Raw genomic sequence first — 60948 nt, forward strand, 5'->3', positions numbered from 1 at the left:
GAGATGAGTTCCTCTCTGGATTTCAGCTTCAGCTGATGAGAAGAAAAACTATTCTGACTCATCCCAGAAGAAGCAGCAAGCCCGGGCAACGTCCCGGGACCGGTTCAGAACTCTCTCCATCACAAAGAGGAGATGACAGACTTGTTAAGCGTCTCACTCTTCAAAGCAGTGACACAAACCCATGTTGACCTCACGTAGACCTTCCGTGTGAAGGAGAGAGCAGCGACGGGAACTACCACAGTTCTTCAATAGATCTCTGCATGACCCAGGAGCTGCTTTGTCACGTTTGGTTTTAGACGGTGATTGCGTTCATTTCCAAATTGGCTGAGAGACCCTTGGAAGAGAACACGGGAAACCTACACAACAATAACCTTAATTTCGTTTTATAAACAAACTTACATGTTTAATTGTTCCACCTCTGAGGTCAGAAACAAATACGTTCGATCTTAGATTAAAGCCCCAGGGGGAGGAAAAGAGATATTAGTTAGAATGATGCCACCTGGTGGACAATGTGATGGGAGATGATCCTGGACTAATGGTTCCAAGTTTTCCTCTGGAATGTTATTGGACCCCTCAGATTGATGAGGAAGCACAGTAAAGAAGGAGTTCCTTGTCTTAAATGCCTTCTTTATATAATAAATATAATTCTTTATGAAGTAAATGACCACCATCAATAACCACAGTTTATTGCAGACCCGGGCAAAGGGCCACTTGCAGGCCCCTGACTCCATCTATGCTGCTGGAGTGAAATAATTCTATGAAGCTGACCATGTAGAAATGTTTCTGATGATTATCTAAAAAAAAATGACTAGTTCCAATCTACATATAAATTAAGAATATTATTAAAACATTTTTTATCCTATTTTCTTGCATGTATTGGTCCTTAGTTTTTGAAGATTTTTATAATATTTTAAAATGTAATTTATGTTTAATTAAATATTGGATGACTCTTTTTTACTTTTTTATTTTATGTATTAAAATATAAGAAAAATGCAATATTCTTTCCTGTGGAATCTTTAAATATAGATGTTTTTTTTAAGTAATGTACATTTAGAGACTAAAGCTTATTTAAGAATTTCCTTGTATGTTTTTATTTATTAGAGTTCCTGTAGCTTCTTTGTCTTGAGTTGACGGCACCTTCTCACAGTCACAACATATAATGTGGCCCCTGAGGAAATTTAATTTATGTTGTTGAATTAATCATACTATGACGTAAGTGTAAGACTGTAAGATGTAGTTACATGTAATGTCCAGATGGGGGAGTAAAACTCAACTTTAAAATATAACGTTATTATTATTTGGAATTGATTTTTTTTAAATAAGGTAAAGCATCATCTGGACTTCAGGTGGGAACAAAACCCTCCAGTGCAGTGAGGGGCTTCTGGGTAAAGTGTGTGATCCGGCCTAGCATCAGTGCAGCTCAGGGAATTAAAGTCACAGCACTTGTTGGTCCACTTTAACACTTAAGACTTAGAACACACGGTTTCCTGTAGAACCTAATTCTGTCAACAGGGACTTCTAACAGAACATCTAACCAGGTTATTGAAAACTAGTCTTCAATAACCTGCTGTGTTTGTCATCGTGTTACTAACATTAAGTAAGTAAGTAATAGTTATTTGTAACAACATCTTGTATCTATTTATAGTTATAGTTGTATATGTGTTATTCATTGTTTTGTAAACTATAGAAATACCTTGATTCTAATATTACTATATTCACTTGAATTAACTGAGCCTATCCCAGGTACATAGGGTGCAGGTAGGTCAAAAGGTCATTACAGGACACTACCAGAGAGTTGACCACTCAAACATACTGACCGTTAAGTGTCATCAAACATTGCTTTAAACTGTAGAAAAACCCTCAAACAAATGCAACACATGTTTACCCAGGACCTGTTTCTATCAGGTACTGACCACTGCATCGCTAAACTGAGCTTATCTAAAGCTCAAATCTAATTTTAACATGTGATTGTAGATAGTTTTTGTATTTTTATTGAAGCAACAAATCATATTCATACCTTCACTTGTACTGTTGTCATAGCTGTGGGAGATACTGCAATAGAAACAAGTGATTATTAAAGATTTAGTAAAATGACAACCAAATATATAAATCTTTAATATATTTTTCAAAATGAAAATAACTTTGATTACAAAAAGAATCGAATAATTTCCTCAAATATAACATTTAGGGATAGTTTCATGTGGTGACGTCACTGTGTGACCGTAAACAACAACTGTTGCAGTTTGGTTAGAAATGTTGCAAAGCTTGTTCTATGTCGCCCTCTAGCGACAGAAACACATCAATTCGCTTCGTGCAACATTTCACGATACAATATTAAAAAAAAGTTTTTTGTTTAATGTTATCCTTTTTAATTAACATTAAATTATGCTTTTATTAATGAACATGTACAACAATAATAGGTTTGAATAGAACCGAAAAAGAAAACACGCAACAGAGGATGATACTCTCATATCTACTAATAAATACCATAAAAAAGAAAGTTTTGAAAATATTGACTTTTAATTTAAGCGTATTTAAAGTGTTCTACAGCCCAGACATGTAATCCTTTCAAAACAGAACCGTGGATTACAACCGCACGAGACCAAGTTACACGCCATGACCACTACTTTCTCTACACACGAGTATTTTTACAACATCTGAATAACCAAAATACTGGATACATCTGGTTCAGATGTTTGCACTTATTGCTATTGACTTAACTTATCAAAGTTTAACTTAAGAGATGTGACTTAAGTTTTATTATTTTTGTTTTGTTCAGGATTAAAGAATGTTCGTTTTTAAAACTATTAAAAATAACGTATAAGTAAAGAAAGATCCGAGGGAAAGTAGTAGAAATGAAAATAATTTGATATTAATGAAAATGAAAAAAATGCAAAATGCATCCAAAACATTAAATTCTAACTAAAGAGAAATCAGGGGGGGACGGTTTTACTAGATAAAAAGTATATAATAAATTAAACATAAAAATGTTCTTATATTAAAAGTAACTTAAGTAAGGTAAACAAAACTTAATTAATAATAATAATAATAACAATGTAAGACTTGTAATATTAAAACAAAATTATAATTAGAATGTTTTTGAGTGCAAAAATGCTTCTAAAAAAACACTTTTCGAACATATATCTTATTTATTTTTCTTAACACATGGAGCCTATCCTAGTGAGGGTAGGATAGAATATATCAAATATCTACAGAGAATTCAGAGAACTCAAGGAACTTGTAGAATAAAATCAATGATGTGTTGTAGCTTTCTTTGGTGAAAGCAAATAAGTAACAATTTCGAGTACTGTGGGTGTATCTTAATTCCTGCAAATAATAGAAATATTTAAGTTTTCTAACTTAATAAAAGTTTTGTGCAAAATATGAAACATATAATAAACGTCTTTAACTGCAACCCACTCAGTGAAATGTTAATAAAAAACAAGTATTTCCATCAACTTACTTTCTGCAGACTGCCTCCACATCTTTCTCTTCCTTGAGTTGTTGGAGAAGATGAAAGTGTGAACAACAGAAAGAAGTCTATATATATACATAGCAGCAGCAGCACCTGTGTGCCCCGGACCAATGAGGGTTCAGTGGACCATCTGTGGGAAAACAAATCCTGTCAAAGATTCTGTGGATCGCACTCGTGTCCAGGTGCAGTCAGTCTTAATAGCAGATGCTTTTATTTGCCTCTCAGCTCCTGTTTTATCCTCCTCCAGAAATAATCTCAAGACCCTTCTTAATGCACCTCCATTGAATATGTGCAGGTAAATATAGGTAATAAGTTGAATTCATCAAAGTTTTTTTCAGGTTTTCTTCCAGTCAGCGTACGTGTAGCAAGAGGCAGAAAACATGCTGCGTGAACTGAAGGATACAAACACCTCGTCAAATACCCAAAAGAACAAGTTAAATGAAGCTCTTTGTGATTTTAGTGCACAACAGAAATGGACAGTGAAGCTTTGACCCTTTTAATCAGCGTAATTGAATGATCTTTTCTCACTCTCTAGCAACTTCATTCACCTTCGTTCTAATCCACCTGTAAGCTCTTGAGCAGGTAGACATCTGCCCGTCTACTTCATCTCATTCAGTTTCTCCATCCACCCCATCTGCTCTTAGCAAATGAAACTACCTTTCCATTGTTATTTGCGATTCAGGTACTTTTTTTCTTTTTATATATCTGATTCGAATTTTTATTTTTTTAACACAATTTGAATCATTATATTCTCTAAAATGTTGTTTTTTAGAAAAATATATATATTTTTTAACCTTTTTTTGTTTTCAACAACAACAATTTGTACTTTTTGAAACTTTGCTCATTAAACACTTTTTTTACAGCCTTAGATGGTTTGTTTAAATAGTTGATTTGTTTATTTTACAGTCGGCAACTACTTCAGTCACAGAAGAAGATTTGATTAAACTCATGAAAGAACGAGTCTGTAGAGTTTGAAGCAGCAGCTGCAACAATTTCTAGTGACATCAATCTTTACGGCGTTGACGGCAGACATCTGTTGGAGCCCAGGAAAAAAAGTGCAAAATGACTTTTTGTTAATTTGTCAAATGCAAATAAAAGATAAACAGAAGTAGATCACTTCAGTAAAATACTGTTTACCATTGTTAAATGGCACAAAAATAAATGTTTTTGAGGATACAACAAACACATTTGTTTTCAGGGACCCCGGGTCACCTTGACCCCAGAGACCGCACAAGGGTTTGAAAGAAAAATTTAAATAAAAGTCTATTTCTTTTGGATATCTTCACGTGATGGAAGTCGTTGCCTACTTTCCTCCAACAATATCTAGGATTATCCACTGTGACCTTTGAAAACCTTTTTTTTTTATCATAAATTGAGATAATCTATCTTAAAATAAATGATGACAATACTATTAATAAATTGGAAAATGAATAAGAATAATTGTAAAATACATCTTAATGTTAAAAAACATTGTTTGGTTAAAGATGATTAGAAGAAAATGTTATCTATTATATTAATTATTATTTTCGAAACTCATCATTTAATTTGTCAAGCAAATTTTTTAATAATATAAATATAAATAATATTTAATATAATTTAATTACATTTTATTTTATATTTTATATTTTATATTTTATATTTTATATTTTATATTTTATATTTTTTATTTTACATTTTATATTTTATATTTTATATTTTATATTTTATATTTTATATTTTATATTTTATATTTTATATTTCATATTTTTTATTTTTTATTTTACATTTTATATTTTATATTTTATATTTTATATTTTATATTTTATATTTTATATTTTATATTTTATATTTTATATTTTATATTTTATATTTTATATTGTTTTATTAAAGGAGTGAACGTGTGAGCTCAGTGTGGGTTAAGCTGCTCCGCTTTGATGGCTTTCATTGACAGTCCCGAGCGGGCCCAGCGTGGGACTTTCTCAGGTGAAGCAGATGGCTCCAGCATCTGTGGGTCCCATTAACATCTAAGAAGTCGTGGCTATTTCAGGAGTAAAGTCCAAGACTCTCATTGACAAAATCAGATTTAAATCTCTGGCGATTTGTTCTGAATGCAGCCGAGTCTTTAGCCGGGTCACCAACTGTTCCGGCTTTTGCTTCTGCTTTCAGATCGGCTCCATAACTGTGTGTGTAAATGTGAATTGACAAACAGATTATTTCATCAGAGGCTAATTCTTTTTCCTGGGTGGTACTGCTGTCCTCAGATCCCGGGTCTGTCCCTTGAAATCCTCCCAGTGTGTCGTGCACTGAGACAGACTATGCGTCGAGATCTCTGGACCCGTCTCCACTGACTAGTCTCTATGTGAGGGAATAGTGGCTCTACTCCGAGTCCCAACCAGACGTCATCAGCAAGTGTTCGCAGGTTGTTTTTCTCTTGTAACACTTATCAAACTAATGGCCTGAGGGCCACATCCAGCTCGCCAAGTCATTTTATGTGGCCTGCCATGTGCTCGGCTCGATTTTGAAGTAGAATCTTAATCATAATGAATAATTAGAATAATGTTCATGTTGATATTGAGACCTATAATATTACGGATGTCAACATCGCAAGAAAAATAGCATTTTGTTTGGTGAAGGATGGAAAAAACACGGCTATAATCCAGATGAATTTTGCCTCAAAGAATGAAAAAAACAACATTAAAATCAACTATTTTGACCTCTTCTGTGATTCAGTTTGATGCCCCAGTGTTATTAAATCCAAAGTAATGAATGGTTTTCACAGAAAGTTAGGAATGTTGTCACTGAACTCGACCTGTTTCTACTGATCTTTGCTAATGTTCTAGAAACATGTTGTCGTGTAGCTCAGGAGGTGAAGACACAGCGACAAATTCAAAGTGTGTTTCTTGACGGGCTAAGACACACACTCTGCTGGAGACACAAAGTAGGAAAAGTGAGTGCTTGCACTGAGATCTTGAAGCATAGAAACAAAAGAATAATTTCGTGGCTGGCGATTTTTTTAATGTTTACATCACGGGAGCGCTGCCCTTCTATAGGTAAGGGGAGCCGGCCACCTATTGGATAAAGATAATTCAAATGATACAAATGTATATAATATAGATTAAAAACACTTTGCACAAATATTAAGGAAAGGAAAATCAGAATATGGTCTGTGATGAGCTGCTTGGCAGATGGCTGCAATCTATTTGTGCTTTTCTAATGTATTTCATATTTTTTTTATTTATGCAACAAAAAACAAAGTAAAAAAAAATGATTGTCCATCTGTTCTAGTCATCATTCATTTAATTATTTTCTCCAGCTTATCCCAGGGTACGCCGGGGTCATACGGAGGACAGTAACCACTTAAATACACCTAAAAATATAGACAAAATGTATTTTTTAAATACATTTAACATGTTAATTTATAGTATAAGGTTGGTTGAGTGTAAAAGATTCAATTCAATGTTTTATTTCTTGATGTATAAAACATGGCGTCACTAATCTACCTCTGAGTGTTTCCAGACCGTGGGAACAAACCAGAGTCCCAGCAGGAAATCAATGCGAGCACAGGGAGGATCTTAAGACATAAAAAGAAAGGTTGGGAAGAATCAATGCAGTAAGGATCAATGGTGGATTTACAAAATTAAATCAAAAAGATTGTGAGTTAATATTAGAGAGATTGTTCCTGCAGGACGGATCTACAAATCATGCACAAACACAGACAGAAGGGATCACGGTGGAGCCTGCACTAAACCACAACCAACTCCAGACTGGAAAAGAAAAAGAAAAAGAAAAAAAAAGCCACAACAGCCTTAGATTATCATGAACTACAGCATCTCCAACACATTAGTCAACTGATCCACAACCTCCAGCGCCTGAACACTTCCAATCGTTTAAGAAGGTTTAAGGACTCTGATCCTGTGAACAGGAGGTGGAAGCAGCAGGTATTACACCTGCCGCCCTCAGGAAAGTGATTCAGCAAATACAAACAAGAGCTAAATATACTTTGTGAAGGACGTGCATGTTATTAAACAGCAATAAGTTTAGTCGGAGGTCGGATGTCAGCTTTAAATAATAAATACATTTTAAATATGTTTTAATAAATTGGAATAAGTATTTGACTGAATAAATTAAACATGTCAGAATAGTATTCATCTTCATCTGAACATGTTACAACAAAACAGATAAATTAATTATGAATGGAGGGATTGGAATATGAAAAAATATCACGTATAAACAAACAAGATGACACAAGTATGACTTGATTTAATTCTGTCAGTCAGCAGAGGTGAACACACTAATAAAAAGTGGGGAAAGAGAATAAAATGTCAGAAACAAGATATAAATATATATACCTACTGGTCACTTTATTATAAATACACAATTAAAATCATCTGTTTTTTGTATCTACTCAACGCCCCAAAAAAGTTGTGTTCGTGTTCTTAAGTATCAATTTAATTATTTTGATTAGAGGATAAATAAACAATGTAATGAATTAACAGCCATAATTTACAGCTATGAACATGGCGCTCCTGAAGGTGTCACTAGAGAGCGCAATAACAGCCACTGAAGAAGCTAATACAGAGTTGTGTGACAAAATTCGTTAAAGCAACAATTCTTAAGTTCTGCAGCATTGTCTCTGGCTCCCCCGTGTGTCAGAACAGCGTAACTGCAAGTGACATTAACTCCGTTCTCAGTTTTTTTAAAAATGTATGTAACTTTATTTACAAAACAAGATAAAGGATCGGTTTAAGAAAGGTGTTGTTAATCATCAATATTCAGTTATATATACTCTATATTTATTTGAATAAATGTATGTTGCAAAAAATAATAATTTACAACATTACGTATAGTAGATGACATCACTCAAACCACATGAGGAGCCAAGGTCTGAAACACATTCAACATAAATCAAGTTAGGAGTAGTAGTAAGACTGGTCTGGTTGTAATTCAAAGTGAAGCAAATGTTTTAACTGATTTGTTTGAATTGAGGCTTATCTAGTTGATAACAACGTGATTTTTTTTTTTAATTATTATTTGGAGATTTGAGTTTGAACTCTTTAAATCTAACATTAACTAAATTAATTCTTAATAATTTCCAATATAAAATTGAGGATATTTTTGCAACACTTGATGTTTTTAAAGTAAATTCTAGATGGTTATTCAAATAAAGTGCACGTGGTTCTTTAAAGGTCAATGAATCTGATCAAGAAAAAACACCACAGATACCTCAACGATGACAATAGTAATAAAAGCACTTCTTGGCTGAGATAGGTGTATCTTACATAATATCAATTGTTAAATATGTTTTTAGTGCAAATGGGAAATAGATTTTGTAGAAAAAACTTTTTACGTGGTTTGAAATTGTATCTTATTTATTTAAAGTAAAAAAAAATACAATAATTGATCAATTAATGTATACATATTTAAATTTTTACTTTAGAGTTATTTGTTTTCGTTGTGTGCCATAATTCAGAAATATAAATATCATGAGTCTATTAAGTGACTTGGATGTATGTTTTATTTACTTTTTTTAATCATTTAAACTATAAATTGCTTTTAAAATACGGTGTTTGACTCTGGGCCGCAGTTCCGATCCACAGAGAGAGGGTGAGTCCTGTCCGGGTTTTGCGTGGGACTGGAGTCCCTCTGGTTCCAGCATCAGGAGCCACACACGCTGCCCTCAACTTACACCGAGTTAACACACTTTAATACACACACCATCTGAAATCCTTGACATGATCACACTACACATGTGCTCTGTCATGTCATGCATGTGTTGTAAAAATATTCTGCGACAGTTTAAAAAAAAAAATTAACATTTTTTTTTATAATAAAAATGAAACACGTGTTGATAAAGTGTGGTCTTGTTGGGTTATAATACGTGTTGAAGTGGAAAAATGAAACTGCCTGCTCCTTTTTTTTTTAAGGAAAAACAAAAAATGAGCTTCCTGTTTCGGGGTGGTCCACAGACTGTGGGGAAGGAGGGAGGGGGAGGAGGGAGAAGGGGGTGCGCATTACCGCATTGGCTGCGCCACCAAAAAAAAAAAAAAAAGAAAATCCACGGCGCTCTTGCGGGACTGTGAAGCCGAACATGGGGTTCAATTTTTGAAACCAACACAGTGACGGGAAGACGCCATGGAAAAGTACGTGTAAAGCAGGATAAAGTGACACTTTCTGGGCCAGGATTCATCCGAGCGAGACTTTCCCAGACGCAGAAGTTTTTTTGTTTTTTTTTACCGGAGCTCAGACTTGTATCTCGATCCATTGGAGCGATCGTCTCTTCCAAGGATCCTGGGAACCCAGTCCAAAAAGTTTCATGCTGAATATCGCAACATTCACCTGAAGGTAAGTCACTTTGAGTCGTCTTTGGATCTGGAGATAGTTGACGTGAAAATACTTTGAAGAAGTTTCTAAAAAATGAACATCTTCAAAGTGTTGTTTTGATGTATATTGTATTATGTCTCTTTTACATGACTGTGATAAAAAAAGAAAAGAAAAACCAGTCATCAATCGATCTTCAAATAAATTCATTCATATAAAAGTATAATAACCATCTTTTAACTGGACTCATTTGGTGGCAAAAGAATCATCTGGCCCAGTCAGGGTCAGTGCAGAACAGCTGTTTCTTGTAACCTGAAATACTTGAGGTGCCAATATCTTCTCCAAATGTGTGCGACTCCCAGAACACCCACGAAACAACATCATCCCAGGAGTTTACGAGGCTACAGAGCACAACACAGAGAGAGGAGGATTCTGCAGAAGATACATGTGCATATATCAAGAGAACTCTGTGCTACTTAAAAAAATACCTATATTTTGAAAGAAAACAACCATAAATTCATGTTTAGCATCAGATGTACACAAGGAGACCAACAGTTTGTTATTGACTTCACAAATTACTTGTAAAGTTTGATGTAAATGGCAAAGAACAACAACAAAAAACTAATATATTTGGACTTCTATAATCCAGAAACACACACTTCAAATACATTTTTGTATGCATCAAAAGTATGAATTAAAGCTATTTATTCCAAATATTAATAAGAAAAATAAAGTGTTTTGATTGCAATACACTTGTGCACTAATCTGAGGCAGATTACGGTTGGTAATCTAATTACCACTAAAGACTGTTGCTGCTAATGTGAGAAGATTATACCGCTGGGCGTTCATGTGTCGTGAAGAGCGTCAACACTGGACTCAAAAGAAACACACTTTTATTTATTCCGAAGTGACAGTGAGAAGTGCTGAACACACAAACACGCTCGCTCGCTGCGGATTTAAATCATTTAGGGTGAGATTGGGATGTTTGACGACCGCAAACAGGCGACCGGAGGTCCGACGTCGTACCACCGACGACTGCTCGTGTTCCGACGTCACCAATGATTCCACGGTGTAAATCAATCTCAAGGTTGAGACAGGGGACAGATTTAGGGTGGAAAGTGCACTTGTCCTTTGGCCACATGAGAAAGGCTCCACAGGGGAGCTTCCTCGCCCACCCCGGTCTTTATCAAGTGTGTTAGGGCCAAAAGGCTCCTTAATGGGAATGCCCTTAAACAAATAGAGCCTACAGGAAGAAGCCCTCTCCCTATTAGCCGCGGCAGCACACGACTCCACCGCTTTATCAGAGCGCAGATAAGTCTTTATCAGCTGGAATACAATTGAGAGGGTTGCTCGGCTTCCCTGTGAAATTGGCAGATAGAAAAAGTGACTTTAAAGAAAATAAAAGATCGGAAATATAAGTTTAGACTTAAGCATTTGATATCCATTCCATAACTATTTCCACTATGTAAACATAAATAAATATATGTGTTTTTTACCAAATAAATGTGACATATTACTTTTTTACTACAGGTTGTATTTCAGGATCAAGCTAATTTTCATTTTGGCGACGCTAATGGGCTCATGGGAACACCTGAATTAAAAAAAAAAAAACTCTTTAAAGTTTTCAAACTTTCCTGAGGAGACATTTTGACTTTTTGCGTCAACAAAATGGTGGAATGAATGTAAGTAAGTAAGTAAGTAATTTTTATTTGTATAGCGCTTTTCCAGACCAGGGTCACAAAGCGCTTAAACAATCAAAACAATATTAAATAAAGTATATACTTTAAAGGTCAAGATAAAACTGATAACACAACACGAGTTCCAGGAAATCAAGGAAAAGCCTGAACAAATAAAAACGTCTTAAGATGTTTCTTAAAGGAGTCAGTAGATGCATCAAGTGCAAAGAGAGAGGAAGATGGTTCCAAAGCTTATATATGTATATATATATATATATAATTACTAACAATTATATATATATATATATAATTGTTAGTAATAATTGTCATATTTTATGCAGTAAACGATGACCATCTTCCTCTGCCATAGTCTCGGTAGATGGGTTTTTGCAGAGTTTAACCTTGTAATGAAAACGTGTTAAATATGCAATGGTACGCTGGCAATTTTTCTTACGACTCGGCAAAAGTTGCTTCCAAATGCAACAAAATTTGAATCCAAAACTATCAACCGTCTTTCACTTCTACCATTATTCACTCTTTAAATGACCCGTGAACCTTTTTACAAAGTGTTTCTAAGTAAGTTTCATTAGCACCAATGTAATGAGTTCCAGAAGAGTCCAGAAGAAAAGAAGAACAAGTTAATTTAATGTCGCACACATCTCAAGCCACAACTTTTTTTTCTAAACTTAATGGAAAGGAAACTTGTAAACTCTTCGCATCGGAAACATGCTAACACGTCAGAAAATCAAGTCTACTAAATGGCAGCTACATTGTGCACGTTTCCTTGACTACTTTTGAGTCCAAAAGTTGGAAAAACCTCTATTGTAATTTGTGCGGGCAGTCTTAACCAACCATAAATTATTCATCCAATCTCTAGTTAAAAAACATCCTTCACTCTGCTGGTATCAAGAAGAAATGGATACATACAGTAAATCAGTAGACAGTCGCCAGAAACTAGAACTCGGCATCAGACAAATCTACGAGAAGATGTCGATCCGTAACAGGAGCTGATAAGTATCAGTTCAAGATGTGTATTTTCTGAAGAGGTTGGTGGAATGAAAACGTGAGGATTAAGGTGTACAATAAATGGTCACATGACCTGGAGTAGGCAGCAACAAGTGGTGTGTTTTTGTCCAGATTCCATCTTGGTCCTTCTTCGGGCCAGAAACATGAGTCACGTGATCCCTGAACCCCCCCCACCCCCTCCTCCCTGAGGCACACACACACTTTTCCTAACACCCTCCTCCCATCTTCCAGGGAGTGAAGGGGGAGGAGGTAGAGACCACCCTCACTGGGATCACAGCCCCTCAATCAGACCCTTTCACACCCTGTGAACCTGAAACAATCAGGGTTTAATAGCAGCTGTCTGTCTGTCTGTCCCGGCTCGGGCCCTGCAAAGTGTGGACCCCGGTCCGGGTGGCAGAGGGGACAGACCCGGGGATGCTCCGAAGAACCGACTCTTTTTCTTCCTCACCCCCATGACTCTCCATTCTCTTGATCTTTCACTCCCAAGAGGGGACGTGGTTCGCCGTCCTTTTAATTGCCGAGTTTCGGATCATGTCTTCAGGATTCCTTCCCCGGCCCTAGTGTTCCTGGATGACATTGATCACCGCGGAACAATCACATGCTAGGGTGAGGATGAGGAATTAGGTGGAGCTCTGCTTAGTGGTGGGCTGACACCAGAGGGCAAAGGCATTAGACGCTCTGAAGAGGCAGAATAGACGGGAAATGTTGCTGTCATGGCAAATATTACCAATAGTCATTGTTCATGGTTGCTTTTTGTGTTAACCGTTAACTTTTCGTTTTGCTTTAATTGTGTATACATGCCAATCATGACAATAATTTAAGCATTTTTCAAACTTTATCCACTTGAAAATACATATTCTTAACTCTCACAACTTTCACATGCCAGGCCTTCATGGAGGGTTATAATGTCACACAAAAAATGTAAATAAAAGCCAAAACAACACAGAAAGAGCGAGCAAGTATTGTTGTTGTGGGTCCCACTTGACACAAAATCGACAATGATTTTCTGGGAATTGTTTCCGTCGACGTACTCGGACAAAGTATTGAGGTATAAGCGATTTTCTAGATGAAAATGTAGAATACGGTTGAAGTTCCAATAACTGTTAAAACACAACTTTTCGTGTGGATGGCAGGTCTATCTGACACAAAACTAACTATCTTTCTCCAGAAAGGGGCTTAAATTCAATACTTCTATTTCCAGTCCGCTCATCTAAAATCCAGAATGTTTAAGAAAATAGCATAATCAGCGAGTAACTAAAGTCAATATTATACTATTGTATTGTATTACACTGAATTTATAGTATTTTACTGTTGTTTTGCCAAAAGGGAAGTTTATCTTTATTAAAGGTAACGGTAAAGTAACTAATGGGAAACTTTTCAAATGTTGAAGTCTTCCTCTCCAAGATGCAGTAAGTCTCTCATCATGACCATGTTTTGAACTTATTACTTTATAAAGTTACCCCCTGTCTGAAATCTCAGCAAACGAGCGGTTACGAGAGCAAAGCCTATTATGACATAATAGTGACTTCACTCCTTGTTCAACCAGCTTTAATCACACCCCGCTTTGTTTATACAACCAGTACCTTAGTGGTGGAGACTTCCGGGATTGATGACGCACGGTGACAAACCTCGAGGGTTGAGGCAATCGCAGCAGAGTGGGTGTGGTTATGGTAAACAAGATTTATCTCTTGGAAAAAAAAGTTGTTCAGTGGGCGGGGCGTAAGCCCATTTTCTAATGTAAATATCTGCGTTTTGTACAAACTGATTATACAATAGAGGTCCAAGATCTATTTAAGAGCCACTTAAATCAACACATTAGTTGTTCTTTAAGGTGTTTTCAACCTCTGTTATCAATCCTTGGAAATACTTATAGTTGTTTTTGGGTGGTCGTGTTGTCAGTCGTATAAATGGTTATTGGGTAGATTAATAGACCAGCATGTGAAATTTAAAGGACTTGTGGATTCTCGTCATTCCGATTTCTAACAAGATGGAACTCTAGAATTTTTACAGCTATAATGGTATCTGATCCTGTTGAAAAGAATGTAATCATATATTCCATATATGACTCCAGGCTTGATTTCCTCAGCTTTTCAAATGTTTCTCCTGCTCCTCCAATAAAAGCAGGTTATGGCAGGCTCCTCCAGAAAGCTAAGTGAAGAAACGTTAATACTGGCAGCGTCGTACTTTTGAGTTTTCATCATCTGTTGCAATTATCTTAGAATAAATGACCGAAAACATGTGTTTATATTTTCCGAGGTGTGCCACCGATCATGCTCCGTGGCTGCTTTTATAAGCGATAATTAGCAACAGGTGGGATTTTCTCCAGCAACCTTTTGTGTTCACAAACAAACCAAAGCGAAAACTGATGTCAAAAGCTGCACTAATAAGCGTCTGTTTGGCATTAACCGGCGTGTACTTTAGCTTCGTCGATGTGTCTTGGCAGCGGATGACAAAAGGAAAGACCCTCGGGGGGTGTGTGTCGGGGTCGGTCGAAGCGAACGGGCGAGATGCTAAAATGCTACAAGTTTAGCAGCGAGTTAAAAAAAAATAGCGAGCATCAATGTGTGTGTTCTTCACCAGCGATGACTCACGGTGTTCTGCTCTGTCGGCAGGCAGAAAGTGAAGAGGAGGCGGTGTTTATTATTTCATCATGTTGCCATGGCCACGGTGCGTTCGGGTGCTGCCATCATCGTTGCAATTATTGCACAGTGTCAGACAGTCAACCCTGTTTCGCCTGTATCGTGACGTCCTTATCGAAGATCCAGCCCGGTCGCTGTTTCAAATCGGAACCGGAAGCTCGGAGAGAGTTTTTTTCGTTTGTTTTTTTTCGTCCGAAATAGGAGGTGCTAGCATCGCGTGTGTTTGCGGGGACTTCTCTGGACAGCAACTCTGTTATCTGAGATTAGATAACGGCTCAACTGGATTGGCAGATTTCCTGAACATCTCGCAGTCCTGCATACCAAACACTCCCCCTAGTGCATTCTGGAGCGATTTTGATGCTCAACATTGAACATAAACATATAAATCAATTCAATAAAAGTTAGTACATTTTCAATAAATAGATGTTTCTTCATCTAAATTAAATAATTTTACACAGGTAATAAGACTTTATAGGACTAGCTACTTGACAAAACTTCATTTTTTTGCCTACAAGATTTGATACTTCGCTCATTCTCGTGTCTCCCTCAGAACTCCTACATCAGTAGGATCAGCCAATCACAGAGCAGCTTCACCAGTCTGGTCACATGGGTCTTAGTTATAAAGGCTTCTCAGTACATTAACTCGTGAATGATCCGTCCTGGAAAATATATGCGTTTTTCCCAATTATTTGACGGTCTCTAATCTCTAAACACAGCAGTGATGAGTTCACTGAGAGGGAGTGAGACAGGAGAGAGTGCATCATTGTTATGCGAGTACATAGTGTTTGTTGAGCTAGGTTGAATATTGCAATATATTGAGCTTTTTGTTTCAAAAAATAATTTTGATTTTGATATTGAACACAACACACGCTATGGATTTACCCTGTTGTCACTGTCAGTACTTAATCCCTTCTGTCCTGTTTGTGGGGGCGATCATTCCGTAAATGTTTTGGAATAAATATATATATAATAATTTTTCCTTTTTTACGAGTATTTTATTTTATTTTTCGCTCGCATCAATCATGATGCAATATATGCAATATATCAAGTATCATGAACGTGATATTATCTTTGTCCTGGGCAAAACATGGCCCCCCCTCAAGTCTAAAATAGTATAAAGTTACACAACATTTTAATGTGTAATTTTAGAGTTTTTACTATCTTATAGAGTTGAATAATTTATTCGCCCATATAATCTGTAGACTGTTAAATTTGTTATTTATGGCGAATAGTCATAAGGCCGTACTTCCTGGGAGTCGTGTTCACCCACTCCAAGTGAACATTCAGTTCCCAAGTCATTTTTTTTTTCTCTAAACACTGAAACTAACTCCCCTACAATTGTGATACAACCGCAGCATGTCATCGCAAAAGTAAAATAAGCAGAGATCAACTAAGATAAATCAAAAAAACGATAAATGAATCATCGTGTTTTCCAGTGTGTACACCGAGGACGATCGGTTAAAACCAACGTTCGTGTTCTATTTTGTAATGGAGTCCCGACTCTTGTGCGTGAGTGACGGCTGGGGAGACGCCGCCGTGGGCCCGCCGATGCCACGCTAACCAGATCAGATGCCATGACAGGAAGTGGGTCCGCAGCGTGTGGACGTAGCACGGTGACACCAGGATGACTTACGGCCGCTGGAAGCCAAATGTAGGCAGAGCCGTCAGCGATACGCCGACATGAATCTGCTGCGGGTCAAAGGTAACGGCTCCCTCCGTCAAACACCCCGATATTTACTACTAAGAGATTTTGACATGACTTGTTTGATCAGACTCCAGGCTCCACCGGGAATGTCCGACATTGACGGATGACGGTGGAAAATCTAAATACAGACTCAGTTTGAGCTCTGAAATTTATGACTTGTTGTAGTTATGAGTCGAGGAATTTCCTTTTTTTAATCATAAATTCACTTATAATCTGAAAATAATCCGTTTTAATGGATGTTTCGAGGGTTCAATGCCTGACTGTGAGTTACAAACCAAGCGTGTCAATTTTCAGCAAATTTTTCAAACATAATTCCCCCTTTTTTTTTTTTCTTCTTCTGAATCATAAGTAAGCTCTTTTTCCACTTTCATTAACATTGGAATTTGCTGGAAAGGAAAAGGAGGGCGAAATATCTTAAGGTGAAAGATTTTCGCAGTAAGCGCGAGCGGCCAGTAAGAGAGAGAGAGAGATGCACATTGTTTTAAATCTGCAGCGAAGTCAGGCTCTCAAATTTATGCCCATGGGCTGCTTCTTGGGTGGGCCTGCGAGGAGGGCGGTGCAGGCTCGCTGCAGCAGGGGAAAGTTGCCGACTCCAGACTGCTCGCCTCGCTCTGAAGCTTTGGCTTTTTCCCTGCTGGAACATATTTACAAGTTGACTGACTCTTGATTCTCCGCTGAACAAAACACGCTTTTTTACAACAAACGTCTTTTAGTGTATCTCACAAATCTCCCCCCTCGGAAGACAACGCTACTTTCAGGTTCGGGGACCTATTGTCTGGAAAAGCTTGGATCAGATAATCCAGGCTCTTCTTCTTTCTGGGTTTGTTTTGGCCTGCGTCGGTGAAATGCGGGGCCTGCGAACGCTTGAGACGCCATGTCCCAAATCGTCTTAAAACAATAACTTAATTCAAAGATTGGACGAAAAAAAAACAACAGATTTAAATTACAGTTTTTCCCAAAATAAATAAAAGTGTATTTTAATGTCAATCTAACAACAGCAATAACTTAAACTGTACCAAACTTTTCTTTGTGCATGTGGGAGTGTTTTATCTTCCCAGCCAGTCTCGGTGTGTCTGGCCGCTTTGTGGCCTAATTCCATCTGAAGGTATTACGGTTATTGGACGGCTTGTAAACCATTAAGTCTTTATTTACAAGGGAAAAAAAAAAGAGGAAAAAAAAAGCAGGTCTGGCTAAAAGCATGGGGGCGAGCGAGGTGCTGGCACTGACGGTGACCTCCACTGTAAGCCATGAGTTTCCAAACAAGCGGTCTCCGGGGACATCTGGTCCTGTTCCGCACAAAAAAGAAGAAATGCAGACCACTTCTCAATGACATAATTTAGGCCATTCATTAGACGAGGAGGGCCTTCATTTCCTGCAGGCCAATAAATAGCAAAAGAAGGAGCCAGTAAAGAAGCACCGACACACGTATATGTGATTATAGAGTGTGCGGTCAAACGGCGTGCACGGCCACTGGTCCTCGGTTTAAATACCTCTTGGTGAAACATCGCGTTTGACTCCTTTACGTTTAGCAGATATGATCTGGATCGGTTGATGACTCATCGACAGTTGACTGTTAAATTACAGTTGAGAATAGTTTTGTTATGGTTTGAAATTGTTTGATTACAGTTGGAAATGGTTTGATGACTGTTGAATATTGTTATAATACATCTGAAAATGGTTTAGTATTTTAGTTTAAAATGGTTGGATAACAATTAACAATAGTTGGATTACAGTTAACGATAGTTTGATTATAGTTAACAGTTTTTTGATTATAGTTGAAAATTGTTCGATTACAGTTAAAAATGGTTTGATGACTGTTGAATATTGTTAGAATACATCTGAAAATGGTTTAGTATTTTAGTTTAAACAGTTAACAATTGTTTGATTACAGTTGAAAACTGTTTGATTATAGTAAAAGATTGTTTGATTATAGTTAAAATTGTTTGATAATAGTTAGAAATTCGTTGGGTACAGTTGAAAATTGTTTCATTACCTTTGAGAATTGTTGGATTACAGTTGTATCATTTATTTTATGACAGTTGAATATTGTTTCATTACAGTAAAAATAGTTTTATTAGAGTTAAACATTGTTTGATTATAGTTGAAAATTGTTTCATTACCTTTGAAAATTGTTAGATTATAGTTGAAAATTGTTGGATTAAAGTTAATATAATTTCTTTTATGACAGTTGAAATTTGCAAGATTACAGTCGAATTTGTTTTGATTACTGTTGAAAAATGTTAGATCGCAGTTTAAAATGTTTGGATTACATTTGAAAATTGTTTGATTACATTTAAAAATTGTTTGATTATAGTTGAAAACTGTTAGATTACAGTTAAAATGGTAATATTACATCTGAAACTTGTTTGATTACAGTTGAAAAAGGTTAGATCGCAGTTGAAAATGTTTAGATTACAGTTGAAAATTGTTAGATTACAGTTAAAATGTGTTTGATTACAGCCTTTACTCATTAAAAATAACAATTGTTAGATAAACTGTGAAAATGGTGTTTGGTTAATGTTGAAATGCAGTTGAAAACTCAACAAGATTGTACTGGATGAATATGCTGTACACAGAACAAAACATTCGATAAGAAGAGTATGACTGTATAAAACGTACCAATAAATACTGTAAACCAATCTAAACAAGAAGATGACTAACTAAACTGTAAAAGACCATGGACTGTCTATACATTAATTGTGAAAATGATTGAAGCAGTGACTTATACATGACACAGCACCAGAAGATTTCTGTTCATGCCTTTCATGGCTTCTTCTAGTGGATCAGAGCCCAGAGCTATTTTTTCTTTCAATAAGACTCGTACGTACCATCATAATCACTAGTAAAGTAATGTGGAAATAACAGCTGCTGCCTTCACCTCTTGTAAAAATCACTTGTTTTTCTGCTGCTCGTCACTGTTGTCGGCCACACACACAGCTCCCTGCAGGTCATTCTGTCAGGAGTCCAGCCAGCAGTTCTGCTCACCTGCATGTTTGTTCTGGATCGGAGAGGATGGCAGGGCTGGGTTTCACGCCGACACACTGCTACTGTGGAGGCTCGGAGGTCACACCGTACATTACCAACGATGAATACTAACCATACACCGGAGGGAGTGAAAGCCAGTATCAGTCTGTCCTGCCGTGATCTGACCTGCTGATGCTCTCGGCGCGAGACAAATGTCGGCAGGACAATGCAACTGTCGCAGCTGTTGTTGTTTCAGGTCCCCGCTCGTCGTTCTCTCCTCCTCCTCCTGTACTCCTTTCTTCCTGATCTTCATCACTTTGCGAAGCAGAGGGAGCAGCTATGCACCTGCCGGCCAAAAGTTTGACGAGAGCGTGAGACACTTTGGGGGGGAGAGAGTGAAAGGGACGAGACTGTGAGAGTGTCTGTCGATCTCTGAGGTGCCATGCTGAGCATTTATGCCGGGTTTATGGGACCGGACTCAGCTGAATACATAGCAGGTCAACCAGGATCCACACACTCGCTTTTCCTTTTTCTCGCCGGTCGTCACTCTGGGATCCGCTGGCAACCTGTGCGGTTCTCTGTTCCCCGGCCGGAATAGAACACTGTGTGGCTCGACAGCTGACTCGCACTCAATACTAACAACAGAAATAGAGGAAGTAGTCCCAGATATCTGAATGTTTCTAGCAGAATATGGAAGTCTGTCGTTGCCATCAGAATATTTCAGAGTAGATTTAACTTTTATTTTTTTAAATAATAGTAATTAAATAATGTAATTAAATCATTTCTATATTTTTTCCTAATTTGAATATTCTTTTAAACAAATGCATCTTTTACACATAGGCTTAATATTCTAATTCCAATATTTAAAAATACATTTTCCAAGTTCAGTATTTCTTAATTTATATCCATTTAAATAACTAAAAGAATACTGTATAATAATGTCACTTCTATGTCATTACATGATCTGCACTACGCATTATTCGGTCAAGTAGCTCGGTATTCTATTGGTATTGTCTATTATTATTATTATTGGGTTAATTGAATTTAATAATAATTTAAAAATATATATAATTTAGAAAATATATTTTTGATTACTTGTTTTAACAAATCCAACCTTTCAATATAAAAATGATTGGATTTAAATTCAACTTTGCAATATACAAATATTCAAAACAACCTTTCAATTAAAAATATTCAACATTTAAAATGTTAAATTCAAACATTCAATATTCCGAGGGCGCTGATATACTTCAATAGAAATCAACCCCAAAAATACACTGTGTAGACCAGCATGAAGCAAAGCACTTGGACAGTGCATACCTCCACCAAGGAGCTCATTTCACGTTTATTTGTGTTGGTTGATTTGGATTTGTGGTTCTTCTCATCCGGTAACCAAACTGTCAATCAATTGAAACTAATACAAATATAAGTCTTTGTGCTGGCAGGTGTCAGTCCATTCTTCTCTTATTTTTCCTAAAATTCATGAGTGGATATTACACCACATTTGATCTCTTACATCTGTCGTTCATCTCAAAGTGAGTTCTTAGTCCGACTGTGGCTTTTGGTTTCCTCCCGACCTGCTCACTGACCGCTGCCGTTCCCGTTACCAGTGTTTCAGAACGGAACAGGCAGTTGTTCTTCTTTGGCACATTTATTGGCCCTTATTAGTCTGCACCTGTAGTCCATTAAAAGCTCCGGTTTGCTGACAGACGTACAGATAGACGTGTTCTCTGGAATCTCAGTGCAGTCAGTGAGAGACACGCTTCATCCGGGGCACCAGCAGAAACGGCTGTCGTGGAGCTTCGAGATCCAATTTAAATTGGATATTTATCAACTTTCCTCTGCTGTTGGACTGACATGTGGTGAGAACTAATGTTTATTGAGTGTTGATGTGTCTTTCCAGTGTTTTTTGTGCGTTGCAGGATCATTGTGTTCTATGATCAACACGTTGTGCTATTTTAAAAGTGTTAAAATGACTGGAAAGAAAAAATATTTTGACTATAGTACTTAACTACTATTCGTATAATGATCTGGATTTTACGTACATTTAAAAAAATGTTTTTTAAAGTGTAAAAACTCTTGACAATGTACTTTGAATCAGGTCAAATTGTGTAGAGGCATGTATTAATTCTGTCTAAGTATCACGATACAGGGTCATCGATATGATATATTGCGATACTGTAGGAACAGCGATATATTTGTAGTATTGCTCAAAAATTGAGGCATGATTCTTGACAAAGATGTGCTTTCTTTTATTTTTAAATATGTCCAAACATCAGCTTTAAACTTGCTGGTGTCGACTGTATCCTCTAGTCCTCAGTCATCGCCAGGATCTAGCAGGATTTCCTTGTTTTTTAAATAGCTAGCAGCTAGTTTAACGCTAGTTATATTTCTAAATAAATATATATATAAATAAATATTATATATATATTTATTTTAAACACACTTTATTGTAATATAAACCATAAATAAGCTAGACTTAAAATTAAATAAGATTTGATTAGCCCCCCCAAAAAAATATATATATATATATATATATATATATATATATATATATATATATATTGTTACAATTTCTTTTTTATTTTAATTTAGATACAGTGCTGATGAATATAATATAATTTAGTATCATAAAAACATTGCAGTATTTAAGGTATTTTCTCACCACCCTAGTTCAAATGAGTTTCCTGGGTTTAAAAGTCAATAAATATGACCTCTGTTGGAAAATATCTTCTGCTGTCTTAAATTGTAACTTATGAGAAAGTTTAAAAAAGTTTTGGCCTTTGACCCCTGCTTGGCTAGGATCGTCCTCATAGTCATGTAAAGTTTCATGTAAGAATTGTCCGAGGGGTTTAGTTAAAGAACCAAACTGAGTGTTAAGTCTGCTTTGTATGCAGTTAATGGTTCCCGTATAGTCTCCCCCTGCCTCCACTTGTGTGTCCCAGCTCACACTCGGGCTTCCTGTGGGATCCAGCCAAGCCTCAGGGCAGCGAGATGTCTCTTTCCAGGCAGCTCACCCTGTCACACATGCTTCAGCTTGTCCGGCTCCGTCCGTGGGAGGGTGATTTGCCGTGGAAGTGTGCGTTTAAGTGCCTATATGTCAGTGCGTGTCTTCCCTGTTAAACCCTGTTTGGATGTCGGGAGATATGCGAGTCGTCTCCCGGTGGGTGGAGGCGATCCTCTCGAACGGCGACGACCAAATTTAATTAGCCGCGGTACACATGGTTCCAGGTTCAGTTGAGGTTGCCTAAATAACTTTTAAGTCTCCGTGAGTTTTATCTCGTCTCCAGTGGAAGTGACTGTAAAAAGTTTTAACTGTCTCTTGTTGCAATGGAAAATAAACAGGTTGCAACGCTTAGCCTTTTGTGTTTATACGCAGCAATGACACAAACACACACACAAATGAACTTTAATTCAACTGCAACAAACTCAGGCTAACAGATGTAATGAATGAGAGATTTAAGAAATTAGATAGCAAGAGAATATTTATAGCCACAGACGGATCTCTTGGAGGACAATGGTTGGATTATAGAGCTGTTCTAAAACTGTTCCGAGAGGCCGGGAAACTTTCATCGTCCTAAAAAAGTACACGCATCTAAACTAAGATTATAGTTTATCATTATACATACCATTTTAGCCTTTTCTCTGGATAGCTTTTGTTATGTTTTTGTTGTCTTTTGAGCAACTTTAACCTACATTAGTAAGTTTTTAACATGATCAGTGTTGAACTAAAATGACAATGCTAGCTATCTTCTGCTATTTTCCCTTAAAGTTTTAGGAAAATGCGAATTGTAGTAATATAACTGCCTCAGGTGTTGTACAAAACCAGCAAAAATTTGATTGATCCCTTATATCTCACGTTCAGTTGCAGGCGAACACTGATGCAGTCAATACTTCTTTCACAGTCACATCCACTCTTTATGTCCTGAACCATCTTGAAGACTGAACCTTAAAATGGTGTTTTTTATGACCACGAACTTGAGTCTACCATCAAAACCTAACGTGATTAAAACTGTGATATTAGTTTTTAATGCTCTGTTCTCGTGTATTTCCTCTCGTGATTTCGGTTCCGTGGTGGTTTTGGCATGTAGCTGTGGTTTCACATCATGCCTGAATGCTCTCCGGCTGTATGTTAGTCAGTCTGCGGCAGGCGAAACGTCAACAGCCCGTGTGTGTCTTTTAAAGTTCAACCTCCTGACAGCGTGGCGAGCTTCACCTCAGTCCCTCTTTTTTAACCCCCGCTGGTCGGCCATTAGAGCCGACTGTTGGCGTGTCTGAGGTGTGTGGCTCACCACCACGTCGTGGCTCTGTGGGTCTCACTGTCCGTTGTCACCTCTCACAAATGGTGCTTTCCACTTCTGATGGTTGTGGAGTGAAGCAAAGTGGCACCAGCAAGCTAGCAACTGCTGCCTTATTGTGCAACTGTGATGTTATTGAACACATTTTTCAGATTATAAGGTGCATTTATTTTCTACTGCATGAATGGTAAACTTAAGTTTTGAAAGGTGCTTTTTTAGCATGTTTCGTAACAGGTGCCATGTATGATTGGTCAGATACTCTAAACACTTGTCTTCTAAGATGGCCGTCTCACGTGTTGGTTGTGGAATTTTACCGCAGTTGATGTCTTCTAGAGAGAATCTGTTTTATCAGTTGACTTACGCAGATGTCTGTCCTTGTCCTTGTTGGAACCAGACTTGCTGGCATCATCTTCAGATTGTTTTGTATCTCTCAGTGTCGAGTTGACCTGACTTGAAGAATAGCTGGGCAAGTGGATTCTAAAGAGAGGCAATGATTATTTAACATGAAATAAATATGAAAGATTATCAGTTAATCAAGTCATTATTTGAAATGTGTGTTAAATCTAGATTATTTATTACAGTAAAGTTGTCACACAGAGTACCCTTTATTAATCCTTAACCACACTCTTTAGAGCTTCACAAAGGAATACTACAGAGCTTTGTGGAATAATATTATGGAGCCTCATGGAGTAGTCCATTGCAGCCTTGGAGAGTAATACCACAGAGCCCCACGTAGTAGAGCTTTACAGAGTAAGACTACAGAGCCTCGCAGAGTAATACTTTCGAGCCTCATGGATTGATACCGTGTAGACTTGGGTAGTATTGCCACGGAGCCTCAGAAAGTAATACTACGGAGCCTCACAGAGTAATACCACAGAGCCTCGCAGAGTAATACCACAGAGCCTTGCGGAGTAATACCACGGAGCCCCGCGGAGTAATACTACGGAGCCTGGTGGAGTAATACCACAAAGCCTCGCGGAGTAATACCACAAAGACTTGCGGGGTAATACCACAGAGCCTTGTGGAGTAATACCACGGAGCCTCACAGAGTAATACCACAGAGCCTCGTGGAGTAATACCTCAAAGCCTCGCGGAGTAATACCACAGAGCCTTGCAGAGTACTACCACGAAGACTTGTGGAGTAATACCACCAAGCCTCGAGGAGTAATACCACAAAGACTTGCAGGGTAATACCACAGAGCCTTGTGGAGTAATACCACGGAGCCTCACAGAGTAATACCACTGAGCCTCAAAGACTAATACCACAGAGCCTCGTGGAGTATTACAATTGAGTCTCGCGGAGTAATACCACGAAGACTCGTTGAGTAATACAACGGAGCCTCACGGAGGAATACCACGGAGCCTCGCAGAGTATTACAATTGAGTCTCGCGGAGTAATACCACTTAGTCTAACAAAAAATTACCACGGCTCCTAACTTGAATACATATCATTATAAGGTGCACAGATTATAAAGCAAACTATCAATTTTGGAGGAAATTCAATTATCCAAACAACATGGTAAATAGAGATTACATTTGGTTTAGACCAATGTTTTGCCTCACAATGTATTCAAACACACCTGTAAGTGTCCTCGTGAGGCTAATGTGTCCACAGGTCAACAAGGGAGTTGCTTTAACCTCAGTCAAGTGGAGGTTGGAAGCTAAGAAGAAGCGAAATCAGGAGGTAGAAGATAATTCACCGAGCCATCTCTCCTCTCCTCTCATTAAACATGTTGAAGAGGCAACTTTTTTAACTTGGAGTGTTCACACCAGAGCTCTTCTGCTAACTGACCCAGGGCTCTAAAGGGCCACACATAACAGGCGCCCACATTGGCTTTTGTTTGCAGGAGGGTCTTTACATAACCCACATAACCAAGCACATTGTCTAGCAACCAGCCGGCCACTGAAGGGTCTTGTAAACTGAGGAGGGGGTTCTCGAGTGGAGCTAGTTTGAGAGGCTAGTGGAGCTAAGCTAAGATCGTCGCTGATAATGCGGAACGGGAATGCGATCAGTACTGTTGTTGGGAATTAAGAGAAAAATTTAAACTTTTGAATTGTGAACGTACGATCGAATGATGAATCCAGTCTGCGCACAGCATCGAGTCCCATTTCAAAAGGTCCCTTAATCATCTGAATGTGAACGTCTTGCCAAAGTAAATCATCCTTCGGCTACCTAACGCCCCTCGCCGTGTTCCCAACCCCTCGGCTCTACAAAGCTCTGCCTTCTTTAGCCGCTTTTCTGTGTTTGGGTTTGGGCCAGAGTTCCCCCTTGAGCTGCTCGAGAGAGAGCGTTGAGGTATATTTTTCCTTCGTGATGAGTTTTTTCAAGGTGTTTTCTTTTTTGGCAGCGGTGAAATGTTTGCGTGTCTGCTTCATTACACCGCTCACCTTACCGTCCAAAAGATTTGGTGGAAAAAAAAATTTGGTAAGCTTTATACAAAAGATGGGATAATAATCTAACATTTTGAAATAATTCTAGTTAACAGTCTTAGTGCAAATGTTTAAGCTCAAGCCAAGAGGCAGAAATATCGCAACTGATCAAAATAGTTTCAGGGGTTGAACCCCTTTCTGCTACTGTCCAGACCTGTTAACCGATGTAGCCCAATTGACCCCCATACGGCCGACTGTGGTTTTCGATACATCGCCTCATTATCAGCACCACACTTCTCCTTTTATCAGATGATAATGACCCATTTATCACCGACACTTGATGCTGCTGTCATTCCTAACAGCTCCCTGCCAGGGCAGAGGAAGCTTTTACTGCCGTTCTTGGCTTGTCGCTATTGTCTTCCAATACACAAAGACAAGGTGTCCTGATGGCCCTTGATGGCCCCATGCCTGAGTCCCCTGCACAGACCCTGGTTGCAACTTGCATGTTCCTTCGCTATTGTTGCTGGTCTGCAATCACAGGGCACAGCCAGGGTATTAGGGGCTGGGGGTGAGGTGGGGGGATTGTATTGGTGCCTTGAAAAGATGTGTGAAATAGGAGTATGGGTATTAAGGGTCTTGCCTCAGTTGGGGGTCTATTGTGCTTGAGGCTGAGCCCCCTACTGGCATCCGTGATCTCCTCCATTGACACAGGGGCTCCATTCCCTGTTTTTTTTTTTGTTAAAACGCTCTCTCACTTTCTCCTGTCCCAAGAGTCTTTTTGAGCCTGGAGCCCCATTTTTGGGGTGAACCCCAAAATAATCAGAGGGACCCCATGTGTCTAGATCTTGCTGTAATGTTATTGTCACTTATAGATCAGTAGGTAGGCGGGTATGTAGGTAGGTAGGTCGCCCGGTTAGTATTTTGGAAATGCAGGTAACACTAGTACGATCCTATAAGCTTTTGAATTAAGATAACGATCCAATAATTATCAACACTTTCCGATCAGCGTGATGGTCCACATGTACCATCTTAAACCATCAAAAACGTGTTATCGCGTCTCCGTATGTTTGCGTTCTGTCGGAGAAATCGGGGCTAAGCGCGAGGTTGTTCCAGGCAGACTGTGGATGTGTGTGTACATATACACATATTTGCTCAGTGTTATCCAGCTTCTGTTAGGCCATCAGGAGTCGTGCAATTGTCAATAGTACAAGTCTATAAAAACCCTTCATTGACAAAGAGAGGACAAACAGCCGCGGTTTGTTCAGGATTTCCTAACAAACACTCCACAAGGAGGGAAAGAGAGAGAGAGTGTGTGCGAGAGCGAATGTGGTGGCATGGAAATTGGACTTCGACACCTCATCTTTATCATTTCATGTACTTGCTTTATTTGTTTGGTTTTAGGCTAATTTAAAATGGTACTTTATTGAAAAGGATTAATATTCGCAAAATACACTCGGGACAGAAAGTCCAACTTCTTATTTACTGACACATTCATCTAGTTGACTAAATATTTTTGAAACAAATCATCAGAAGCACTTTTTGCTGGTGCGTCTTACAAGTCATAAATCATTTTTACTGATTACGTTATTCTCTAAAACTTTTTTCTTAAAAAAGTATTTAAAAAGCTTTAATGAGATAATACACTGTACATAGGACCTGCAAATAATATTGACCACTTCAGACATAAATCCATATTCATATTTTCACTCCATTATACCTCAGAATGACATTTATTTTATCGACAAGCTTGGTAAGCAAGTAAAAAAGGGAATTTTGACAGAATCCTTATCTTTTATGAGTTGTGTAATTAAAGGTTTAAGTCTCACCAGACTCTGTCCACTGACCAAAAAGTACAAAAAAAGTAACGCAAATTCTTTTTTGAAACCTTTGCTACTACAAGGAGTGATCATCTGCTCTATGTAGTGTCACTTAAAGAAACAATGACTTTGTAAAGGCCAAAGCAGGCAAGGGTTATGATTTAGTACATAATAATTATACAGATATAAGTCATTATTTATATGCAATAATTTACACTTTAGTTATTTAAAACATATAAGGATCTAAAGCATGATTCTAAATGAAATGTGTATTAAGGCTGACCTTTTTCTTATTAAGCAGATGCTAACACTCTGTGAAGCTTCAAATTTGTGGATATTGTCCTAAACATTGTAACTTTTAAAATGTATATTACCAAATAAATTATAACATGTATTTTGTGAATCACAATACCTTGAAATGAACAGCTCCCACATTTATTCATTTTTAGAATCTATGGACATCTTCAAATGTTTTTGATATAATGCCACAACGATCACTGCTATAAAACATGAAAACTTTTAATTGTTCATGAAATGAGTCCAACTATTTCTAGAGACTAGTTTGAACAGCCGTGGATGTCATGTAAACAGTCATTTGTTAATCCTACTTTTCTGAGAATCCTCAAACAAAATAGAAAGTACATGTCATTGGGTGTTTTGTGACAGTAACAACTTTATTTCACCTGATGATTACGCGTCTTTGATATTAAAGACAAGTGGCGAAGATTTGCTTTTTAGTAAGTGTTGGATGCAAATGGTGACGATGTCCCTTTGCTTGCACTGTCCCCCCCCCCGGGGATAAGCTTCCACAAAGGAAGAGCTCTTGTGCAAACAAAGTGTTCTTGAATGAAGGAGGCATTTAAAAATGATGCCTCTCCACAAGCAGAAGGTGATCCTCCTCTTAACAGTCCTGCTGTCCCCTTCGCTTTTCTCGCACTCGCCCACTTAAACCCTTCCGTCCTCCTCGTCATTCTCACCGTCTCGTTTCCTCTCCCCAACTTTACGTGTTCTCAACATTTGGCCGACTTCAGAGTGACGGACTCCGGTCCACTCTGGTCCTCTTCAAAGGCCGGTCGTGACGTGAGACGTCGTTCTAAGAGTTGAGAATTGAGGGAGAAAACTAGAGGGTTCTGATTGGAGGTGGAGTGATTAGAATTCATCCCACGGTGCAAACAAAAGGAGGAATGAAAAAAAAAGAAAAAAAAGGGGAGAGCGCAGGAGAGGAGAGAGTGAGTTTGGTGGAGGGGGGGAGTAAAGAAAGATTTTGGGTGAAAAGAAGATTGTAAGCCTCAGCAGATCTGGGAACAGTCCCCTCCCTTTGACTCACTGCACAATTATCCAGCGAGACAACAGAAAACAAGGAGAGGGGGAAGGTAAAGAGGAGAAGGAGATGGATAGATGAGGAGCTGAAGGAGAGAAGGAGAGCGAACATTAATTATTCGGGGCAAAGCTTTTGACCAAGATTTGCAGAGGCAGGCTGAACAGAGGGTCAACAATTGACTCAATTACAAGACAAACTCTCTAAGGGCCCTACAGCAGCGCTCAGCGTCGACCCGGCAGCTCTCAGGCCCACTGTTGGTTTTTTCCTCTCCTCCTTTCATGGCCCGTAAATGTTTGCCCCTCTTCAGGTGCCCCCCGGCAGACGCAGAAACTCTGGGCTAGACTTTAACCTTTTCAGCCGCTGAATGATTCCTCCTATCTTTTTCATGAGGGAGAGAAGGAGCGAGGGAGTGAAGAGGCAGATGAAGGGTACAGAGCCTTCTCTTTGTCCAACTTTATAGCCGCTAATGAATAAGAAACGTCCGCTGACCCGAAAGGAAAATGAGGGTGTTCTTGTTTTCTGTGGCACAGGTGGACTTTTACACCGAATAAAGAGAGGAAAAAATGCTATAGATTTTACCACATTCTCTCACATTAAATCAAATTACCAAAAGTTAATATTCAACAGTCGAAAGTTTTGTCACTTCAGTTAAATCCACTTTTAGGATAAAAGAAAAAAAAATGACGTAGCAATACTTTTAGACTTTTGTAAGCACCTGTGTTTTCTATTTTGGCCGAGCTCAGACGTTGTGAAAGCTCTGGCCGGTGCTCACTGGTGACCCTTCGTTGATAGGGTCGGACAATACAGTGAGGAATGGGATTCCAACAATAGGCTTCTCTTGTCAGTCAAAAGGACTGCTGAAGCATAGAGCTGCTCCCCCCCCTCTCTCTCTCCCTCTCTCTCTCTCTTTCCTTCCTTCCATCATTTCTCTTTTTCTTCTCTCGTGTCTTTGTCTAGTTTTCTCTACCTCGCTGTCATTTCCTCTCTTCCGATCTCTCCTGATTCTCTTCATACCCCCTTTTGTGGGGAGGCGCATGAATACCACACACAGACTGTGCATCACTGCGCTGTAACCTAAACGCTGCCACTTCTTTTTAAGTGAATCCGAATCTGATTTTTTCTTTTTTTTTCGTTCTCATCATGAACGACCGGATGAAGTTTACTCCTCCTATACTTTTCTTCTTCAAGTCCATTTAAATCAAACTGATGGCAAAAAAAAACACATTAATGTTCGAAGTACAAACACACCTCTGACCCCAAAAGTAAGTCTTATCTCGGATCTTGTTTTCACAGACTTTTTAAGTGCTTTAATCCAGCGGCTCTGGTCAATGTCTAATCTCTCAACCATAATACCGCATTATAACAAGAAACAAACTAGCGTATAATAGGCTGTTTTTGCTGTGAAAAATGTGAAAAAATTTTGTGAAAAGCACTATAAAATTCAAGACCTAAGATGTGATAAGTGGACTGAGTTGGTTTAAGAGACTTTCAAATGTCATCTAGTAGCAACTTGCCAGGCTTTGTAATAACTATCCATATTTGAACCAGCTAAAGAGAAAGTCCTTGAAGAGTGAGGAAAATCTGCCCGAATGTTTTAAGTGTAGATTCAACAAATGGTTAGCACGATGTTGACTGCTAGCTAGGACAGACATCTCGAAAACTCCATTGATAACCCCCTGAACAGATGTAAATGCAGCGTTTAATTGTAAAAAACAGAACTTTTAAAGAGTCACAAATGAGATGACTCTTGATATAATGTTTTCACTTGATCAAATGTGGCCCTCTCCAAGGAAGGTTTGAACCTACTCGTGCTAGGGGTATCTTTACCTTTTCCACCGGCTTGTCTTTGCCCAACTCTACCCTACAAGTCTTTGACCCGTTTTTCGGTTGTGTTTCCACCAGCACGGTACAGTGAAGCGAATACTATTTTTAGTACCACCTCCTCCCTGGTTCCAAGCTAGTCGAGCCAGCACAAAAAAAAGGTCACTTCGACGAACTGCCGGCCCCTGATTGGTCAGAGAAAGAGACAGACATTTTTTAATAGACCGCTCTATTAACACTGTATGTCGGTCCGAAAAAGTTGTTCCATGGTAATTGAACGAGGTCCAGATCTGTTTGTGTGGAGTTGGATTGAATAACCAGTATTGAAAAGGTTGTTCATCTGCCAACAAAATGAGGGGCTATGTTAAGGCGACCCACCCATCACCAGTTGGTACCAGGGTTGGTTGAAACACAACAGAGTAGAGCTAGAACTGTGTACTTGAAAAAGTGCCAATAGACACAAAATGGTGTCAACAATGTGATATTTAATTTCCAGGAATACGCTTAAGCTATTTCCACATTGTAAGTTCGATTTAGCAAACGACATGCCCCATTTGAGCAGAAATTTAACAGCAATTATTGTTGATTAATGTTTATTCTTAGCGTGTCTGTTCTGAGCCGTTAACAATCTGAATGGATATTGTTTGTGCGTCTGTGCTTGTGATCGTCTCCTGTCACTGTATGTTAAACAGTTTATCTGTGAACAAGTGGGCAGCATGCAAGCTGCTACAGTGCTCTTGTGTGTTTCTCACAGCATGTTTATGAATGTTTATGCAAGTATGCGTGCTTATGCTCCCCGCGCATCACCGAGTGCTGCACGGAGATAGAAACTGGAATTTCTTGGCTGTGAAAGGAAGCTCTTTCCTCACGCATGAGATGGAATCGCTGATAAATACACAAGCTTGGTTGTGATGGTGTTTTTCGAGCGCATTAGCATAAGCTAGTATTTTCATGACACTTTGACAGTGAGTCAACGATGAAATATTGACACAAAAATCATAATAATTCGGGAAAACCGGAAAAGCACTCAAGAGTTGTTGTTTAGTTGTAGCTGTTCAGACACTTTTTTAGCATTTGAGTTTGTGACTGGCTTGTACTGTAACATGAGTAGAGTGAGTGTTGAATCCTTTAAAGGATCTGTAGATCCAGATGATCATTTGTCCCACTGTTAACATTTTTTAGGATTAAAAAAAAAGAAGCAATTACTGTATATTTTTGAGTTATTAACTTACATATACTGTATATATATATATCTGGAATATAAAACTTAAATCCAGTAAAATAAATCAACTTTTTGATTTTATAGCATATGTTATAATTGTATTATTAATTAATTTCCATAATTTAAATGTATTAATTTACCAGACATTTACTCCAAAATAACTATTTTTACCTATTCACAAGCCCAGAATCACACGCTGATGGGAGTAGGCTGCGAGGCAGCTCGCCAGCTCACCATGGGTAGCAATCAAAGTTTCTTGTAGAGCAACAAAAGGAGACATCCTTATGAAAGAACCGAAAACTTGTTGGAGATCAATCCGACCACTTTACTGTCGGAGTTTTATATAACTTTTGATGTATAATTCATATTCAATATTTTTTTTACGTTGTCCTACCTTTTGTATTTAACAAATGTTTGTACTATTCAAGATTCAAAAGTTTACTTGAATACTTTTCTTATGGATATTATAATCTACTTTATTGAGAATACTTTGCCTTTTATTGTTGTCCTTTCACGAGTATCCACAAGGATGTTTGTCATCCCCTACATTATTGTAGTTGTATGATGTTTAAAGGATAATTTAAAGAGTAGGTGTTTGTGTGTGTGTGTGCGTGTGTGTGTGTGTGTGTGTGTGTGTGTGTGTTAACCCTCCCCTCCTTCTAATTCACAACCTACTGATTAGCTGATCTGTTGCCTTTTGGTGATGCTAATGCCAGTTAATTACAGTCCTGGTGGGAACTCCGAGTCTCTCACGTCAACACAATCTGCAATTTGTAACGCACACACCGACTTTCAGTCGTGCATCATGACTCGTGAAGACGAGGAGGTTGCTGTCACCAGGTAGTCCTAAGAAGCTTCATGGCGTCTCCTATATGTTGTGTGGACTCGCGAGAAAACCTCCCTTCAGTCATGGAAAGTGTGTGTGTAGGTGTGTGTGTGTGTGTGTGGCTGCGTTCCTCCCTGAGTCACATTAAGCCCGAAACATCAGCTCAAGGATTCCTTCCAATTAAAAAGCTGACGCAGGTCCACAGGTTTTTTCCTCCAACTAACATCTGGATATTAAAATAAATGCCTGCGATGTATTAGTTATGCAGTCAGCAGCTCTACAGCAGGACCACACACACACACACGAAGATGACTTATTTCCTCGACGTAGATCCACAATGGATGCTCTATATTTCCTTCTGGGGCAATTGTTCGAATGGAAGTTTGATGAAGACAAAAACTGGTTTCGTTTCAAATGTTCTGTAACAGGCGTGTCCAAACTTTTAAACAGGCTGACTTAACCATGTGAAACAAATGCAGTTAACATGTGAACCACAACATAAAACATGCCAAGATCTTATTTCTTCTAGTAATATTTAATTTTTTAAACAAATAAAACTTTAGCACATCTTTTCTTCATAGGTCAGGCAGCACTCAAACTCATTTAAAACATCTTTAATGGGAATTATTGACCTTTATTTCTATAATATTCAACCAAAAGTTGAAACTTTACCTATAGTATTCTCTAGTAACTATTGTGATATTAGTGAGTATTTTGGCTCCAGTGCAAGTGATTTTACCTGCAGAAATTTGACGACAGACATTTTTAAATTCTTGTTTGTTTGTCTTGTTTTATCAGCACATGCTCACTTTACATATAAACAAAACCAATTTGAATGTATATTCTTCAAGATAAAGTGTTTTTTTTTAGAGTTACTAAAAGAAGTAAGAAATATTGTAGTACTGACAATTGGCTTAAGAATACGTTGCAACGTGCTGTTGATTTTCACTTCCTCGCCGCCTCCATCACACATCAAGGTGTCAGCTGACAGAGCCATCATATTAATATCTGAACTTCTCACATGTATACTTTACGAGCGACATCTGCTCTAACGGCAGGACGACAGTTTGGACTGGAGCTGGAGACGACTTAATACGTACACATTCTCTCCCGAGCCCAGAATGGCAAAAGGTGACTGTTACCTGAAACCCGTGTAATGTGATGTCTGCCAACTGCGATGACGTGTTTATATCGCTGCAATGGGGTTCGAAAGCACCGAACAAGGGGGGAAGATTAAGGCCAGACGATTCCGTTTTGCGAGGTGATAGCATGCGTTTACCGCCACTGGACGTGTTTAGCTTGTCGCGGGCGACTCAAGTCCCACGATGCACTGCGACATTTTGAAGCTCGGTCGATGTTTTATAAGCTAAATAGTATCCGATTGATCAAAACAATTTCGATAAATCTTTTGAAGTTTATTTGGGACGGTGACTCCTGTGATCCGATCGTTCTGATCTCTTGATGGTGGCAAACAAACAAAAACTGATTATAGTCTTTCGTTCGAGCGTCGGTCTCGAATGTCTTCAATTTCCTCGTCCCCCTCCTCCCTCTCATCTGTCGTCCTCGAGCCGCGGTCTCGCCGACTCACCACGCACAAACATCCACACGCAAACACATAAACACACACTCAGGCAGTGTACTTTTTTTGTTTTGTTTACGACCGTCTTTCTTTTTTGGCTTTTCGCTTGTGTCTGTCGCGCTGTCTGCCGCACACATGTACGCCCCCGCGTCCCCCCGGAGCTCTCCGGTCTCCCTTCCTTTCTGGTCTCCTCTCAAGTCCTGCACCTCCTCTCTCCTCCCTCGCTTCCAGCTGTGTTGCACAGCTCCGGATTATAAGTAGCTGCAGGCCGACTATAAATATCGTCTGCCCACCCAGGACTGTTAGGATTATTATTATTTTTCTTATAATCATTGCGGTGTTTCTTTAAACGCGCAGATTAGTGTCTGGTTTTTGCTGTGGTGTTTCAGGGTTTTTCTTTTTCTCTCTGGATGTCGTGCAACTGAAAAGCCACAATGTAGCGGGATACAGGGAAATATAGGGGTTGGTTTTTTTGTCACAGGTCAAGGATATTTAAGTGAATAAAAAGAGGAAGGAATTTGGAATGAAGTCACTTCACGTTGAAGTATAGCAACCCTAAAACAATGTCGGTTGAACTCATAATAACTCAATTAGTCACTAGATATATCAGGGGTGTGTATTGGAAATAATCTTGCGATACGATGCTTATCATGATACAGGGACAACAATACGATATATTCAGATACTGTAGTAACAACCATACATTGTGTAGTATTGTCCGAGTTCTTAACTCTGGTGTTGCAGAATTCAAAGACATTTGTTTTGAAACAAGAATATGTCCATTCATCAGCTTTAAAACACTTGTATCCTCTCGTCCTCATTCATTGCCGGGATCTTTCGGGATTTTGTCTACCTTTAGCTGCAGAGGATGTCGTAATGGTTGCTGCCATTTAGCCGGCAGAATTTAAATTGCAGCAAAAAAAATGAATATACACTGTGTTAATTTTTTTAATCAAATTATTTTATTGTATTCACACTTTATTAAACTATAAACCATAAAATAACCATGATAACAAATTAAACATGATTTGAAAGCAGAATAAATAGTAAAAGTAAAATATTATAATAATAAAATGTATATATACTGTGATGGTTGAATATCAATATATCAATATATTATATATATATATAATATATTGATATATATACATTTTCAGGAAATGTTGCAAAATGTAAAGAAAAGTTAAAGTTTATAATTTTCAAAACTAGAAGACAAAACAAAAAACAGGAATTTGACTTTCTTAAAACAAGGCATAAAATAGAGTCACATAAGTAAACCAACTTTCAGGTTGATGCAGTGACTTACTTTGTTACATTTTGTAAAAATTTCCTGGGGAAACAGAGAATTATTTTTACAGACAGAGGTGGTTAAAAGCTTCAATGATTACTCTGTTTACATGTTTATGCACAATTATTGTTTAAAAAGTAACTGAAACATGATCTATTATGAATGTAAATCGCTTCAATTCTGCTCTTCGCTCTTAGCTTATACACTATAAATCCTTTTCTTCACATAAATGAAAGCAAATTTACATTGACTGTGAGCCTTCTTCAAGCGTTTATAGAGCCTCTTGCTACAAGCTCCCTGTTCTCCAGCTGGAGGCCAGCTGTGTGAATCAACTTCTCCTCATCTGTTTTATCAATCCTCCCCCCTTCCTCCTCTTGTTTCCTTCTCCCTAAAAGGAGTTCAAAGAAATACTTGCGGTTCAGTCCTTACCTACCTGCACAGAGCGATGCCAAACATCCAAGTTGAAACAGACACAAGACAACAGCCCTGAATGCGCGAGGAGTTAACTATATATATCAAGAAAAAAAAGGTCTGGAGGTAAAGGGCGAGGGGTTGAGAAGGATCAGGGAACAGGAAACCACAGGTATGTGAAGGGTGGCGGGTGGGTGGCCTGGAGAAGAGGACAGGGGGGAAGAGGGGAATTGTGGAGGAGGGAAGGAACAGCAACACATGGGGGACACCGAGGAGGAAGTGTCAAATGTTTTTGGTGACATCTCATTTGTCCCGGTGTCACCGGGTGAACCTCCATCATGTTAAGTGTTGCTCAAGTGAAGGGACGGAGTCGCCGGCCACACAGAACCGAGATGGACCCGACACGAGCGACCAGCCGGGATGACTTGGCAGCATGTATATGACCGCGTAATTATAGTCGGGTTCGTATCCGGCTTTGTTGGACGTATTTGTTCCCATTCTTTGTGATTTAATTTTAAATCTGAATTGATTTACGTCATCAAATGACATGTTATAACTAAATACTAGCTTGTCAAATCATTTTGAAATATGCTGCAGAATAAATGTAAATAATTGTTGTTGAAAGTGTTGCTTTTAAGCATATTATCGGACAATGTTGGATTGTAAAGGTTTGTTTGTACAGTCTATGTCGTTGAAAGCTTTACTTCCGTGTCGAACACTGGACACATGAATATATTATTTATTCCTATTACTTTCCAACCAGACATGATCCATACCTTGATATATTACCTTCGTATTTTGATGGTGCTCTTCATTAGGGAGGTCATCCTTCTAAACACCAAACTGCTTTAGGTAATTGAATTGGAGACGATGTTTGCTTTCATTTCTATAGAAGAATATCTAAGAACTGAGAGGAATCGTTGAAGTTTTCAGGAATTTTAAACGTATATATGACTAAACAAGAGCCTGTATCTGTATCTCTATTGAAGTTGCGAACTGCGTTTTTTTTCTTCAAAAAAAACGCACTTAAAAAACACCCAAATACCATATACCGCTCTTCTGTAATGTCCCGCTTGTATCGAAGCCTCAACAGATAGATTTGTTGAAAAACATTTTTAAAAAGTTTATATTTTAAGCTTGAATTTGGGGTGAACTATAACTTTAATTGAACTACATCTTGTGACATTGCATTAGGTTTTTGAAACGACATTACAGTCAATATGTGCTGCAGTCTAAGCTTAGGGTCGATGGGTTGTGTATATTTAGTGTCAATTCCTGCTTCTAAAGCGGTAAATAGTTGATTCTGCCAAACTATTTGTAAAAAAAAAATAACATGGCACGTTTAAATATTTGTCTGTTTATTTGAAATGTAAATGTTCCCTGAAGTCTGGTGAGCAGCTTTCATCAAAGAAACATGAAGACAATGACGACTAACTTCATCTGGAGGTGGCTTCTGTCGTCTGTGCTCAGTGTGTTTGTGTGGAGATCCTAGTCTAGCGTGTGTGTCCATCATCAGTCACTCTGTGTGTGTAGCAACAAGGGATCAACTTTTCATTCCTCTATTTCGACAAGGTGAGAACCCCAGCAGCAGGAAATCAGCACCGCAGTCGGCGGTTTATAGAGCGGAGTGTGATGTGGATGTGTGTGGGGTTGAGAAACCTTCTTTACGATGATGAGCGTATGTAACCACCAGGGAAGGCTGGAAAGCGTGACTTTAACTTTAAGGTTCTTTTCTCGCCATCTCAGTGTTTTGACACACTCTGAGACACACAATGATAACAGATGCTTTTGTCACATGATGAGGGTTCAAGCTTTTATTTGAAACTCAACTCTGGCTACTGAAAACTTTTACAGTCAAATAACATGTTTGAAATGTTATGGGTTTTTAATCGGGTAAGACTTTCCTTTTTGCGTCTTGTTCTCTAGGGGTGTCTATATGGTATATTGTATATATATATATATATATATATATATATATATATATATATATTACAAAGATACTGTATCCATATTCTACAGCTTCGTATCTAATCTTTTGTTTTATTTTTTGGGCTCGAAAATGTTACCATAGTTCATTTATGGTTTATAGTTCAATAAGGTGTGTGTAAAATGAAATAGTTCTATTTCTTTTATTTACAAATAATGTACATTATTCTCTCCATGATCATTTTTTTGGTCGAAATTTAAACTTCCGGCCGGTATATGGCAGCAGTCATTATATCCTCCACGGCTAAAGGAACATTGAAATCAAGCAATGACTGAGGATGAGAGGATACAGTCGACTCCAGCAGCTTTTAAAGCTGATATTTGGAAATACTTTGGTTTTAAAAGGAATGACAGCACTTACTTTCATCAAGTGTCATGTGTTCTGTAAATTCAGCAACACCAGAGTCAAGTACTCGGCAATACTACAAACATTTCCTTGTTCCTACAGTATCACAGTATATTGCAATATATTATATCTTTGTCCCTGTACTGTGATATGTTTCATATTGCCAGATTCTTGCCAATACACAACCCATACATGTTATACCGATGACTGTGGCACGAGAGGTATTGTGGATCTCAGGCGACCTCAGGCCATTTGAGTCATAAAGCGACTGAGTCTCACTGTCTTTTGGATCAAAGAGCAACGATGTATAGAGCTGACAGTGTAATGGTTCATGTTTTCTACAGGTATTGAGATCAATGAACAATTTCTTTGAGGTGATGTAGAATCTAATTGAGTCATGTTCCCTTTCAAGTTTGTTCAAGTAGTCCAGGGAATTTTCTTTCTCCTGCAAAGCAACTTGAATCTTGTCCAAAGTCCGTCGTATTCACTCAAGTTCACTGTCGGATTTTGACCGAACTGTGTTTTCAGGCAAATTTCCCAGAGAAGATAGATTTTAAAACGCTAACTCTGCATCTCGGTCCGTTAAGCGAAAGCACGGCTTTTTGAGAAAGTATGATGTCATCACCCTGGCTCTTTAGTATTTTGAGTTTAAACCTGTCACTTCGCAGCGCTTCATTTAGCCCAGTCATCATGTGTACGCCTCAGTCAGTCGTTTAAAGTCAGGGTTATTCCTCTGAGGATAAGTAATCTGGTTTATATTTTATTTTAGGAATTTACAGATTAATATAATAAGAGGAACTTGTAATTTGAGGATATATTTGTATTTATTTGGTCATTTCTTTCTCTCCCCTGCTTATTCAGAGTATGCCGGGGTCACATGGGGCGGCAGCCTTTTTTGGCCACGTCAGGCTCAAAGGGTCAACCTGGGCACACCCTACGAATAACACAACAACACTCTGTGTGGTATGAATTTTTAGAGAGTTTCCAAAAATCCGGTTACACAAAACTACTTTAAGTAGACGCTGAAAAGGGATTTTCGACCACAGCGGTGTCACTAGCGATTCTATTTGATCAAAATCGTACGTGTATGACGTCCGCTTGCGTGCTAGCTCTAAAAAATTTGAGCTGTTCAAATCAAAAATCCAGGTCGTAGGTAAGTAGGTATGACATTAATCTTCCCTGCAGCAGGTCAGTGAGTAGAGCTTATTGTACGTTACAGTGATGTCTCCAGTGGCCCTTTCACTGGTCACACCATGGCCCCCATCACATTACGGCAGCTGTGAGGAATTCACGGAGCCAAGTTAAAAAAAAAGAGGGGGTAAAAAACACAGGGTGCATGAGGGGAGGGGGAGAAGGGAAGGAGAGTGTGTTGGGTGGGGGGGTTACAAAAACAAAAAGCAGAATTTCAAAAAAACAAAGTTTACCACCGAAAGGAAAACAGCGGGGCTAGAAAAAGTCAGTGGGCGAGCAGGAGAGAAAGAACGAGAAGAAATGAGAGAGAAGACGAGGCAAGGGATCTGGGATGTGGTTGGCTGTGGGCTCCGGCCCTGCCTTTGCCCCCGCACGCCCCGCCCGCCCCGTCTCCAGCTTTAACACAACAGAATCCTCCACAAGCCCGGCCACATCAGGAACGGCTGGCTACATTATAGCTGCCATTATCGTCTCTCAAGTCATAACAGCCAGAGAACACCCACCTCGACTGCAGCGCCTCCGAAAGGAGGAGGGGCTGAGAAAGAGAGAGAGAGAAGGAATGAGGGAGATATCCTGATAAGACGGAGGAAGAAAAGTAGCAACTAGGGAAAGGGTGGAGGGAAGAGCAAAATACTTTCAGATGTTTACACTCCTCGACAAGATGCAGTTGTTTTATATGGACTAATGTGTTGTTGTTAACAAAAGAACTTGCCGCACACACTCCCCGGTGAACCCCGTAAGAGGAGAGGGTCTTTTATCAGACGCCACATCTCATGTGCTCGGACATATGCGAGTTAAGTTTAAAACCCCATAAGAGGGGTCGGGTGAGGCCTTTGTCTGACACGAGCAGTGACCTGTAGAAATGTCTGTCCTCTCGAGAATTCCTCGACCGAGGGAGGAGGAAGGGACACTTTATGGGAATGTCACAAATATCCAGGACTAAACAATGTGGCTCTTGAACACAAACGGTCACCCGAGAGCTTCATTAAACGTAGCAGTGAACAGAAGCGGAAAAAATACGGTTTCTTGAGAACCAATATCCCTAATCCTAGGACAGACCGAGAGCCCATATGCTCGTGTTCAGGATCGACCAACTTTCTTTGGCTGGCTGCAAAACAAATACTGTTATTTAGAGATATGTCTTACTAGAATGAACAAGTATTTAATCCTGTACTGACTTTTTAAACTCATTATTACCATACATTTATTTATGTCCACACATAATGGACCCTCCTTAGCAGAAGTATTAAAAGACTCAAAGTGAAATGATAGAAGGTTAATCTAAGGGTACACATTCCATTCCATAATTCCCTTAGGGTCCACATTTTATACAGTTATGAGGAGGGGCCAACAAGCAAAAACAAAGACATTAAAAGTATAAAATCGAGCAATAAATCCAAGCTAAATATGCTAACATTATTTATTGTATTTTATTTGATCAATTGTTTATAAATAAATCTCATATAAAAGGACATTTCTTTCAAAATATTTTTGTATTCAGTTAAAACCTATTTGTGAGGCAATAAATACTCCAAAAAATGACAGGAGTGAAGTACAAAAGCCATAAAGTCATATTTAGAGACTAGTAACTAATAATACAAATAAATACAAAATAAAATGTTTAGCTGCTTCACAATCTTGACCTCATGAGGGAAACATAAATATGTGCCAATGTTTGTATTAAAGGGTTGTTTTCGTATGAATTTACTTTGAATATGTTTCTGTTTAAGTAAACAAATCTACAAACAAGACGTGTGTCTTTTCATGAGGTTTCTGAAAGAGAGAAACATGTGATCTAAAGATCTAATCAAACTTGTTCATCATTGTGTTTAAACTAGTATTTTTAATGGTGTTTCTTTGATTTCGCATCTGTTGAAAGGGGAATACGATGGGATCAGGAGTGATGATGTATGAGGTGTGATGGGTTATTGGTTAGCCTCTCACCAATGCCGTGACCTGAGCTGGTCATTTTAGGATTTCTAAAAAAGCTGAACATCCTGTCTTCATCCTCGGTGGTTGTGTTCTTGCCCATCCTGCTGTCCGACATGTTTGGTTAGCTGCCTGATTTATGGCAGAGGTTTTTTTTTAAAGTGCTGCTTCTCCTTCCTTCTCGAGCCAGACGCACCACAAAATTATACTGTTGAGCAAACACTCGCAAATTATTGACCTGAAATAGAACAAGACACCTGGATCAACACCTTGTTCGATAGGTAATGCTGACTTTTTTGGAATGCTTACATGCTAAACTTAAAAAAACTCGGGAATGCTTTCTTATTCAATTATTCTGTCAAGTTACAGATTCCCTTTTTTGTGAGTCTTCATTTCAGAGTTCTCACTCATCTACATAAATGAGCAGCATCTCTTCACCGAGTCTCTGACAGATGCCCAAGCTCTAGAATAAGAAGCATCTGTTTTATAAGAAATATCGAATAATCGGTTTGTTAGTTTTGCCTCCACTCACACTCACTCATTGTAGAGTCCACCTTTTTGTTTTGTTCATTAGAATAATCACAGGGTTAATGTGTATTAACATTGATTAATCAGGTTCCAAGAAGACTGGAATAATTGTATGAACTTTATGTGTTCATTTAACAGTTAGTGTAATACAAACTGAAGCCCCGATACACTTCTTTTATCCAGTTACTATTGGAAACAAACTTTTTTAAAAAGAGACACTGATCGATTATTTTTACAAAAAGTTGCCACCAAGATCTCGGGACTTTTAAAATACTTGGTATATTTTTCCATATAAACTTTAATATAATTACAACAAATAAGAAATTGGCACTTGAATGTTCCAAAATTCTATCTTTTAAATTTTAGATTTGAAAAAAATTCCCCTAAAGTAAAAAAAATTAAAAATTGGGAGGAATAAAAGTACCTGAAGGCGTACAAAGTGTTTTTTTTTTTTTTTAAAGCACACTTAGTGCCAAAAAACATTTTTTAAGTTTAATTTTGGAATTTTGAATGGTGCTCTCATGACTCTGGACTGGACTTGCTACCGTGGTCACTACAGTCAGCACCTACAGAAATGTACTTTGGCAGCTGGATTGTTTACGTTACATCTTTTAATCCTGTTATCATGAGGACGAAATAATCCTCATTACTGAGTACATTTTGTCAACCCTAGTACTCTTTATATTCCTCCAGATACTAGCATGCAAACATATTATCTGAGTTATCAATTTATGGACTGGAGTTGTTTCTAATACACACTTTTTTCCTAAACTCCCCTGACTCAGTGGCCACCTGATTATGATGATCCCTCCCGGCGAGACTGACAGGTGTGTGTGGATGTAAATATGGGTGTGTGAGTCCTGGCAGTGTTTGGACCCCCCACACCCCCTTCTTGGAATTTATTAGCTCTGGACAGCTGATGTGCACCGCGAGATCTCTATTTAGCACTTCCGGCTAATTATCATACACACATCCAAAAAGCTGGCGCAGAATCGACACAATTAGCGCCAGACCGCCCACGTCATTTAGTCGCTAGCTAACTTTGCGTACCAAATCCCTCTGTTGGCCTGAGGGATTAAAAAGGTCCCTGCTGGCCTTTTAACACTTGTGCAACCTCAAAAACAGTCCTGAGAACCTGTTATGCTGCGAACACATAGCTTTCATCTCCGGTGGACAGCAGTTCCTCCGGTTCGGGTTTGAAACACTTGTCACTTAAACGGCAGCAACTTGATAGTCGGAGACTCAGTTCACAGCCAAGTTGATGTTTATATCAAGTCAAGTCAAGTCAAGTTTGTTTATTGTCAAATATTAATGTATTAAGATGCATACAGCATGAATGAAATTGTGGTCCTCTCTGACCCATGATGCAAAACATATGTATATGTTTTGACTTAAAATTACATTTTAAAATAGCAAGACCAAAACATCTAGAAAAATAATGAATTTCCTAAAACATCCAACTAAGTTTACATATTCATTTTCAGTTGGATTTCAGTATAAACAACATCCAAGATATGCATGTTATTAAACCATAGTTATGGGAAAAATAAACTTCAAGATTATTGGATAACTACTAGTTTGGGATCATAACTATAAACTAAAGTTACTCTCAATTATCGATCAGAACTACGGCTACTAACACAAACATGAACTATACTTTGACTAATATATAAAAAAAATCTAAATCTATATCAATATCTAAGGTAAAGTTATCAAAATTGTCATAGAAATGAGAAGAATTACACTCGTATATATATTACACTCATACTTTAATAATGAAGGTTCTAAGATATATATATATATATATGTATAAATATATATATATACGTTTTTATATAAAACTTAAAAAATAAATACAACTATGAATGAAATATGTTTGTGCAGAATTTATATAAAATCTTGATTTTAGAAAATAGTTGATATAGATAAAGAAATCAATAAATAAAAATTATAAAACGTGATATGATGATTACGTTATATTTTATGACTCTTCGATCTTGTCTGCTCTGTTTGCCTACAAAAGTAATTAATTGTACATTCATTTCAGGGACGTGTGGTCAGGAGAGGCAGGTGAGGCAGTGCCTCACCTCTCAATGCGCAATCCATCACAAACTGTGTTGAACATGCAATTGACGTATCTCTGCATGTCACCAATATAATGCTCACAGATACTTTTATTTGTCTTGATTCCCGACAGTCTGGCTGATACTTTTAACCATTAAAGTTTAATGTTTGTAAGGATCCTCCACAAACTACGTCATGGTGTGACAGGTGCAATGACTTTATCTACAGATAAAATTAAGATCAGAAACTGTTTTAATCTGAATCGTATAAAAAAGATATGAGACTAATAAAAATACAGTAGATATTTAAAAACTACATTTTGACCTGAAATAAAATATTCTTTGTTTTTCTCACGCTTATATTGACCCATTTATACTCAATATTTATCTTTTCATTTCATAATGAACTTTAGTCCTTATGCCCCACGACATATAAACCAATAAGATGCAACATAAGGCAGGTCTATCTTTCATTACAGCCAGTTAAACTGACTTGTGATCGAGTCGTCGTAACTTAACACTTTAATACAAATACAGCGCTGACATCATAATGCTGTCAAGCTAACTATCGTTGGGATTCTACACTCTTGAGGCAAACTTAAATCTAGAGAGTTCTCACTAAACTTTACAGTAACTTCTCCCCAGTAGGAAGAAATAAACGTTCGGCTTTCAAATTAAGAGCATCAGCTGCGTCTTACTTGTAATCCTTTAATATCACGGTCGTACTCTATACTGTTCAAATACACGTTTGCTAATCCTTTTATTATCTATTGATTGTTTAAAACGAATTTTGATTTTCAGCAAATTGAAAGGTCTCAGATCAATATGTTAAAGATTTTGAATATAGAATTTTAAATAAATTGACAATTAAAACACTTTATTTCATTTATGACTCTTATGTCAATGTCAAAGATGACATGTTTATGAAGCTATAAATCAATATTTATCCACAATCCAATACTATCTAGTATTCTAGTATATAGATCTAGAGGATGTAGACTAACACCCCACAAAATATCACAACAATTCAATATTGACTTTTTGAGAAAAATAATAAAAATTATTATTATTATTATTTTTTTAAACCTTCTTAGTCATATGATATTGTCAAAGATGACATGTTTATGCTATAACTGGCATGAAGGACATCAATCTTAATAAAATAATTTAAATAGTCTTTTAAAAATTGAAGATGCTGTGTGAGATATGAAATAACCAGTAGCCAATTGAATACATTTCCCCTTTGGTTCATTTACTTACTGTAAAACTGACACTAAAGGAGTCAGTGCCTCACCAACCATGAACCTCACCGCACGTCACTGGTTACTTTTATTTAAACAGGTTCAAATGTGATGAAATCTGCGTCCTGAGAGTTGAAGTCCTGGCCTGCTACTATTAGTATCAGGCCTGATGTGGTTGCACATAATGAGCAGGTGTTTGCTCCAGAGCTCCTTCAGCTAGAATTACCTTAAACATACACTCTCGCTGAAAGACACGGAGTCAATATGTGCGTGACACAATGGACGTCTCTGTTCACTGTTTGTGTTGCCGGGAATCCCTGAATATGTCTTTAAAAGCAACGTTTTCTCTTTCTCTCTCTGTTTGAATGCTACTTCTTCAGGAAGGGAAAGTGTGGCGGAACTTTCATCGTCTTTCATCAGTGTTTGTTTTGGAAAAGTTGTGTTTGAAGAAGAGAGATTAGAGAGCGGCGGGGTTTTGTCAAATGTGTATAGGATTGCATGTGCAGACGTCAGTGACAACTCCTGCACCTGACTTCAAAGTTTACCCTGAAGATCACGTTTGAATCCTCATTTAAAAATTAATACAAAATACAAAATGAAGTAGAAAATGTCTATTTTATGTTCTTGTTGAAATCTTCCTGGTTATAGTTGTATAATGTGTAATAATGTAATTGTATTTGCAAGTTTATTAATGAAACCTTAAAGCATATACACACAAAATAAAGAGTCATTATATATAAAGATCATTATTATTACTATGCTTTTTATTTTATTTGAAATACTAATTATGATAAACAGGGCACTGAAAAGTAAAACACAAACATTAATAAATCTATACATGTGTTTCTGCATTTATATCAATTTATGTTAACAAATCTAACATTTACATTTTCTCATGCATTTACCTGCATTTCCACATGATGATATAAAATCTGGAAATTACTGGTCATCACGTTGGTGATGTGTAATGGCACAAATATTCTTAATTTAACATGACATCAATTTAATTTAATCTCAGTATAATCTGAGTTAAACCAGTCGGACGATGGATGAAAACTTGAAACAAAGTTATTTGAGTTAGTGTGATATCTCTAGCTGTTGTTACTAATAGTTGACCATGTGATAAAATAATACTCATTGAGTATTGAATGTGTTTGAAATCTGGGTTCTCGCTACACTTTATGGTAACTTCACCTCAGTAGGAGGAAATAAACTTTCAAATTAAGAGCATTTATCAGATGCATCTTCCTTGTAATCCTTTATTATCATGGTTGTTAAAATCCACGTTTGCTAATCCTTTTTTTAATTCTTAATTCTGTTCATTCATTTAACATAATATTTCAGCTCTGACTCTTATGTCAAGGTTAAAAATGACAGGTTTATGAAGCTATAAATCAATATTCATCCACAATCGAACCCTGCCATAGATCTAGAGTATTGAATGTGTTTGATCATCTTGTTACAAAATGAGTTTCATCGTTGCCACGGCCATATAAAGATCTGGACACTCGGATATTTTTTCGTCTTTTGTTCTCATGAATTGCGATGTTGTTGTTTCACTTTCACTTCATAGTTGTTTATAAGTCTTGGATACTGAAGTCTGTCTGTGTGTGTGTCAGGTCCAGGGTGTAAGGGGAGCAGTGGGTGTCGGAGCTCCAATGCCAGTGGACATGCAGCCACACCAGGGGCTGTATCACTACGAGACGTCCCCCAACCAGCCGCCCAGAGGGTAAGACCGCGGATTACATGATTGGGCCTCTTAAATCTGCACTTTTGATCAGGAAAAAATAGGTGCCACCATAGTAAGAAACCAGTAAATCTTCACAGAAATACCCGTTACATTTGGGATCCATTGCAGCTATTAATGTGTCACTGGGCACATTTTCTAACTTTAGACTGAGACATTCACATACTTTCACCTGTTCTCCGTGTTTATTAGCAACTGTTGGATTCAAGACAACAAACAAGATTAGGTTTAGGATGCTCTCGCAAGAGTCATTAATCAAACGTCTGAGACTAGAAACGTTAGCAGAGACACGCAGAAACTTTTATTTAGGCGACACTATTCTGGTTTAAATATAATTAATGTCATACCATAATGTCATTTTGAACTAATAAATACATCTTCTTTAAATGAAGCTCAATTTAAATATAATTAAGTTGAATTGATATTTTTCACGAGAAAAAAAAAGGAAAAACGTATTAATGACCTTTAGAAATGTACTTCTAAGTTAAGTATTATTAAGTAAAATATTTAGTAATTAGGCACATACATGTGATCAATATGTTTTCACTTTAGTTTGAATGATAGATGTGTATACATATATATATATATTTATATATATATATATATTATTGTCTTATTGGATTTTTAATTAATACATTATATTAATGATGATTATTACAATGAAAATATTCAAGTGGAATTAGTTTATATTGTTCTTTTTTTTTAAAGTTTTTTTCATCATTATAAACATAGCAATGTTTGGAGCAGATATAAGAAGAAAAACATAATAATACACAATTTAAGAAATGTACAGAACTCATAACATATTGATAAAATATATTTTACACTGCTGGAGACATCATGGGATACATCTGGAAGTTACTTCATGTATGGAATATTGATTTGTAAAATGCATCTAAAAGGAAAGAATATTGAAAGCTCAAGATTAGATTTTTGTTTTAGTGCTTTCTGTGTTTTTGTTTTTCAGTGTGTTAAAAAAACACCTTTAAAACACGTTCCTCCTCCACGAGTTTGTCTGCAGCTATTGCTATTAAATTCAACTTTGTTAGTAAACGACAGTGACCCCTCGGTCGGGTCAAAACAATTCGGTAAAAAGAGCTGAAGTCCGGCTTCTTCTGATTGTTGTGGACATGGTTTTAAGCGAAGGCCTCGCTCCGCTAGCTCTCCCTCTCTCCCTCCTTTCCTTCCCTCCTTCCCTCCCTCCCTCCCTCGCTCATGCCACCCAGGTTGCGGGTGGACTCGGCCTCTCTCTGACAGCTGCTAATTACAGGCTGACCAGGCCTCGCCGCTCTCTGCATGACTGCCCTGCGACCCGCTCAGGTTACCCGGAGAGAAGGGCGAGCGCTGCAGGATGAGGGGGGGAAAAGACAGCAGAACGTGGAGATATAGACAGAAGGGTGATAAAGAGTATTCGGGGAATAAATGAGAGTTTAGGGGAAGCATCTGAATGGGAGGGGAGGGAGGGAGGGAGGAACTGTGGATTAGAGAGCACAGATTAAGCTGCAGTTGGTGGTGAAAGAATTAAAGATGTGAAAGGATGAAAGAGAAGATGGTGGGTGAATAAAAATGGAGGAGGCATCTAGGGGGGAACAATAATGATAACAAAAAAAAAAGAGGGGCTGAAATGACGGGAATAGTGTAGACAGGAATGGAAAGATGCCAGAGAACATCCTCTGTTGATAGGTGCTGGAAAGGTAGTCATCGCGCGCCCTCAAGCGGTGAGAGGGAAACATTGCATCCACGAATTATTTATAGAACGTGATACAATGATATTAAATCTTGGTGTTTTTTCTTTATTAATAGTTTGTTTGCAGAGTGTATTTAAGAGAAAATAAGTATGGCATAAATCCAATGTATTTTAATGTTTTTGTCATTTTAATTTTTTACAGCTTAGAGCAGTACAGCGATGTGTCGTCATTACGTGGCCCTCACCTCGGGGGTCCGCCGCAGGACTGTAGGCCCATGTACAACCCCGGTATGACGCACGGACCCGGGTCGGGGATGAGCCACGGCATGGATCAATACATGAGGCCGCCCCAGAACCCACAGCAGCTCAACATGATGGGCCACCGAAGGATGCCTCCGACCGAGGGTGAGTGACAGCTGCTTCTTCATGTCGCAGTTTTATTTTTTTTTAAATACTTTAAATATCCAGGTTGTATGTTATCTTTAACAGACCATTATATTTATGGTTAATTAAATTGAACATCCTCAAATAATGTATCCATTCAGCTGTTACAATCTACTTCCATTTACTTCCATGTATTTGTAAGATTTCTTAAGACTCAATATTCCATTGTTTTTTAATTACTATTCATTCATACCTGTTACGGACTATATTGTGGCTGAGAAGATATGTTTTTTGCTGGAAGATTTTGTTGTGAAATGCTTTAGATAAATGAATATAATGTTTATAAATACAACTTTATTCTCCTAGAGTCTTTTTTAGAAATTCTGATTTTGCATTTAACTCAGTTGTAGTGTTTAAAAAACATTTGAAACCCCTCAATATCTTGTGAAAACTTAAGTAACAAAAAACAGTAGTTTTCTCTTTTTGGGTATTCAAAATAATTTTACCTTCTTAAATAAAGGATTATCATAATTTGTAGTTATTAATTAAATAATATATAAAATAATAAATATTAATTTTAACATTTGCATCGTAATGAATATATGAATTGCTTGAAATGTGCTTTTTTTGTGTAAATATATATTTTCTTTCTGTTATAATTAATCTAATTTACCTGCTTCTCCAGGAAACAACATCCCGTACTGTAACCAGAACATCATGTCCTCTCATCACAACTTCTGTCAGCTTCCAGGATCTGATCAGATGGGAGACGGTAAAAGAATTACAAACAAATCCAATCCTTTAATGTTCATGAAAGATCTTTATTTTGAAAGTTTAATCACCTCTTTTTTTTTTGAATACAGGATCCAGATTCTCCACTCCTCGCTCCGTGCTGAAGCTGAGCAAAAAGCGAGCGCTGTCCATCTCGCCTCTGTCGGACGCCAGCATAGACCTGCAGACGGTCATCCGGACTTCGCCGAACTCTCTCGTGGCGTTCGTCAACTCGCGCTGCAACCCGAATGGCGCCAGTTCGTACGGACATCTGTCCGTCAGTGCCATGAGGTACGACAGAGTCAACAGTTATTGTAACACAACTTATAGAAGATGGCGACAAGATGAGAAGTTTATTCAGTATCTGAAATATTGAAAATATTTTAACTTATACTTGAACTGCTTCTATTCATTAGTATATAGAGTTGTTGATGATATTATTGTCAATGTATTTTCAGATTAGTTTGTTATTTCAAATATGTTAAAACACTATTAGCTTTAATATAAATCACCTTCCTACACAGGACTAGCTTGTCTCAGTTCCCTTTTCATTTTAAGTTAAAGTTAACATTTACACACCTGTACAATGATACAAACCTTAATAAAGCTACTAGTGATTTCCTCTTGTTTATAAAGGAGAATTTTACTCTATTTATTTACAGAAATGTTTGAAAAAAAAGATGCACTTGATTAAGTTTGCTAGCAGCTATAGCTAACAATAGATAAGTAATGACTTACCGTTTTGATATTGGAATAATTACTACTTAAATTGTATTGAATTCAGTTCTTGAACATATCTAGTTAAACAGTAACTTTAAGATTTACTTCTTCTATTACATACATATATTTAAGAGTTAGCTCTGAGGTTAGCTTAGCAATAGCAGGAATAATGTTTCTTATGGCTAACAGCTAAGCTAAAGTACAAATTAGTTGTTTGATCAGTTTATTTGAACAAACAACTGGTTTGAGTTATGTGCTATTTTAACAAAGCTCTGGGTGGACGTGTAGTTAAATGAAGAAAACTTTAAGGAAAACTCCATTAGGTTTGTTTGTTTTAAATAAGTCATCGAAAAACATTGGTGAAAATAAATCCACATTTTCTTAAGTGAATCATAATAAAACAAAACAATTATTAACTTTATTTGGTAAGAATATTTTATTGATTGATTTATTATTTAAAAGATGTTGAAAGATGTATTGTATTAATGAATTAATGGATTTAAATTACATACATTTCATAATATTCATGATAGATGAAGACATGAAGATACATTTTAATTGTTAAATATTTTCTTTTTTTTTGTTTAAAGACATGTTTGGTTCATTGTCTCTTTACATTTGCAGTCCGTCGCTCGGCTATTCCAACAACATCAACTGTCAGTCTCGGGGACAGGGCTCCATGTATGGGGGTGTTGGGGGGACGCCTATGGGGGGACACACACCAGTTCCCTGCCAAGCATCCCGTCTGCCTCCGCACAATCCTCGTCTACTTGTGCCACCCAAGCACGGACACGTAAGACACATTTTCATCGTTTCGACAGAGAATTTAAAATAAAAAAAGTAACACCGGTAGTAACCTCTCTGTTTTGTTTTTCAGCTGAAGACTGAGCCAGGCCTTGGTTTGATGGATGGTATGAACATAAAGAATCTGGAGGAGAGGTCGGAGGGGGACGTGGCCAGCCCGTCTTCCACTGGTACTCAGGTACTTTTGCAGCATTTGAACCAAGACACTTATTGATGAGAACATCTTGAAGTTTTTATTATCTTTCACTATCCAATTTTATTACATGCAACTGAGAGAAGATCATTTTATATTACTTGTGTGTGTTTTATTATATTTGAATGGTATTATAGTACAACAAGTTACTGTAACTTAATTCTTTTGAGTCCTAGAAACTTTACACAGTCCAGTTGACTCTCTTTTGAACTTCTTGGATAAGAGTTTAGTTTAGTTGGTGTCTTTTCTGCTTTTAAATTACTTTTGCAAGCCCTATAAAAAAGGAACAATTCCAAACAAATTTACTAATTTATATACAAGTTGTTCCATGCAAGCAGTGCCTTTTCCACAAAACATCATTTTAATAATCATTTTTATAATAATTTCCCACCCTTTCTTTTCTTACTCATGTGTATTTATTTTTCTATAGCAGATTAGTTACCAACGTCCAATGATGGCCTTTATTTGAGACATAATGTAAAAATGCAAGGCAAACCGAAAAAGGTTATCCTGTCATTAAAATTGTCATTTCAAAGATTCAGTTTTGATTCAAAAGACAACTTGTTATTTGCTGGTTAAGTTGACCTTGGAATGTATGCAGCTAGCACAGTTAAAAAGCAAGTACATGTATAGCAATAGGTTTTTAAAATGGCCTTAAGTTTACATTATTGATTACATTCCAGCTTTCTGTTTATTATTGTGTTTTACAGGATGGCTAATATTGCCTGACCTAAAATAAATACTGAAAAGGCAAAAAAACAACATATTTTCTGTATAATTCCATAATTGTGTGGGAACCTGCTTGTTTTTCAATAAGAAATTTCACTTAAAGGCATAATATAGAATCAAACTAATTATTAACTAATAATGGATGTAATTAATTTAATTTTAAAATTGAAATGAATATGTTTGGTACTTTTTTGACAAAGAGGAAATTGTCCATGTTGTTGGTAAAAATTATTAAAAGGTGTAGATTTATATTAACTTTTGTTTGGACTAGTTTAATAAAATTAACTTTATGTGATTTTAAAATAATTATCCTTAATGAATTCAACTTGTGTTTCAACAGGATCCGCTTCTAGGTCTGCTAGATGGCCGAGACGACATGGACAAGGATGATGGGAAACCTGAACCAGAAGCCATTTATGAAACCAACTGTCACTGGGAAAGTTGCAACAAGGAATTTGACACACAGGATCAACTCGTTCATGTGAGAAATCAAAACAAAGCGTGCTCGTGACCAAATCCAGAGAAGCATGACTTATTGTTGTTTTGTTTATCCCGCAGCACATCAACAATGAGCACATCCACGGGGAGAAGAAGGAGTTTGTGTGTCACTGGCAGGAGTGCTCCCGAGAACAAAGGCCGTTCAAAGCTCAGTACATGTTGGTCGTTCACATGCGGAGACACACCGGAGAGAAGCCACACAAGTGCACTGTAACTACAAATAAACTCTCAAGTTTGTATTGCATTCTATTTTCAAATTCTATTTCTCTTTTAGTTCGAGGGCTGCAACAAGGCCTACTCTCGTCTGGAGAACTTAAAGACCCACCTGCGTTCTCACACTGGAGAGAAACCCTATGTTTGTGAGCACGAGGGATGTAACAAGGCCTTCTCCAACGCCTCGGACCGGGCCAAACACCAGAACCGGACCCACTCAAATGAGGTAAGATCAGCACAAATTCAACGTATCTAATCATAAGTGGACTATGAGTGTGTAACTTTATGTGTTTTCGTTGCACAGAAACCGTATGTTTGCAAGATCCCCGGCTGCACCAAAAGGTATACGGACCCGAGCTCTTTACGGAAACATGTGAAGACTGTGCACGGGCCGGAAGCCCACATCACCAAGAAGCACCGGGGGGACACTGGCCCTCGGCCACCTGGATCGGCTCTGACGCCCAACGGCTCCAATTCCGAGCTGCTGCTGGAGAAAGAGGAGACCCGTAGAGAGGACTGCAAACTTCTGGCTCCTGATACTGCTCTGGTAAGACGTACATTTTGAATAAATATAACCCTGTGACCAGATGTTTAGACGCTTATTTCTCCTCACTTCCAGAAGTCGCAGCCAAGCCCTGGCGGTCAGTCTTCCTGCAGTAGCGAACGTTCGCCACTGGGGAGCACCAACAACAACGACAGCGGGGTGGAGATGAACCTGAATGCAGGAGGCAGTTTGGAGGATCTCACAGCCCTGGAGGACGGCTCAGCAGCAGGAGGTGGTGGTGGAGGAGGAGGAGGGGATCCTGGCACTGTTGGGATGTCGGCACAGGCTCTGAAGAGATTGGAGAACCTGAAGATTGACAAGTTGAAGCAAATACGTCGACCCACTCCGCCCTCTCGGTGCATGAACAACAAGCTACCTGCACTTCCCTGTAAGTTAAACCATAATACTATTACTATTAATACTATAATATTTTTTATTTGTGTATTTTAAACTCCCCTGGAGGTTTATACCTTAATAACCTTAACAACATGTGTGTGCCCATAGGTTTGGCAACAAGTTGTATAATAATAAAACAAAAAGTGATTATATTTTACCATATTTTTAGACCACTAGCTTATAAGAGGCATTTTTTAATGGCCGGCTCTATTTTTGTACATAAGGTGCACCGGATTATAAAACATATTTAAGTGTAGCTAAGCTGCGGCTTCCTAGTAGTTCTCTGGGATGTTCGTGGAGTAATACTTAAAGCTTCACAGAGTAATACTACAGAGTTTTGCGGAGTAATACAATGAAGCTTCACAGAGTAATACTACAGAGTTTTCCGGAGTCATACAACGAAGCTTCACGGAGTAATACTACAGAGTTTTCCGGAGTCATACAACGAAGCTTCAGGGAGTAATAATGCAGAGTTTTCCGGAGTCATACAACGAAGCTTCACAGAGTAATACTACAGAGTTATCCGGAGTTATACAAAGAAGATTCACGGAGTAATACTAAAGAGCTATCGGTATGGCGAAGACTTGCTGAGTAATACTACAGAGACTCGCAGAGGAATAATCATAGTCATACTAAAAATGTTTACAAATTTCTGAGCACTGTGTACTATATACAATTGGTTTGAGGTCAGTGAGTAGAACTAATCCAATTCATATTTTCTTCTATATTTTTAGGTACTGGAGACAATATGGGAATGTGTCCACCCTCCACACTCATCTCAAATCGTCGCGTCATGGAGCTTTCTAGTCACGATCTAGGAGGTGGGACCTCAATCGGCTGCAATGCAAACGACAGACGAGGGAGTGGAACCAGCAGCCTGAGCTCTGCCTACACTGTGAGCCGTCGCTCCTCCATGGTGTCCCCGTATCTCTCCAGCAGACGCTCCAGTGACGTTTCACAAATGGGAGGCGCAAGTGGAGGGGCGGGATGCCATCTCCTTGGACCGGATCAGAGTGGAGGAGACTCGTTGTCTCCAGAGACCAATCGCAGGGGGGCTCCCTGTCCAGCAGGGGGAGGATTGCCCGGTCTTCCAAACCTGACACCTGCTCAGCAATACAGTCTGAAAGCCAAGTATGCCGCAGCCACAGGCGGCCCGCCACCGACACCTTTACCTAACATGGAGCAGCCGGTGACACCTGGACGAAGAGGTGCCTTAGCCGACTTTCAGGGGCAACCTTTGCCTCCCTTCCTTCAACAAGGTGGTCCCCGTCGACACAGTGCGAACACAGAGTACGGCACGGGTGTCATCTATCCACATCAAGCGCCGGGTAACAACAGCCGACGAGCTAGCGACCCGGTGAGATCCGTAGCTGATCCGCAAGCTCCTCCCAAACGCTTCAACAGCCTCAACAATGTTTCCATGATGAGCCGCAGGAACGCTCTGCAACACCGCGGTTCTGACACAAGTCTGTCTCGTCATTTGTACTCCCCTCGACCGCCAAGCATCACAGAGAACGTTATGATGGAGAGCATGGGCATGGAGTCTCATCTCAGTGCAGCTGATGCCAGAGACAGATCCATGATGATGCCCCCTAGTGACAGAACCTTCATGGGATATCCGCCACAGGCTGCACATCTTTCCAATCAATTGTCACCAAGCCATGACTCTTTGGCTTGTCCAGACCAAGGCTTCATGCAGGGACACTATCAAGGGGGGGATGTTACCGCGAGGCCGGGTGGCATCGGTCATCCAGACATGTCTAATACACTTCTGCAGCAGGCGGAGTACGGCATGAGCACCTGCCAGCTCAGCCCCTCTGCCCCTCATTATCCAGCCTTGGGACAGGGTGGTGCTGGTGGGCCAATTGCCGGACAATGGAACGAAGCACATGCTCTTCAGAACCAGCGAGGGATGCCGTATTCCGATGTGCCTTCGCAGCAAACGCAAGCCCAGTTCAACAACCCGCCTGGTCTTTACAAAAATCTGGATGGATCCCGCAAACTCAACATCAAGCCCGAGCAGCAGTTCCATCCGGGTCTCGGGGGTAGAGACGCCTGTCAAAGTGCTAAGCTTCAACAGCAGCGGCAGCTTCACCAGCAAAATCAGGGTTACGCACAGCAGACCGGGCACCCCATGATGAGTAACTCTGGTATTCCCAGCTGTGACTTTCAAGGACAGAATCCAAACTCGTTTCAAAGTGGTGGCGGTTTGAGTCTGGGCTGTGCTGGAAATGCTCTTGCTGAAGGCCAGCGGTCTGAAACTCCCATGATGCAGGTGAAGGAGATGATGGTGAGGAACTATGTGCAATCTCAGCAGGCGCTCATGTGGGAGCAGCAGCAGGAGCAGCCCGGTGGGATTAAACCACCAACCCTGTCGGACAACATGGACATGGCTGGGCAGACTCCCATGATGCAGCACAGTCCACAGCAACATAACCAGAATCTCTTTCCTGGCCAACAGTATCCATCGTACCCCAATCAAAACATGGTCCCTCAAGGTCATGGTCAGGCCTCCAGCTTGGTGACTCCGAAAGAGCAGCAAGGTACCAGTCTCCAGGGCTCATGCTACAATCAGGAAATGGTGGTTCCAAGACCGCCTCAGGGGCGGAAACCTCTGAGTCGGCAGAACAGCCTGTCACAAGTTGGCGGGAACTATTTAGGAAGTTCACCTCAACTCAGTCCGGTCCATGCCACGGCCAGCCCCAGAAGAGGAGTCAGACTTCCCCCGGTGCAGCATCCACAGCAGCCACAACAGGACATGTTCTCGCCAGCGAACAACAACAGCCTGTACTATACGGGTCAGATCAACATAGATAAGCACATGGACCCTCAAGGTTGCCTGAGCCAGCCACACGGGATGGGATCAAACTTGACTCCAGTAGGTGGCACTAAAGCTCCCTATCCAGAGTCGGGTCCCATTTCTAATGCCTTAGAAAACCTGGACTTGGACAACGCTCGCATAGACTTCACCTCTATCATCGACGACACGGAGCCGTCTTCATTTAGCCCCATTAATCCTCTTGAGGGTCCGCCAGGTACTTCGTCCTCACGCCTGACCACACCCCAGACTTCTGTCACCCTGGCTGCTGGCTCCAGTCTGTCCAACATGGCTGTCGGTGACATGACGTCCATGCTGACGTCGCTGGCCGGGGAGAACAAATACTTAAATACACTGTCGTAGACGAAGAGTTTTTGTTGGTCACATTTGGAACATGAGGTTGTAATCTTTGTAACATTTCCTAATATGGGTTCCTTTGTAACGGTAGACAAATTGGTTGCACTTGGTATAATCGGTTGTTTACTATTCCTTAATAACCTAGATAACATCGGTGTAGTATTTCGGAAATACTTCCTATTTGGAATTATTCAAATAGAACCATTTGTAATGTTGCAATACAACGACCTGTATATCTCACGCGGGTGTTTTTCAGGTAGCGAACCATCACATAACGAAACAGCAACTAGCATGGATGTCTAACTCAATCAACAAGACGGATTCAAACCAAAGGTGCCTGACCACCCTTCTGTGACGCTTCATCTCCATCTCTTATGTGGTCTCTCTGTGCCTTATTGTCAAGGTCAGAAGTGGGTGTTTGTGCAAACGGGCATTCCAGTGACATGCGTCCGCTGAGAATAGAAGGATCTGTGTAAATACATTTTATATACATTTATATATGTTTGTACATGACAATGGGACAGCGTTTGATTCTGTCTTGTTCTAGATCGCCTTGTTCTGGCTTGAGAAGTTTCTCAAGTGGTATTTTTTTTTATACATTTCAACACACGACGACGTCAGTATTATACACATCATGCATTTAAAACATGCATGGACAACCGACACACGGACACTCAGGACTTGTTGGTGTGTGACACTTGTTATAGCATCGACTGCCTTTTCCCGACGGAGCGTTTGCACTCCTTTTGTTTACTGTTAAGTTTTCTAAAAGCAGTTGTAAAGTAAGTGCCTTTTCTAAGGTGCAAACATGGCAGATGAACTGTTCACTCTGCAGCTATTCCTTCCAGCCGCAGCCTTAATGATAACAACTCTACGTGGCCTATATGGAGGAGCCATGTGTCTTGTGGTAATTGACTTTATTAGGGAATATGAGATACACTTCAGCACCGCTATGAATCCTCACTAATCCCAAAGAAGCGATGAAATCAGGAGCCGGGGATGGCGAGGCTCCTCCGCTGCTCCCAGTGTGTTGAAATACTTGTTTTATGGGTACATTGAGGTACATTTGTGCCACTAATGAGTTGCGTTGCTCGCGAGCAGACAGCAGGTTGTTTTTCCGGATTTACATGAAACATCGTTCAAAGAGGACGATTCCTATCATTTTTATCATAATGGAATTCTTTTGTTTTGTTAATAACAATCAATTTGTGGCCATGTATCAAAGTATGATGAAATGATTACAATTGTTCAAATCGAGTTCCTCTGAACACAAACAACCAACCAAAGACAAAGTAAATGAGAAGCACAAACTTATCTTAACACACTTTCCTTGGCAATGAAAAAGACATGATGCTGTTCTGTAGAATGTATTAGATGTTTTGTACAAAAATGGTCCTTTTATATCAACGAACTTCATGGAGTTCTTTGTGTTTGTGTGTGCGTGTGTGTGTGTGTGTGTGTTTTGTAACTCTTCATTCTGACCTTTTTGCTGGCAAAAGAACAACACCTTTAGCAATAAATCTGTACAAGTAGCATTAACTACGATAGACAAAAAAAGTGTTATATTTTGTGTACAATTTTCTACATTTTTATACAAATGTGCTATATTTTACATGTTCAAAAATAAACCTGTTTAGTTTGGAAACTATGATAAGTCTCGTCTGTTCCCTTTGTTTCTCTTTATTTTCAATATCACAGAGCTGGACTTTTGATGTTTTCCCGCCTAATTTGATTCTTTTTTTGTTTTCTATTCATTTGTATTGTGGAATTATATTCCATATGATATATAGTAAAAACGTTCTACCATATATTTTTGTCAATATTTGTATTTATTTTATTGTTTAATTTATATGATTTTAAATGTGCTTTTTTCTTCTGGTAAATTGATAACAGTTATTATTAATTTAATTTTGTGCTTTTGTTTTTAATAAGATTTGTACAGCATATATTATATTTCAAATATGTACTGTATGTATGTATGTATGTATAGATAGATAGTTAGAAATCATTTGCAAGAAAATAGACAACATATAATTAAACATACTTTTAAAATATTTTCCCCATATTTTTTGGGGGGGAACCAAATAAAATCAGTACATTGAAAAAAATACATAAGTAATATATTACCACTAAATGTATGAAATTCACCTAAAAATTAAGACTTTTTATTTTATTATTAATAATTTATTATTATATATTTAGTTTAATATTATAAATGTCCATAACTAATCATGAATCTGTGTATTATTTATATTGTCTAATTATATATTTTTCACATTTCATTGCAAGGCAAAGACACAAGAAAAGTTCGGAATCATAAAAGAAAAATGATACCATGTTAATTCAAGTTGGTCTTTTAATTCAAGTTTAATGCACTAAATAGGTTCCTCCAACAGAGTGCAGTGCAGCTCTAGAGCTTGTGCTTGACTTTTCCCTTTTAATTATCTTGAAATAAAGAGTTGTTACAATGCTGCATGGTAAACTTAACATATCACCCTTTTAAGAAGTTAATATAGTTCGATCCTAACCCCTCATTTGTGAAGCACTGGACTAACCAGCCAACTTTCATCAAACTATATCTTGTTTTATCCTTTTCCCACAAGCTGATTAAAACTCTCTGACCTATGGATGTGATTAAACTGCGTCCGTCACAGAAGTATTAGGAGCTGCTCCGGTAGAACAGTTAATGAATGCTAAAAATGGCGTCTCTGCGGTGACATCAGAACCTGGACGGCCTCTCTGTGGTCAGGACTGGCACCGCCGCTGATGTATGCTTGGAGAGGAAAAGTGCATAACTCCCGCTTGTAAAAAAATGATCAACATGACATCCAAGCTTTTCAAAACAGAAGTAAAGCCGAGCATTTGTGAATGGAAAGTAGGAAGAGCGTCGGTTGACTGTGTCCAGTCGGGCTGGTGACCCCGGCCTGTGATGTCATGTTTATTTGTGAAGCCACCACAGGATACGGCGGCGTGGACGCCAGTTATGAGTTGCGACTTTAGGCTCCATCCCACAGTGTTATGTGAAGTTTGGGGGTATTTATAGTCGTGGCATATTTAACATTTTACTA

The 60948-nt window shown here is 38.5% G+C and overlaps 1 protein-coding gene across 1 annotated transcript; it reads left to right on the plus strand.

The window, feature by feature from the left end:
- Window positions 1-9244: 9244 nt before the first annotated feature.
- gli1 (GLI family zinc finger 1) lies at window positions 9245-59525 on the plus strand. Its single transcript, XM_087801843.1, has 13 exons — window positions 9245-9796; window positions 47639-47748; window positions 49656-49858; window positions 50523-50609; window positions 50701-50899; window positions 51953-52121; window positions 52206-52310; window positions 53395-53535; window positions 53613-53762; window positions 53827-53991; window positions 54070-54312; window positions 54385-54697; window positions 55440-59525. Exons 2-13 carry the CDS (start codon window positions 47678-47680, stop codon window positions 57884-57886), a joined length of 4293 nt encoding a protein of 1430 aa, XP_087657969.1. The 5' UTR covers window positions 9245-9796; window positions 47639-47677; the 3' UTR covers window positions 57887-59525.
- The last annotated feature ends 1423 nt before the right edge of the window (window positions 59526-60948 follow it).

The sequence above is a fragment of the Callionymus lyra genome, chromosome 10, assembly GCF_982586985.1.
Source record: "Callionymus lyra chromosome 10, fCalLyr1.hap1.1, whole genome shotgun sequence".
Taxonomy (NCBI): Eukaryota; Metazoa; Chordata; class Actinopteri; order Syngnathiformes; family Callionymidae; genus Callionymus; species Callionymus lyra.

What these genes read in the sequence shown, in the direction of transcription:
- gli1 (XM_087801843.1), top strand. Translation starts at nt 47,678, where the DNA reads ATGCCAGTGGACATGCAGCCACACCAGGGGCTGTATCACTACGAGACG. An exon ending in CTGTCCGTCAGTGCCATGAG is followed by an intron (nt 50,900 to 51,952) that starts GTACGACAGAGT and finishes TTACATTTGCAG; the next exon opens with TCCGTCGCTCGGCTATTCCA. An exon ending in CGTCTTCCACTGGTACTCAG is followed by an intron (nt 52,311 to 53,394) that starts GTACTTTTGCAG and finishes GTGTTTCAACAG; the next exon opens with GATCCGCTTCTAGGTCTGCT.